At 36.4% G+C, this 72,089-nt stretch overlaps 1 protein-coding gene across 1 annotated transcript; it reads right to left on the minus strand.

Moving 5' to 3' along the window:
* Window positions 1-28,402: 28,402 nt before the first annotated feature.
* Window positions 28,403-53,103, minus strand: LOC145278121 (uncharacterized). Its single transcript, XM_080130404.1, has 2 exons — window positions 52,891-53,103; window positions 28,403-38,096 (listed from the first exon to the last, which is right to left on the minus strand). Exon 2 carries the CDS (start codon window positions 37,527-37,529, stop codon window positions 36,279-36,281), a length of 1,251 nt encoding a protein of 416 aa, XP_079986530.1. The 5' UTR covers window positions 37,530-38,096; window positions 52,891-53,103; the 3' UTR covers window positions 28,403-36,278.
* Between the last annotated feature and the right edge of the window lie 18,986 nt (window positions 53,104-72,089).

A 72,089-nucleotide genomic window follows, 5' to 3' on the forward strand; every position in this document is an offset into this window, starting at 1 on the left:
CACAATGGATAGAGGCTCACAATTCCAATCGACCCTGTTTACAGAATTTAACCAATTATTGGGAAGAAACAACATAAAGACCATGGTCTATCACCCCTGCTCGAATGGCCTTGTCAAACACTTTCACAGACAACTAAAAACTTCTTTGGCTACAAGTCTTAACAATGCTGACTGGACAGATAATTTAACATTAATTCTTTTAATGATTCAAAACACAATGAAAGATTTGCAAAGCACGTCAGCAGAAGTAGTTTTTGGATCCGTAGTGACAATATCTGGACAATATTTTAATGAGAACACAGACATTTCACCCACAACTGCATTTGTGACAGAGTTAAAACACAAAATGTCTTTTACACCCACCATAAGGGCTGACAAACAAACTTATATTCTGAACGCTCTACACACTTGCAAATATGTATTTATCAGGAATGATGCAGTAAAAAAGCCACTTTGTCCAAATTACTCAGGGCTATACCATTTTTTGGACAGGTGTAAAATATATTTTACTGTCCTGTGAAAAGAAAGAAAAGGTAACATCGCGATAGACCGAATTAAACCAGCCTGCATTAAAGAATACCCTCAGACTGGCCGAAACATTTGAAGGAATTCATTATATCTTGAAAAATATTCATATCTTTTCCAATCTGGGGGAGTATTTGTGTGGTTAAACACACTTAAAAAATGCAATCATTTCTTGTTTTAAAATATAAATATTATTATAAATTAATAAAAATCCAATTACATGCGCAAAAAGAAATTAATAAATTTCAGAGGCGCAAAGATTTCACAAAATACACCTAAGCAAATTCTGCGGGCAAGAAAACTTAAAATATGTTTTGTTCGGCAGACATAGTTGAAGGAGTACCACGTGACAAAGACGTGCACTTTTTAACCAATCAATGCTCAAAGAAAGACTTAATTTTCAAACCTTTTTCCCTGTTTGTCTGGGAGCCTCCAAAAAGTATATAAATAACGAGCGAACTCTTCTCATCCTCTTTTTTCTTTCTCTTGTCACATTTTCATTGCTACTTCCTTTTGCCAGCATGACGAAAAACACCTATTCACACATACACATGCACGTACAGAGAGAATAATGCAGACAGTCAGCCACACACACAAACATGTACTTTCTACCTATCTTTTCTCTTACCAATGCCGATGTTGCTACTTGCTCTAGCCAGTATGACAAAACACACCTATTCACATGCATGCACGCACACACAGAGAATAATGCAGATATTCAGCTGCGCACAAAGACATTTACTTTCCTCTTTCTTTCTCATATCACACAGAAAAAGTAAGTCTGTTTTCTCATTAAGAAAACAAAGGACATTCTCTTCTTTTTTCTTTCGATCCAATGAACACTCTAAATAACTTTCCCATTTATAAGAACTGTCTACCAACACACTTTTTGGACACAGAAAAATGATTTGCTTTTACTTGTTACCTTTGCGTAAATTAGCAAAGTTTATTTCGCATATTTGATTTTATTTAGTATTTATTTGTGGTGGAAAAAGGATCTAATCAGACCTGAGTAGACTACGAACCAAATAGTAAAATAATTCAGTTTTATAGCAAACAAAGCAAAAATAAAAAGTAAAAAAAAATTATAACAAATAAATGTTACCAAAGGCATTATAAAGTCCTCTTCTACATACCTGGAAATTTTGTTTTTAATAGAATTTTAAACATAAATTCAATGTTGATGATATACACACTATTTTATTAGGTGAAAGTACAGAAATATAAGAATCATTAATTTATAAGGAAGAACCAAAAGAAAAATAAAATGATTCAAATTTTTATTAAAAAAAAACATGTTTACACAGGATATTTGTCCTGTATATGACTTAAAAATACATAACCTTATCAACACGAAACCATTTCAAAATTGTTATTAAATTATATAAAGAAAATTATATTAAAATAAAAATATATATTAAATTTATTTGTTGCAACTTTATTTACTTTTTATTTTTGTTTTGTTTGGTATAAAACTTTGAATTATTTCAGTATTTGGTTTTCTATGTTAAAAAAATACTTATCCAGGTAGGTTGAAGAGTTGTCTTTTGTAATACTTTTTTCTTTTCTTTTGTTTTTTTGTGAATTATCACCAAACCATTTTATTATACGAGAATTATCACCATTCACATGACACTTTATAGATGTCATGACACCTACTGTATCCGAAAGTGAAGTATCAGTTAAGTAGAACATTATAATTAGAAAGTGATCCTGTAGTTAAAAGTCATTAAAACTTAATTTTTTCACAATTTTAACCTGAAAGTTAAGTCCTGGAAAAAAATTAAGAAAATGTCAAAAGGAAATCATTTACAGGTAGACCGCTTCAAGACCGCTCTTTTATTTATTTATTTATTTATGTTATTTATTTATTTTTTTAGGTGAAATGATATAAAGGAACTGACTTTGTCCATTTTTGTTGCTTTTTAAAATTAATATAACGTGCGGTGTTATCTTTTGCTTCTTCATTTGTATTCAGCTTACATCATGACTGATTCTAATGGTACCTATTATATCATACATAATAATTTTTCCAATTCAAAATAACGTGGACCTCATAAAACTATGGCTTTATTTAACTTTTTATTTTCTTTTTGTGCTTAATGAAAAGCTTTTTTGTTTTTTTTACAAGAAAATCACCACTTATCAAGGCCCAGAGGCCACTCGGGGATAGGATTATTGTGTGTACAGTAATCAATGGGATAGTATCATAGTAATCGCTTGTAATGGAGATCTGATAAAGTGTTTTACTTAAGGGGGCGGTTCATCAGGAACTTGTTTATGTTGGACTTGCAGACATCCAAGTTGTAGTCAGGTGGGAAACAGGCAAACAGAAGAGAGTTCCATAGGCGTGCACTTCTAAGAAAGAAGCTTTGCTCATGGAATCTACGTTTTGATTTAGGCACAGATAAAGAGTAGGGAAAATTACTGACAGTGGCTTCAGCTAGACGGGTGTTTTTCATGAAAGATTTGCGAGGGGGGACCAGAGATTGGCGCTCAGATGAGCACTTTCCATGGAAATAATGATAAAACAAAGACAGGCTCGCAACGTCCCTTCTGTGGGAGAGAGGTTGCAGGGAAGAGAAAAGGACATCCCTCACTAGGCTACGCAGTCTATTTTGTACTCTGTCAAGGCAGGATAGGCTATTTTTAGCAGCTCCTGCCCAGATATGGCAGCAGTACTCCATCCTTGGACGTACTTGGATTTTATATAGATAGAGAATTGCATCAGTAGTGAGATATCTACTGGAGCGGTAGAAGGATCCCACCATTTTTCCAGTGACCTTGGAAACAGATTTGATGTACATGTTCCATTTCAGATCAGGAGTAAAAGTCAATCCCAGGAGCTTGTCAAAACATGGAGCCTCCCTAAGACAAGAGCCATTCATTTCAATTGATGCCAGATGGGGATCAGAGCGTTAATGATGTAAAAATAGAAGCTTGATTTTAGATGCATTAAAAGTAACCAGCCACCTCTTCCCCATTGTACCATGTGGTCAAATCAGAGGAGAGAGAATCAGAGAGAACTTTGTCATTTACGGCCTTTGATGTGTTGCCATAGATAGTCGTGTCGTCAACATAGATGTCAATGAATGATTTAAGTATGTGTTTTGGGAGATCATTGATGTAGATCAGGAAGAGAGCTGGGCGCAGGATGAATCCTTGAGGGACACCAGCATTCTGTGGGCTTCTGATTTCTGCCCATCAACCACTACTCTTATGAGCCTATCAGAGAGAAATGATTTAATAATTGAGAAAACATTTCCAGTTATACTGTAGCTGGAAATCTTGTGAAGTAGGCGTTTATGCCATAGCTTATCGAAGGCCTTTGATATGTCAAGAGCAATTGCCCTAGAAAGGAAACCTTTGTTGAGAGATTCACTAATCTTATGAGATATAACTTAGAACATCTGCTGTAGATCTAGCAGAACAAAAACCATATTGCATGTCACTAAGAAGGTTATTTCTGGTGAGGTGGTTGACTATTTCTTTATTTAATATGAATTCCAGCAACTTACTCATGACACACAGGAGACTTATTGGTCTGTACTGAGAGGGGGATGACCTGTCACCTGAATTCTTAAATACAGGGCATACTGATGATGTTTTCCAGGGTGTTGGGAAGCAATTCTCCTTAAGACAACGCTTATGTTTTTGTCATTAAGTAACTTTTAAAATGTTTTCAGAAATTTTTCTATTATTCAGTTATCTTTTGTTTACTTTTATTTTCTTTTGCAAAAAATATATTTTATTGAAACTAAGTCATTTTTTATTTTAAATATATTATTTCATTTTTTCTCTTTGGTGGATTTTTGGTCATTAGGATATAAAAAAGAATGGCGTTTGTTAATTTTAGTTGCTTTTTTAAGATAAAATTTAATGCAAATTTTTCTTGTCTCTCCTCTGAAATTCTCTGTTCATATTCGGTACCAAAATTATATCATAAAAATAAGGCGGATCTCATAGAACTACTGTCTAATTAAACGTTTTGATTAGTTTGTTCTTTGTGAAACAATATCTCATAATAAAATTATATGGTTTTTATCAACAGCAATTTTTATGCTGTTAAACATTAATCAATTCTCAAAATAGAAGATGCCATCTTAAGATTTTGACAAATAATTCTATTATTATTTTTAACGAATTCGAAATAGGTATGTGATTCTACTTTTCTTTTTATTGATAATAATAACATAAGTATTTTCCACAGAAAACCTAACCTTAAATAAAAGATTTAACCATTTTAAAAACGATTTTGTGATATAAAGAGTTCTATTTTCGTTTATATAGCTGTGTATATAAGAAAGTGATAAATACTATTTTTAAAAGCTATTTTTATTTTATATACTATATATAAAGCTCATTGCCTTGAAGAGATAAGCAGTTACTGTTATTAGAAGTCAGATCTATAAAGCATTAAAAGTTTGGAGTTCTGCAAAATGTGGTTTGTTTACATCACATCTCAATTTTGAATATGTTCCTTCACATGGGGAAACAGCAGGAAAAGAATTCCAATAATAAGAAGTCTGAGGAGAGAAGTTATTTGAGTACAAGAATTTCCGGCATCTGGAATGCTCTATAAATATGACTTCTAATAACAGTATCTGCTTATCACTTCGAGGCAATGAGCTTTATATGGAGTTTATAAAATAAGAATGTTTTGAAGAATCATCCTCATCACTTTCTTATATATGCAGCTATATAGACAAAAATAGAACTCTTTATCCAGCAAAATCTTTTTAAAAATAGTTAAATCTGTTATTCAGGGTAAAGTTGTCTGTGGAAAATACTAATTTAATTATTATCAGTAAAAAGAAAAATAGCATCACAAAACTATTTTTAATTCGTTAAAAAATCCTTTAAAGAAATAGAATTAGATAATTTATTTTAAAAATTAAATTTATATAATACTGAAGAGGTTGGAATTTGTGCTTGTAAGCTTTGTCACGAGTATTTACGTTGGGGTAGATACCATTGCAAAGAGTTTGTTGGGGCATATCCCATGGAAGCACTTGCAAAGCAACACAGGATGCAGCAGTGGTGTGTTCTTGGCTGGGAATTAAAAAAAAAATTTTTTATTACATTTTCACCCAAAACAAGCCACATTGCGACTTTGTTGGAGGAGGCTACTATCAGGGGCAACAACTACTGGGGTACTATGTTGGGATTTGGGCAGCAAGATGTCGGTTCACGTTACACTTGAACTTCTGCATGTCAGTACAGTTGGGGAAGCAGGAACCTGGAATAGAAATTCCAGAGTCTAGCAGTTCTGGGAAAGAAACTACTGGAGTAGAAAGATCTTTTACATCTTGGGATCTCTACATTGTGGGGGTGGGATTTAGCTGCCTGTCGGGTTTGTTGAGGGTGTCTACGTTGTGGAGGCACAAATGTCTGCAGTCCGTCAGAGCATTCACCATTAAAATACTTGTAGAACAGGCAGAGGGATGCAACGTTTCGTCAATGGGACAGAGGCTGAAGCTTAGATGCCAGTTCAGGGCCTATCAAATTGGTGACTCTCTTTTGAACCTTGTCCAGAAGCGAGAGACTAGTAGCAGATGCACCAGCCCAAATTGTCTGAATCCATATTGTTTGTCAGTCAGAAGTTTAGCATCTGTAAAGTGATGGACTAAAGCATGGTTAATTATGGTCTCAAATATTTTGGCGAAAAGTGGGAGGAGGCTAATGGGGCAATAATTTGATGGGTCAATTCTTTCGCCAGAATTCTTGAATACTGGTACCACAGAAGCAGTTTTCCAACAACCCAGAAAGCAAGATTCATTAAGGCATTTGTTGTAGAGTTTGGAGAGAACTGGAGCTACTTTGGCTGGGCACTTTTTTAATAGCGCAGATGGGATGAGATCAGGTCCACATGCTTTTGAATTATCAAGGTTTTTTATGATAGCATGCACCTGAGCAGGGGTGATTTTTAGATCATCTAGCATGGCGTCTGTCCGCAAAGGAAAGTCAGGCAAGGGGTGGTTGGTAGGATCCATTGTGGAGTTTGAGGCAAAACGACTGGCAAGCATATTAGCCTTGTTGGTTGCTGAGCAAACAACGTCGTGATTGTTGGTTAGTGGGGGAATTGTTGATTGCCCATTATTTACTACACTGTTGTAGATTTTCCAGAAGTCACAGGTTCCTAATTTTTGTGCTTCGATGTGTTTTTTAGTGGTTTCAGTAAATTCTCTATTAGCTGTCGCTATTTTTTTCTTAACGTTACTTCTAGCTTCTATATACTTCTGTCTGTTTGAACTGGACTTATGTCGGTTAAATCTGCGGTATGCATGCTGCCTTTGAGCAATGGCAGTTGCGCAAGTAAAAGTAAACCATTGGGGAGAGTGGGGCTTGCTATAAAATTTCCGCATGGGAACATGTGCTTCAATTGCCGTTTTGAACCATTCAGTCCTTGGGAACTGTGGTCAGAAACAGATCTAGAAGTGATGCGTGTTGTTCTTGCTGGTCAGGGAAATGGGTTGGAAACGTAACCATTTGTGATAGGGAGTGAGATATAGCGATGTGTTGTGCTGCCCGCTGCATCTGTGTAAGTAGAGAATCCAAGCCAGTTTTTGTGATGGACATTAAAGTCATTAAATACATGTACTTGTGCGCTAGTGTCGAAGGAGAGTGCTGTGTCTATGCTGTCAGAGACTTTGTTTATTATGGTGCAGTCCTGGGTCGAGGGAGAGTGGTAGAGAAAATAAAAGTAGCGAATGTGTTTCATCTTAGGTTGAATACTTTTTTTGTACATTGTCCAAAAGGAAAGAACTGCTAATTGGTTCACTAACCCAGATGTAGTAACATTCTTCCATTCAATTCGAATGGTGGCTTTATAGATATATATGAGACTGACAAGTTTTCTAATCCTGTAGAAAGAGCTCATTTTATTTGCAGCAGACCTGTCCTGTAATTTGTATGTATTTGTTTTAGTCGATTGTTGGAAAGTTTTCTTAAATGGGAAAAGAGCTTTGTCTTGATAGCATAAAGTAAAACCATCCGTTTATTAAGTGCTACTGTTCTTGCTTCCACTGTGTTATATATTATTGTATATGCGTTCAGAGATGACTCTTGCAGTTGAATGTGATTACCTAAATCTACACTATATGTCAGAAAGAAGTTTATCATTTTCTAGGTAAAGGACTATCGCTAAGTTGAGTAATAATTGAAATATTTAAGCAAAGAGTAGATGAAGACTAGAAAACTGCAATTACAGAGGAAATCATTCCAGTTATCAGTAAATCAAGATTCGGCATTTTGTATTTTAGAGAATACAAGCATTAGTTGAGCATATCATTTTGTTATTATTATAGCAAGATCAGGTTCATATGGTTTAGAGATTACAAGATTTATTATGATATCCCGGGCATGTAAAGAGGTATCATATCAGACCATATAGTGTGGTTTTCATCCGTATTTGGAAACTAAAGTAGTGTTTTGACGAATTCAAGATGGAGTTTATGACAACCGTGCAAGAAATCAAGCCTTATTGGTGGCAGAGCAATATCATTGTGATTGGATAATGGAAGGATTTTTGATGGCTTATTTCGGGGAAAGATAAATAAAATGCAAACAGAGTTAGGTTAGTTTAAAAGTCAACTGTTTAAAGCTGTCCCATAGATGCTAGTAGAACTCAGACATTAAACAAAATTTGGTTACTCTACTTGTTTTTAACTTTTAATAAGATTTAAACATTCTGTAGGAAAAGTAAGCTGGTCTATAACTGTATTTACAAAACGAAAAAGTATCTTTAAAATTCTTGTATCATTGATTCATCCCTCTTTACTTTTTATATGTCCAAGTTGAACTTTGTATTTTGTCAGTTTACTAACTCGTCATCATCAGTTTAACAACCAGTTTCTATTCTTGCATGTGTTACAGTTTTTAATAATTGACTTTTAAATCACTCCATTTCTAGTCAGTTCATTATTCCACTTCTTCCTTTCAGATCTGAATCAGTATGTTCTATTTGCAGTTCTTGCTGTCCCTTTCTTCCTGTCCTCGATTCGCATAACTGAGACAAGCAGCACAAAATCTCTTTACCAAGCAAATGAAAGAATGCCGCACACACACAAAAGTCCAATGTCTTTTATCACCGTGGGGGCGCCAACTCATGCAAATCAGTACCAACCGGATTTCCCGTCCCATCACACAGGAGCAGTGTCATTTGTGCATTAGACACGGCAGTGACCGGCTCGTCATACATTGTCTACACTCATCCCTGATCACAGCATGTGCAAGATCACGCTGGTAATCTTTGGCGTGTACTTCGCCGCAAGGGTGGTTCTGGGGTCTCTCCATTCTGTGTTGTCTGTGGGCCAAGCAGTGTCATACCCTCAATATCATCCAAAGTCTCATCTACTCTGCCAGGTGGAATGGCATCCGGTTGGTTTTCAGAGGGTTCTCCATTTTTGGATGGTTGTTGACTGGGCAGTGTAATACATGCAGTGTCATCTGAAATCTCATCATCTGCATTACCAGAGGGGAAGGTATATGCCCAGGGGTCGTATATCCTTCACATGGCACGGGACACCATCAACACCCATGGCTTGCGGGCTGATCACTTCCATTACTGTTCCTTCTTCGAACTTGGATGTGCATCGATACCCTGGCGGTTTTAACCATACAGGGTAATCCACACAGTATTGGGTTTGTGCAGAGGCTGGTAATGTGGACACTGGGTCGATGTTCTTCACCCTAACTTCATATCTATAGATCCTGTTGGCAGGTGCAGTACATGATGATGTATTGTCCTTGGGCGTGACATTGTACCAATACACTGCTTTCTGAACAGTGCATCTCGTTCTGGCTGCAATCCGCTTAATACTTAATACTGCGGTGACATCGTTCTGCAATGCCATTGCCTGCTGGCACATATGCACACCGAAACCACAGGCGTACTCCCCAACCAGCGGAAAACTCCTTAAATTCCTTACTGATAAATGCAGTGTCGTTGTCAGTAAGCAGTTCTTGCAGTGGGCCACGCTCCAAAAATATTGACTCAAGATGCTGAATGATGTGTCTGGAGTCCTGCTCTGACAACGTCAACCAAATGGTAAAATGCGCTGGACCGCAATCGGTGAGTGTCAGGAAATGCTTGTCATTAAAGTGTATTATATCCATCCCCAGCCTTTGCCAATTAGCTTGTACCACCAATTTTCCTGGCATCCAATTAACTGGGGACGGATCAATCATCCGACATTCCTCACATTCTCCGATAGCTGACCTCACGTCAGCTTTGGTAATTGTTGGGCAAACCTGCCGAACGAAATATGCTGTACATCGGATGCCTGGATGCCCACTGCTTTTATGCAATTCCATGATCTGACTACTAGTCATTGCATTACTCTTTGCAGCACAGGTCACAGGTACAGGCTCCGTCATGGATTTCATTCTATCAAGCCACCTTTGTGGAACACGTGTCATGGGGTCTGCCAAGTTTTGACTCAACGGGATCAGAGAAACGTCTATTGAAAGTCTGTATTCTTCTACCAGTGATTTTATTGTCCAATCGTCGTCGGAGTAACATTTTGCTGGTAGCCTTTGTGCATACTCTAGTTTTTCCAGTGAGTGTGTCCACTAACCAGTGATACACACTTGCTGAGTCCGTTTTTAAGTGTATAAATTTGCACTTCCAGTGTAACACAAGGTTGATGCCCTTCAACACCGCATCCAGTTCAGCCAAGTTAATATGCTGCACATCGCTTGTGGATTGCAGCCAACATGCATCTTCAAAGATAATAGTGTCATGTTCCAGGAGCACGCCAGTCGCCAGGGAACTTGCGTCCACCTATACATTGACGTCTTGTCCGTTTACACACCACAGACCCTGTGAGGGATCGCTTTGCTTCACCCTGGCTATTGTTTCCTGGGGCATTTGTTGAAGTGGAACATCTTCTGTGGTGTTGTCCCATCCTTGGGTTATAGTGTTGGCCCATCGCTTTATGATTCCTGTTGCTGCTCGTAGCCACTCACACACTGGCAGATGCCTGTCAGTTTCCCGCACAGGAAAAAAATGGCTCAAGGTGTCACAATCTCTGGAAGCATACTACTACGCTTCCATTGCAATGTGCCATGCTCCCCCAGACCTCTAATCCAAGCAATTGTACGCCATCCTCAAGCCATGTTTTTAAATATATTTCTCATTCCACTATTACACCACTTGTATCTTGAAGGGTATGTTACCTCCAAAAGTGCATGTTGAAATTTCTTTCAGTGTTAGTCCACAATTCATGGAGTAATTGTGATTACTGAATATGCAATAACTTCACTTCTAAACACATGATTTACATATTCTTCATTAAAAATATTTTACCATTTCGGATATGATTTAAGATTTTAGAATATTTTGTAACACATCATTCTTTAAAGTAGCCCTTCAGATAGTTTTACCCATAAGTTAAATAGTAAAAGAATCGACAAGATTTAGACGTTTATTACACACATTAGGAAACTTTAGTCAAACTATGTTTTAAAGATAAGCAGTAAAGTATTTGTGTTTTCCAATATTATCCCAACGAATTCTATCTTAAAAACACTTTGGCATTTCAGATCTTATTTAAAATTCTAGAATATTGTATTAACTAAAAGACTAGATAAAAATAACAAATAATATTGCAACAAAAATAATCATTATGTTAAATTTATTAATAGTGAATTTCTGACAATGTGATGAATTCGATTTTGCCTTTTGGACCATAAATCCATGCATATCTATCTTGTTTTTTTTTTAATAATTGTGTCTACATTTGCTCAAGGTTTTCAAATTAATTTTTTTTTTTTTAAATGAACATGCATAAGCATAGTAAAAAAATTTTAAATGTTGTTTTCAAAATTTATTTTATATTTGCAGAATTTCCAGCAATCAAAAGCAATAAAGAACAAATAAATGATTGGATTCAAATGAGTCAACACTTACTTGATTACATGAAAACTCTTGAAAAAGAATATTTCGAAATAACTTGTAAATAAACTGATGTTAAAAAAACAACAAAGTAAAGAAATTATATTATTGTGAACTGTGCGAATCTACACTTAGATTTGGTGAAAACATATTGAAAAAAATGTGTGTCAAGTGTATATATTTTTCTTTCTTTTCGATATTTAGTAAAACACAAACTAGAATATATGTCTTAGGTTGCAAAATAATAAGGCACTCCTGTACCCTGTTGTAAACAGAACATTTCAGATGCTCAAAATAGATGGAAATAATAAAATAAACATTGCATTTATTAATAAAACTGAAATTAGTACTTGATTACAGAGTCAGAATAGTTTTGTAGAATCCTCAATTGTTAATAATTAATCTACATTGAATTAACTTCCAAGGGTCTATATTTTGTCATTTATGTATAGTTTTATTATGAAAACATAAAAATGTATTAGTTATTATCCAATTTTGATAATATGCGTTGGTATAAAATCATTCCTGTCTAATTTTACATTCAGAATCTAAAAGCCTAATTATTAAGCTGACAAACAAATAGTAAAATACTTTTTATATATAATCAACTCCAATTCGTGTTCCAACGTTCTAATGTTGCATCTCTCTGCTTGTTTTACAAATATTTTAATGGAATGTGCTCTGATGAACTCATTGCACTTGTGCCCCCTTAGCAACAAAATCTTACCTCTTCACTGTTGAGGTCCCTAACTTTCAGAAAGCTTTCTACTCCAATAGTTTTTCCCTCAATCAGCTAGATTTTAGAATTCCCTTCCTGCTACCTACTTCCCTGACTGTACTGCATGACCCAAAATAGTAACCCCTTATGCCCAAGTGGCGATATGCTTTGTTTGGAGTGAATGTGAGTAAGTGAAACCAATACTTTTTGAAAAAATAAATTACAGTATATTTAAGTTAAATTTTTAAAACATTAACAGGGATATTTCGTAATTATCGGTTATTACAGAAGTAGTACAATATGGAAACATCCACAGTAAGAAATTTAACTAAAAACTTATCAAGTATTTGTACTGTGGACATAAACATAAATTTTGATGTTCAAGATAAACCACAAAAAGAAGATAAACCATATTCCTGTAAAGTATGTGGCTCTTCTTTTACACAGAAACAAAATTTATTGGATCATATGAGAACACATACTGGTGAGAAACCATATTCTTGCGAAGTGTGTGGTTCTTCTTTTTCACAAAAACAAAATATGTTGATGCATATGCGAACACATACAGAGGAGAAAACGTTTTCTTGTGAAATATGCGGCTCATCTTTCAGACAGAAACAACATCTGATGAATCATTTGCCAACACATACTGGAGAGAAACCATATTCATGTGAAGTATGTGGCTCTTCTTTTACAGTGAAACAAAATATTTATCGACACATGCGAACACATACAGAAGAAAAGCCTTATTATTGTGAAGTATGTGGGTGTTCCTTTACATGGAAAGCAAATATGTTACAACACATGCGAACACATACAGGTGAGAAACCATATTCTTGTGAAATATGTGGCTCTTCGTTTGCTCTTAAACAAAATATGTATCGACATATGAGAACACATACTGGAGAAAAACCATATTCTTGTGAAGTATGTGCTTGTTCTTTTACATGGAAAACAAATCTGTTAAACCATATGCGAACACATACTGGAGAAAAACCTTATTCTTGTGAAGTCTGTACCTCTTCTTTTACGCAGAAACAGCACTTGTTAAATCATATGCGAAGACATACTGGAGTGAAACCATATTCTTGTGAAATATGCAACTCTTCTTTTACTGTGAAAACAAATATGTTTCAACATATGAGAATACATACTGGAGAAAAACCATATTGTTGTAACGTGTGTGGCTCTTCTTTTACACAAAAACAAAATATGTTGGTGCATAAGCGAACTCATACAAGAGAGAAAACTTATTCTTGTGAAGTATGTGGCTCTTCTTTCACACAGAAACAACATCTGTTAAATCACCTGAGGACACATAAGCGAAACAATCCTCACACTCAAAACGAGTGAAACACTACTCTAGTAAGCAGAGACCCTATTGCTGTCACACTGCTAACGACAAGCTCTTTATTGATCTGGTTGTAGATAACATCTATGAACAATTTTTCTTCAAAGCATACCTGAAAAAGTAACAAGCAGTGTGTAGCAGGAATCGTTTGGTTAGCGACGACCAGTTGTTAATATATTAGATCATCATTGAGGACTATAGGAAGAAACATAAAAATCTAAGCATAATTTGGATTGATTACTAAAAGCATATGACGGGGTGACCTGTACATGGCTTTTGCGGTGCTTTGATTTATATAACATCCATCCACTAATCAAGGAGACCATAGCTGTAGGTACAAGACTAGTAAACCGAGTATGAAGCCACACTAATGGAACAATAACAATCAAGGGGATAGCCTTTCTACCTTACTCCTGCTTTGCGATGGATTCGCTAAGCAAACTATTCAATAAAAACTAGCACAAAAGAGTCAACCACCTGACATTTATCGATGGCCTCAAGCAATATGCCAGCTCAAATGCGGACTCAAGTTGAATCTTGCGATCGTGCATACTCTCTAGAAAGATATTGAAATGAAGTTTATTCTGGAAAAATATGCCAAGTGACCCATCAGAGCCGGGGGAAAATTTCAAATGGAAATATACAGCTTGAAGATACTGACATCAAGAATCTAGACGAGCAAGAAAAATGCAAAAACTTTGACACAAAAGAGAACGATTCAATTCAGTATGCCAAGATGAGAGAAAAAAATTGATAGTGAATCTATACACCATGTAAGAAAAATCATTATAACAGCGCTTACGAATAAAAAGCGAGGTAACTGACATTAACCAACTACCTATGCTTACGATAACATACAGCTCTGACTGGTCACAAAGGGGCGTAACATATTAGACACTAAAATGAGGAAAGTGTTTACATTGTATAGAAAAACATAAACACTAGGAATGAAATCAAATATTATCTCCAGGATAGAGTTCCTTGGTATCTTAAAACTAACTTAAATAAAATTTTGTAAAAAATGATACGTTCAACAAAATAGCAAAGTATTATGTATGGCATGAAAAAAATGAAAGATCTCCATCATTCCAATAATTATGAGCAAGCGAACTTATAAATATAACTTTAAAAACTACTTTACAAATATATATGGTGAACTAAGTGCAAGAAAGATTCAAACAATTTCACTTAAAGAGACGATTAGAATCTTCTAAAGATCTCTCGGTTAGGATGTATGAGATAACGAGTGAATATCTCGGTCTGGTTTGATAGAAAACTAAAATGATTACAGAAGTACAGAAAATTGGAATCGGCAACATATTCTATTTCTGACTAAAACAACTTCATAGCTACTATGAAGCAGGAGTTGCGTTAATAGACAGTTGAGAACTGAGAAGGATACACCAGTATGTCTAGTAAAAGGAGGTACAATTGCTAATGCCCGAAATAAATGAAACATAGTTCCCTCATGAATACAAACCAATCTGTTGTCTCACTATTAATAGTGTAATGCCCTTCACTAACCTAGTTGCAGACAACATCTTTTGTTTGGAGTGCATTTCAAAAAAGAACAAACCAGGTGAAGAAAGTGGTTTGTTGCACCAAAAACCGGTTTATTAGTTCTCTATTATGAAATACACGCACACACACAAACACACACACACACACACACACATATATATATATATATATATATATATATATATATATATATTAGTCGCCTGGCAAGGCCACAGGATAGGCAACTGGAGCAGCAAAACTGAAGTTGACCTGCCAGGACACTATATATATATACAAATGTAGGCAACTTTGGGCATGTTTTATTGGTTTGAAAATATAGGTTCTTAGTATTATAATCTACAAAAAGCTTGCAAATTTTCATGTAAGTTCGTCCCATAGAACCTAAGATATAAGCATTCCAATATAACATTTGGATACCAGTATATATATATATATATATATATATGTGTGTGAGAGATACTACCTTTTTGGCAATTTTATAAGTTCCAAATCTCAGAGACTTTTGATCAGGCTCGTTGGAAAGCTAATGACCTAAATTATATAATGACATTTGCTCTTAAGGTCGTATATAAAGGGGATTAGATATCATCCAGAGCCTATTTTTGGCACTTTTTACAGCCATAAAATGTTTCAATCATAATCATTGTTTTCCTACTTTTGCATATGAATTACAAAATATTTGATATTTCCCAATGACCTCTGCACTTTATGGCAGGGAGATTAAAACTTGCTGCTATGGTTCCAAATGATCTGAATAACAGCAAAGGGAAACTTGATTCCATCTGAAGAAGTTGGTGGGGACAGGATATTTTTACGGAAACATAAATCGTAAAATTGCCACTCATTAATGAAACAGCTGTAATGGAAAAATCCAGGAAATAAACGAAGGTTATAAAAAAGACAACGTGAGTCTTTGAATTTTCAACAAAACCTTGCACTATATATATATATATATATATATATATATATATATATATATATATATGAAGGTGCTTTAGTAAAATGTTTTTCAACTATATTTCATTCTTTGAGCACACCAAAATTTTTTGTTTAAAAGCTCAATGTATGTTGAATATAACAACAGAGCATATATAAAAAAAAAACTAGCCTGGTTGTTTGGAAGTGTGTGTTGAGCAAAAAAAAAAGTGATATTAGTCAGGCAGGCTCGAATCTGTGATGCAAAGGCAGAAAAGAAAGTGAAAGAAAATTTGACGTCTTACCTCTACTCTATGACGCGACCGGAACTTCGAAACGTTAAAATTAGGCAAAGTCAATCCAACTGATATGATGACTTGCAAAAAATCGACTCCTTCTTGTAGAAAACTGCTCAGTTGAGGGTGAAGGAATTATTATTTTTGGCCAATATTTTTATACTTGTCGTCTGAGACGTCGAGCTTCAAAATAATACTGATCTTGTGACAATCTGTTGCCTCTGTCGAAAGTTTTTAGCATACATACATACATAGGGGAAAGCGAGGTAAGTTGAGCCAATTTTCCATTTTGGCTGTTCAGAACCCAAACGACTAAGTATTTTGCAAAGATGAGTGTCTTATTTTCAATTCTTTTATTTGGGAACATTGTGAAACAAGTTGCAGTCTTCTGCTAGTACACCTAAACCGACCATGAGCTTTACAAAAATGCATATCAAATGGCTCAAGTTGACCCAACCATAGGGCAAGTTGATCCAACCTCTGGGGTAAGTTGTGCCACACAGGGGTAAGTTGTGCCATGCAAAAATATGTTGCAAATGAAGAAAGAACAAGCCCAAAATTGTTGCTGTGGTTATAAAACAAATTATAATCATGAAGTAGAAATGTTAATTACAGCGAATGAACCGGCAAAAAATTTGAAACATGTATCTTTTTTTTTTTTTTTTTTTTTATTACATTTTCACCCCAAACAAGGCAAATTGCCACTTTAGTGTAGGGGGCTACTATCAGGCGCAACAACTACTGGGGTACTATGTAGGGATTTGGGCAGCAAGGTGTCGGTTCACGTTACACTTGAACTTCTGCACGTCAGTACTGTTGGGGAAGCAGGGACCTGGAATGGAATTCCAGAGTCTAGCGGTTCTGGGGAAGAAACTATTGGAGTAAAAAGATCTTTTACATCTAGGGATCTCTACAGTGTGGGGGTGGGATTTAGCAGCCTGTCGGGTTTGTCGAGGGTGCTCACGTCGTGGGGGCACAAGTGATTGCAGTTCATCAGAGCATTCACCACTAAAATACTTGTAGAAAAGGCAGAGGGATGCAACATTTCGTCAATGGGACAGAGGCTGAGCTTAGATGCCAGTTTAGGGCCTATCAGGTTTGCGACTCTCTTTTGAACCTTGTCAAGGAGCGAGAGACTAGCAGCAGATGCACCAGCCCAGATGTGGCAGCAATACTCCATACATGGGCGAATGGTGGCATTATAGAGGTACAGGATACTTTTGGGTGTTAGTAGTTTTCTAGCACGGTAGAGAGAGCCCACCTTTCTTGCAGCGGCCCTGGCAATGCCTTCAATGTAATTGTTCCAACTCATGTTTCCTGTGAACGTTAGGCCAAGGAGTTTAAAAGATGGACTCTCAGATAAAGAGTCGTTGGCCATTGCTATGGGTGGTAGAGAGGGTTTCTTGTAATTATTGAATGAAACTAGTTTAGTCTTGGCAGCATTGAACGCGACCAACCACTTTTGTCCCCATTCCACTACAGATTGGAGGTCTTCCTCTAGTGTTTCTGCCATTTCTTTAGAAATGTGTTCATTCGTCTTCCTGTCGTGTCTGCCATAGAGTGTAGTGTCATCAGCATATATACCCATCTCAGAGGCAATCTTGTCGGGGAGGTCATTTATGAATATCAGGAACAATAGAGGTCGAAGGATAGAACCCTGGGGCACCCCCGCATTTATATCATATTGTTTAGATGTACGACCGTTGAGGACAACCTGGATTTTTCTCTTATCTAAGAAGGATTTAATTATGTTAAGTATTCTACCAGTGATACCGTATGATCTAATTTTACTGAGGAGACCCTCATGCCATACCCTGTCAAAAGCCTTAGATATGTCTAGAGCTACCGCTCTGCCCTCCCCCGCTTTGTCCAGTGAATGGTATATACGTTCAGAGATCACAGTTAGGATGTCTGCTGTGGAACGGGCTTATCTGAAAGTAAGTTAATGAAGTTGCCACTGTGACAAGTCACAGCTGAACATGAGCTGGCCAGAACAAAGGACAGAACTGCCAACACTATTTGGCTGTGGTAGCTTGTAAACAACATCTGCATTGAAACCCGCTTTGGGTTTGGAACTGTTATGGCGAGATGAGCAATTCACTGCCGGAACTTTTTATCGAAAGAACGTTATCACCGGTCACCAGTTGAGAGAGCCTTCCCTGGGCGGGAACACTTAAAAACGTAACATGCTGTCTCTGTAAATATTCTCAATAAACTTCTCTATTTCTTTATTACTTCAGAACCTCTTTATCCATTTATTTCCCTGGTGGAATACCTTTCTTGAATATCCTTTTATTACGGCCACCCACCGCAGGATATATCAACTGGCAACAAAGATGAGATACGAACTGTAAATTCATCTAAAAAAACAAAAAAAAACATGTGGTAACCGAGAACATTCTGAAAATTGTTGTTCACAAAGTTCACTTTTAATTGAAGAAAAAGCTTCTTAGAAAGCAAAAGACTGGTGTCTGCCACAAATTTACGCAAGTAAAAAATAATTTTTATATTATTGACGAGTTAAACTCCGTTTTTCTCTTTTTTTTAACTCCCAAAGAGTTGACGTTATATAACATGTGTGTGTGTGTGTGTGTGTGTGTGTGTGTGTGTGTGTGTGTGTGTGTGTGTGTGTAAATTGTGACTTTCTTCATGAGAGATATTTTTACGTGTTTTTGTGTTTGAGTAATACGATAAAAAACCAACAAATGAACAATACTGAGTGGAGGAGATAACCATGTGACAGTAGGTACTGGAACAAAACTGCTGGATGTCAGTAGGCACTGGTGAACGTAACCAGACAGCAATGGGTACGGAAAAAAGGCTGCTGAGCTTCAGTAGGCACTGGTATGGGTAGCCGGACATTGACAGTATCTGGAATGAGTAACCTGATGTTGACTGGCAGTAGAGCGGGTAGCCTGATGGGTACAGGCATTGAAACCCTGCTGAGGGCTGCAGGAAGCGCTGGAAGACTGCATGAGGTCTTGAGGGTTGCAGGAGGCGCTGAAGGCTACAGGAGGTGCGTGAAGCCACAGGAATGAGCCCGAGTTTGCTAGTTATAGAAGGGTAGTCTCAGAAGGCAGGCAGCCATTAGTCTGAGTAGTTTGTTGATCGCATAAAAGTAGTGTGGAAGAGTTAGCTCTGAAAAGGGCGGTTTGAACTACTGCTGCTGCTGAGACCCTTCGGCTGCTGGGCTCGTCGACTTAAGTGGGAGCATTTAGGAGGCTTTTTGCATCCTAACCGAGTTAAGAATATATTTAGTTCTCTCCCACTACAAGAACTTTGACACTAGGATTGGAAAGTGTAATTGAAAAGACTGCGCCCCAGAGGAGGACACTTTGACCTGCAAAAAGTGTTTAGGCAGCCCAGTCGGTATTTTCCGGTGAGGAAGCCTCAGGCGATTAGCAATAAACTCAAAGAGAAAAGGAAAAATTAGGGAGGGTGGACCTCCTAGAACTGCACAGAACTAAACTCCCACCGCAAAATCAACAAGGGCCAGATAATTACAGAAATGGTCTAATCTCTATTGATTTAGGGGGCCCAGGATAAAAATCCCTAGTCGAGTTAAGAACTTTTTGGCGGCAGAAGCACTGGCTTTGTGAAAGAGTGTTGTTGTTGCAGGACTACGGGTGTCGGTGTTAGTCCTGCAAACTCTAAATACTAAAAATAAAGTGTAAAATTGTGTTGAACTATCAAACAAGGATGACTGAGATGGATGAATAAATTTAATACAAACTTTATTTTTTAAAAAATCGTAATTCAGTAAACGGAGAAGACAAGAAAGTTTCTTCTTAATTGAAAGTCTCTTCCTGCGACTGAGGTAATAAAATGAAATGAAATGAAGTAGAAAAATGAAAGTTCTTGGTTAGAAATATCCAATTCTTTTTAGGAAGAAATCGGGTGTGCGCATTTAACGTTCACGTGGACGGAAATCGACATTGATGTTTGCAGTATGCTAGTTAAGGTCAATGATTGATTTGGGCGCAAAATGCCATTTTTATAGATCTAACCAGCTCCACGAATGCTGTCAGCCAAAAAACCATATCTGAAATTTGTTTTCTTTGTAATCCAATTGGATGGAAAGAACAACATCTTTGTGCGTCCGCGTGAACAGGCAGAGTTTAGTTTATATGCCCACCAAATCTGCGTGGGCGTAGAAAGACAACTGGGTTTTACAGTGGGGGCTGCGCACCATTAATCTGTTTGAGTAGACTCGACGTGACCGCGGCAACAGTACGATATGGCCCCTTCTTAGAAAATTGATTGAAAAAATTAATTCTGTAATAAATGCACGTTTTTATAGTGTCCGGAAAATGAATCAAATATGGATTTTCGTCACACGCACAAAATCCAGCAATAAATCAAAAAGAAAAACAAAATCGACAAAAATATTGTTTTCAAAACGGATTAGAGAAATACATTGGTTTTTCAGTTTTAAAATTTTTTTAAAAAGGAATGGAAAATTATGACAATGTAGAAGAGAACAACGGAGAAATTATGATAGGACATTTATTTCTAGTTCGAGTCTCAGTGGTTTCTTATTAACTCGTTCCAATGTTATAATTTAAGGAGAGTAGAAAGTGGATCTTATGTTTACTTTTGGCAGTTTCATAACTTTTACTTATTTTGTCTTTTAGTCGTCATATTTCATATCTCATGTTTATGACAAATATGAAAGAATTTGACTAAAGCTGCTTTCAGGACTGCCAGCAACCACTGTAAAAGAGTAATAAAAAAAATGCAAGAGAGCTATATGCCCAGTCTGTTAAATCCAAGGTAGCTGATCAGCGGCTTGGTTCCCACCAGTTTTGGCAAATAACAAATAGGATCCTGAATAGACATGTGCGTTCTATCCCAACCATTATCAATGGACCAGAGGTCATCTCGTCAGCGTCAAACAAGGCCAAACTATTTGCAAAGAACTTTGCAGCTAATTCTACCCTATGCGACGAAGGCCATCAACTCCCCATATTTCCTCCTATAACACAGAACAAGCTAGGTAACATACAAATATTCGTGCATGAGGTCGCCAAGCTAATCAAGAACCTTGATTCCAGTAAAGCAACTGGCCCTGATGGCATCCCAATTATAGTGTTAAAAAAGCTTCAACCAGAACTTGCTCCCATACTTACTATTTAAGCGCTGCCTTAAGGAGAAGTGCTTTCCGACTCCCTGGAAGACCTCATCAGTTTGCCCTGTATTTAAGAATTCAGATGATAAGTCATCTTCCTCTCAGTACAGATCAATAAGTCTCCTGTGTGTTATGAGTAAGTTGCTGGAATCCATATTAAATAAAGGAGTAGTCAACCACCTTAACAGAAACAACCTTCTTAGTGACATGCAATATGGGTTCCGCTCTGCAAGATCTACCGCAGATGTGCTGACAGTTATATCACATAGAATTAGTGAATCTCTTGACAAAGGTTTCCTTTCTAGGGCAATTGCTCTTGACATATCGACGGCCTTCGATAAGGTATGGCATAAGGGCCTACTTCACAAGATTTCCAGCTACGGTATTACTGGAAATGTTTTCTCAATCATTAAATCATTTCTCTCTGATAGGTTCATAAGAGTAGTGGTTGATGGGCAGAAATCAGAGGCCTACAGTATTAATGCTGGAGTCCCTCAAGGATTCATCCTGGGCCCAACTCTCTTCCTGATATACATCAATGATCTCCCAAAACACATACTTAAATCATACGTTGACATCTATGGTGATGACACGACCATCTATGGCAACACACCAAAGACCGTAAATGACAAAGTTCTCTCTAATTCTCTCTCCTCTGATCTTGAGCACGTGGTAAAATGGGGGAAGAGGTGGCTGGTCACTTTTAATTCATCCAAAACCAAGCTTCTATCTTTACATCATCAACGCTCTGATCCCCATCTGACATCAATTGAAATCGATGGCTCTCGTCTTGGGGAGGCTCCATGTTTTGACAAGCTTCTGGGTTTGACCTTTACTCCTGATCTGAAATGGAACACATATATCAAATCTGTTGCCAAGGACGCTGGGAAAATCGTGGGATCCTTCTATTACTACAGAAGATATATCACTACTGATGCAATTCTCTATCTGTATAAAAGTCAAGTACGTCCAAGGATGGAGTACTGCTGCCACATGTGGGCAGGAGCTGCTAAAAACAGCCTATCCTGCCTTGACAGAGTACAAAATAGATTTCGTGGTTTAATGGGGAATGCCTTTTTCTCTTCCCTGCAACCTCTCTCCCACAGAAGAGACGTTGCGAGCCTGTCTTTGTTCTATCGTCTGAGCTCCAATCCCTCGTACCCCCTTGCAAATCTTTCATGAGAAACACCCGTCTAGCTGAAACTACTTTCAATAATTTTCCCCACTCGCTATCTGTGCCTAAATCCAAACGCAGATTCCATTAACAAAGCTTCTTTCTTAGAATTGCACGCCAGTGGAACTCTTTGCCACTTGCCTGTTTCCCACCTGACTACAACTTGGTCGTCTTCAAGTCCAACATAAACAAACTCCTGACAAACCGCCCCCTTAAGTAAGACACTCTATCAAAACCCCCAATACTAATGATTACTACAATTCTACCTCATTGATTACTGTACACGCAATAACCCTTATCCCTGAGTGGCCTTCGGGCCTTGATATGTAGTGACCCCTATGTAAAAAAAAAAAACTGACTTCGACCACAGTGTCACCAAATTTGACAATATTCTCCATGGCACGGACGACACAATCAATAAGTGCAGACTCACTTGCACTCATTTCTTGGACTCTGCAGACGCACTTGCTGATTAAGAACACAAACAATCGTGCAGACGCACTTGCACTCACCGATCACTTTCAACCAACCCTGCTGAGGCACGTACATCACCTAACTTTCTCATCAATCTTGCAGACCCACTTGCATCCATCATTTCGACGATCCTTGCAGATACATTCAGAGACATTTGCAGTACTTTTGAGCTTGTTCTTTGGTAATTAATAATAATCAATTATCCAGGGATAGGGCCTTGCCTTGCCGTTATATGTATGCAGAACACCGCTTTACACTAAAATAAAAAGCTCATTGTGATTCACATGCATTATTGCACATAGGCTCTTTGCGTGGGTTATGTTCACGTTATTGCACGTAGGCTCTTTGTGTGAGTTATGTTCATTTCTTTTATCAACCCCTCCCCCCCACCCTAAAATTTGATTTTTTCAAATAATTAATTACAGTAAACTTTTGATTCTAAACCGAATTAAACATAACCAGAATCAATGTACAATTGAAACCAGTGGCGGCTCGTGCATGGAGCTGTGGGACTGCAGCACCCCCAAGTTATTTCTACACAATATTAATGATAAAATTAAAAATAATACGTTTGTTTATTATTATTATTATTATTATTATTATTTTATTTTTTCTATGTGTACATTATAAAATCATTAACTTTAATGTCGGTATCTCCAAATTCATATAATAACAAAAATAAAACTTGCTTGGAGCTGTGAAATTCACAGTTACACTTTCTTAATGAAATTCTCTTGTACGCATGCGCGGATTAGACGCTTTAGGCAGCCGATGAAAGCTGCTTGAAGAACTGTCGCTTGGCGCAGTTCCGTGTCGTGAAATTCGTTGTTTGCTTAGAGTGTGCGCCTGTATAGATATGATAACATTGTTATTGAAAAAAAAGGAGGTTTATTTATATTTTTTAAAATTATTATTAAAATCTGCACATAACGTGTTCTTGTACATAAAATATTGTGCTATTTTTTTTTTTAAATACGCACACTTTTAGCGTTGGGATTTAAGTCGGTAGCAGACGGAAATATATAATATGCAGAAACTGTTTATTTTTATTTATTAAAAGTATTCGGGAATTTAGCAGTGAAGCTAACACGCGACCAAGGGTAAAAACCAAATATACAATAAATAAATCTTACCATAAAAATAAAGTTACTTTTCCATCTACCTGCCTTTTTGTTTGTTTGTTTAAAGTAGTTTTAAATGCTATTTATTTTGCAACAACTAAACTTTACAAAAACAACTGTTTACATTTTTTCCTAGAAGCAAAAAAGCGAAGAAACAGTTTATGATGAAAATATATTTTAGTTAGAAATCTGTTTAGCGTGTATGTTTTAGATATAAAAAAATTAGCATTTATTTGCCTCCGACAAGGACAATGTTAGAAGTTTTACACTTTGAAAAATGGATTTTTTACACAAGATTTTTTAATTAAAATGTGTTTGTAAGTAAAAAAAAAAACACAGTTTTTTTTTTAATAATTATGCATTTTTAAACTTTACATTGAATTTGTTAGTAGATGGGTCAAATAATACGCATTAAAAAAAAGTAATTAGAAATCCTTCTGGACTGAGACAATTTTAATTTTTTGTTTTTTGGGGAAGAAAGCTACATTAAAATTCGATGTTTTATAATGCTTATATATGACATCCTATTTTCTTATAATAACTCTCCACTTTATGTCGATCTTTACCGGCATGGGAAGGTCAGTAAATAGCCAAATTTGTTCTTTTTATATAAAAAGCAAGTTGTTAAAAGATTTGTAAATAAAATTTTGTATCTTTAAATATTTTTGTTTGTTTGCTCACTATATAAAAATGTAAACTTTTTTATTTTGCATTTTATTTACAAATACGTTTTGTTATAAATACATCTTTAAAAATAAATTTTGTAAATAAAACTGTTATTAAATAAAACGCTATTTTCAAATAGTAAACTCCTAAATTAACACTCGTAGGGAGGCAGATAAATCTCAAAGTTTTTCTTTTTTGTTTTTATAAAAAATAAGTTATTTTTAAAAATGTTTTTCGTTTGTTTGCAAAAAAAAAAAAAAAAAAACCGCAAACTTTTATTTAATCTGAAAAGGAATAAATATATATATTATTTTTATGCTGTAAAGTGTACATAATTTAAAAAATCTTTTTAATAAAAAAAGTTTTGTGTATTATCCATTTCTGATTGATTATTTGTCTTTGTTATATATTTGTTTATATATTTGAATATTTATTTGAATGTTTGTTTATTATTTGATTAAATATTTATTTATATATTCGAATTCCTTTACACGATATTAAAAAAATACGTAAAAATTTTTAAGCAGCACCCCCACTAATCTCAGGCACGAGCCGCTACTGATTGAAACTCTTTTGATTGTGACAATTTCGGTAAGGAATTAATTCTATTCATTTGATTTTTACTAAGAGCGACATCTGCTGAAATAACACTCTTTCATGAAGACAGTGCTTCACTGGCCCCGTCAAACTACCCCCTCCAGTTCCTGTACCCGTCAGGCAATCCACTCCACTACCGATCGACGTCAGTTTATCCATTCCAGATTCTGTCAATGTCCGGCTACCTGTTTCAGTTCCCACTATCATCTGGTTAACTCCTCCAGTGCCTATTGACGCCTAGCAGCCCTATTCCAGTATCCACTGTCGTCTGGCTATCTCCTCTAGTACCTATTGACAATCAGCACCACGGTTTCAGTACCCACTGTCATCTGGTTACCTACTCCAGTGCCTACTGACGTCAAGCTGCCCCGTTCTTGAGGTTAATCCTGTTTTACTTGGACTGACCATGGTCTTCAGGACTTCGAATTTGCCACTTGCACTTATTTCTTTTAGTAAATAAAAGATCCGTCGTTTTTAAATGAATTTCAGTGTTTGTTATTCTTCTTTTGCTATTGCCGTTATCTGTTTGCCTCCATCTCTATCTTATAATTGTACGGTCGGTTCATGCACCTCTGTACTACCTCCCAACCCACTGCAATACCATAAGCATTGAATATGAAATAAGCCGGGAAATTGACGCAGAGAATTTAGTACAACAGTTTGCCACAGAGAAAGAAATGCTAATTATAAAGTTGAGAGAGACACATAAATCTTAATCAATTCTATTTTCATTTTTAGACAATCTGGGTTCTTTTTTCAACTCTGATTAAATCTTTCTTCCGGTTGTATTTGTTGCTTCATGATAAACTAACTTTTTGTGTGACTGAAAATCTATTTTAATGTATTTTAATCGAAAGGATATTTTACATATGCACATTTTTGTAAATATTTTCGGGGGCTTTTTAAATATTTCATGAATTGTTGATTTAAGTACTCACGTGCATATCAATACACAGGACACATACAAATTAACATGTAGTATACATGAAATACTTTTATCTGCTTATTATTTACCTTCCAGGAGAATGCAAATCAACACGCACCTAAAAACATCTTTTGCTTTTTTTCAAAAATTTTATTTCTTAAAAATCAAGGTTTCTTTCTTATAAGACTTTTTAACTTACAGAAATGAAGAACGAGGAATATTTTAATAGGATAAAGCTTTTATCCAATATTAAAGTTTGTTTGGTGAATTACAAAATTATAGAAATTTCATAATTTAATAGGGCGATTTAACAAGTATTTGTTCACATTGGACTTAAAAAACAATCATGGTGTAGTCAGCTAGGAACAGTCACGCAACATCATGTTCCACAGATTGACAGTTGTAGGGAAACAAAACTTTGCTCATAGATTTCATTTAGTTTTAAGCAGAGAGAGAAAGAAAACCCATTGACAGTGATTGTCGCTAGACGAGTTTTTGTTGTAAATGTTTTAAATGGAGATACCATAGATTGAAATTCAATCGGGCACCTACCATAAAAAATAACAATAGAGTAGAGAAAGACTTTCTATATATATGTTAACCCTCTAGTATGGAATTATATATTATAGACATACTATACACACATATATATAAGCGAGATAAGACACTGATAGAATTCAGATGAAAAATTCTGATAGATATTACTTGAAGTAATACTTTCAAGGCGAACGTAGCCAAAAAGGAAAAGCTCAATATATTTGTCAAATAATAAATTCTTAAATCGAATATATGTCTCTACATTGTTTTTTCAGAATTTAAAATTTAACCACGAATATATATATATATATATATATATATATATATATATATATATATATATATATATATATATATATATATATATGGTTTTAATTGTCAGACTGAGTCAGGAAGCAAGACAGGCGAGATGTGACTGACAATGAAGAAATAATCTAAGCGAATGTTGCCTCTGGATTTTGACCGTTTGTGTCTGTCAATTTTTATCCTTAATACTAATAAAATTAAATAAATAATTTACGTGATCAGTAAGTGAACTCTCTTTCTCTAAATAAAATCTTACAAACCTCAGTAAGTCTCTATTCTGTTTCGCTGAATGAGTAAATCGATCTGAAGTTAGACATAGCAATACATATAGGTATCTCTGCCGATGCAATACTCTATCTGTATAAAAGCCATGTATGCCATAAAAATGGGTAATGTTGCCACATCTGTGCAGAAACTACTCGGCGCTCCCTATCCAGCCTTAATAGAGTTCAAAACCGGCTTTGAAACCTTGTTGGTGATGCCCTTTTCTCTTTCCTGCAACCTCTTTCGCACAAAATAAACGTTGCGAAGCTTTCTTTGCTCTATCGTTATTTTCATAGCAGGTGCTTGACTGAACTCCAATCTATGGTTCCCCCTTGCCAAACTTTCACAAAAAACTCGACTAGCTACAAACACTATAACCGGTTTCCTCCACTGTGCCTAAATCTAAACGCAGATTCCATAAACAAAGCTTCTTTCCAAGAACTTCCACCTGTGGAACATGGTTCCGTTGCCTTGCTTCCCAGTTGAATACAACATGGTAGCCGTCAGATACAATATAAACAAGTCCTTGTTGAGCCGTCCCCATAAATAATCAAATTCTACCTAACTTACATCATTAACGATTACTACACTATCACCTTACATTCACTAACCCTTGTCCTCAAGTGGCCTTTGGGCCTTGATAAGTGGTGACTCCCTTGTAAAAAAAAGGAAAAAATAAGGAAGTTAAAACACAAACCAGACAGAGGAAGCCCATTACCCTTGTATGGCACTCTTCTGGTGATCGTATAACAAACAAAACACTTGCTCCCAATTTGTCATGACCCAGCATTAGAAGTAGTACAACTCCGAGAATGTTCATGTCAATGCAGAATTTAGTCAACCTGGACATAAGGAAACATAACCAGCAGTCTTTTTTATTCTATTATTATATTCGATTGTTAATAAACACATTAATTACTTGAGGATGGAAAAAAAGGAAAAGATAAAATCATTTAAAAGTTAAAATCGAACACACAAACAAAAGAACTGAATAATATATTTTATTTGACTTTTTTCATTCTGATATACAAACGAATCAGACATTCTTTACTATAGACAACAAAACAAAAAAGTGGTGAAAAAATACCAATACATGACAAATAAAGGTTACCAAAGGTAAGATAAGTTACTTTTTTTATCTAACTGGATGAATTCTTAGTGTTTTTACTTATTTTAAAGCGTTTATTTAGTTTGAAAAAAGTAGTGTTGAGTGTTATGTTAAGACAAGAAAGAAATGGCAGACATGAGACGATCATCTCTGGTAGAAACCTACCTAATAAATGTCATGATAAAATTTATTGGGTAGGTTTCTGTATTTTGTTTAATTTTCGATTTTTGAAAGATTACCGAGACTCCAAAGATGTTACCTATCATTTTCTTGTTCTAAAATAACACTCAACAGTACTTATATTTCGAGATAAATAAGCCCTTTAAAATAAGTTAAAACACTAAAAACTTATCCATCTAGGTAGAAGATTAAGTTTTCTTGACTTTGATAACGTTTATTTGCTATATATTTGTTGGTTTTTTTACCACTTTTTGGTTTAATTGTCTATATTAAAAAATGTTTAAGATATTTTTATATCCAGTGATATTAACCCTTCATGGACTGGTCAGGTTCATAGAGACCACAGTAAGTCTTGCGGTATGAAAGATCTTGTTCTATTTTATTTACTCATATCTTGTGAATTTAATCATCAGGGGTATATGTATATTCACAAGTATTAGTGGCTTGGGATAATTAATCACAATAAAATTACTGCTCCAAAATATACCTCTGGGGTCATTAGAAACTCCACCAGGTTTCTGTGTCTCTACTTCAATTCTATTTTGTTGGAGTTCAATTCTAAAATCTTTGTGTTTTTCAATGACTGCCCATCAAATTTGATTTACATGTAAGTCGGTTTGTGTCCATAAAAAACAAAATCAATAACATTTATCTCTTTTTTAACTTTTAGTTGCTTATATAGTAGCGTTCAAAACTAAGGGATAAAATTCTAAAACCTAATATTTATTAGAAATAACAACTGTGAAAAGCTGAAATTTTGACAACTGGTAGTCGTTATCATCCATAATAACATACTAAAATATGAATCATTTGCAAAGGATAGAAAAAGAATTATAACAATTATTTATTTTCAAAATAGGAACGTCCAAAAGTAAGGGACAAAATAGAGAAAAACAATGTAAACAGTATGCTATATTAAAATTTTTTGATTTCTTCTAAAGAATAAGTCTTACTTAGTCATTTGTAAACGTTGCATCAGCCGGCACCATGGCGAAACGCCAAAAACTTGATTACTCTGTGAGACAAGCTATTATGAAGCTACACAAGGAAAAGCACACCATTAGAGAGATTTCAGAGAAAGTAAAACGTTCCAAGAGTGTTGTAGGCAGGGTTGTTAAATCCCACAATGATACTAGTAAAATAGTGCTTTTAAAACCGGCAGACCCCACAAAACTTCGGCAAGAGAAGATCAAATAATGCAGCATATGTCATTAAAGGACCGTTTTAAGTCTTGTACAGAAATTAAAAGGGTTATGAATAGTACCTTATGTGTTAATGTATCAAGACAGACTGTTTCTAGACGACTGCAAGAAATAGGGCTGTTGAATCGAATCCCAGTGAAGAAACCACTTGTTAATTCGAAGAATTAGAAGAGATTAGAGTTTGCAAACAAGTAGGTAATTTAGACATATGAAAATTGGGCAAAAGTATTTTCCAGTGATGAAAGCAAGTATAATTTATTTAGAAATGATGGAAAAAACAATGTAATGAGACGTATTGGTGAAAGATTAAGTGCAAAGTGTACTAAGAAAACTGTCAAGTTTGGGGGCGGAAGCTTCATGGTATTTGGAATGTTTTCTAGCCAAGGTACAACGCCTCTTGTCCGGTTACACACCCGTGTAAACGCGCAAATCTATAAAAACATTGTTCAAGATTATGTTGTGCCAATCATACAGAATTCAGGTTTCAATAGGGCTACTTTTATGCAAGATAATGGCCCATGCCACAAGGCAAAAGTGGTAATGAGTTACCTTAGCGAGCAAGATTTCGAAATTATGGATTGGCTGCCACAAATTCCTGACTAAAATCTAATAGAAAATCTTTGGAAGACCTTAGGAGTGAAAGTTATGGAAAGAAAGCACAGTAACACGGAGGATTTGTGGGTGAAGCTTCAAGAAGAATGGTCTAAAATTTGTATCAAGGATTGTCAAGAACTGATTCATTCTTGTAGTCAAAGATGTGTAACTGTCATTGAGAGTGTAATGAAAGAGTGACCAACGAGAACAGAATAAGGCAAAGAGAGGAGTAACTGCTCAAGTGGGCTTTATTGAACTAAATCATCACATGAGGAGTCCATGAGAGAAGCGTGCGTACCACGAGGAGACTCTCGAAAAAGGAGGAATCAGGGTAAAGGGAGGGGGGCTGTACAGGAAGTAGGAAAGGGAGATAATCAACGGATGCTGATGGGAGAGTTCATCTGATTTCACCACAGAGAGCAAGGGCTCATTTACTAAATATTAATTGTACATGTATTTTTATTGTTTTTTGGCTGTTTACATCGTTTTTCTCAATTTTGTTCCTTACTTTTGGACGTTCCTATTTTGAAAATGAATAAATAAATGTTATAATTCTTTTTCTACCCTTTGCAAATGATTCAAATTTTAGTATGTTATTATAGATGATAACGACTACCAGTTGTTAACATTTCAGCTTTTCACAGTTGTTATTTCTAATAAATATTAGGTTTTAGATTTTTGTCCCTTAGTTTTGGACGCTACTGCATTTACTTGTTTAATTAAGAAGAAATGTATTTTTTTTTTAAATAAAAGCGTTTTTCAATATTTTTCATTTCTTATACACATATAAGAAAAACATTACAATATATACAAAAACAGTATAGGGTTTCATCAAAAAAAAACCCGAAGAAAAAAACATAAACAGTTTTGCAATTTTGCGATAGTACATTATGCATTCTTCTGACTCAAAAGAATAAGGTCCGTATGAACCTTATTGATCTTCTAGGTAATGTTCACCACCAGTTCATGAAGGATTTAAAAATATTATTACATCTATAAAGCTATAAGGCATGATATGGTTACTGTTAAAATTGACATTTGTTCACAAAGGTCAAAAGATCATTGCATTAAGGTAAAAAAAGTTTTGTAATGCCCATCACTCTGTGTTGAATATAATAATTTGTGATCGTAATCAAAAGTGTGGTCGAGATTATCAACAATGAAGAACACGGCAAACGTTAAATATTACAATCAGGGAAGAATGTAAGAAAACTTCTGTATAGGCATTAAAATTTTGTTGTCTTGCTTTTATACCGTTAAATTAAAAATCATTTCAAGTTAAAATCCAGTTAGTATCACCCACTTCAACTTGAGAAAAGCACACTTGAAATGTGTCAACATTATCTGAATAAACAAGATAAAAACAAGATGGCGACCAAATTTAACCTGATGTCGTGTGATTTTGCTGATTCACATTTCAAGCATGCTTTTCTCAAGCTTACATGCTTAAGATTAAATAGATTTTAACGTGAAATGATACCTCATTTAATTATAAGAAATTATCTGGCATAATAATGTTGACACACTGATTCTTATTATGTCATCGAAGTTAAGCAACATTGAGCTTGGTTAGAACCAGATGGGTCACCATTTGGGAATATATTTCGCGGTATGCTTAAGAACATCGACACCTCCTTGCAAGAACTGTAAAAAACAAAGTTGTCATTTCCCTTAACCAGGATATACATACAACTGAGAACTGCTTTTGAATTTTATATTCCCTAGACACTTGCACCTTCACGGGAAGCCAGTTCATCTCGCCTAGGGTGAATGCCATTAGATAATGAGAAAAATCAATATGAAACCATATTTAATGCCTATATAAAATTTGTCTTGCATTCTGCTTTGACTGCAGCATTTAATGTTTCCTAACACACATTATTGTATCCAGAAAAAAGTGTGTGTGTGTGTGTGTGTGTGTGTGTGTGTGTGTGTGTGTGTGTGTACTCTAGCCACACAACTCCACAGACATTACTTTGGTTTTCAAGTTTTTCAACAACCATCGTTAGTTATTGAAATCCTTGGAAAATAAATTGATCATAAAACAACAAATGATTTTAAAAGAAAAATATGAAACTTTAAAATTTGAAAATAAATGACTAAATTTTCAGAATGTACATTTTTATAATAAACCAACGATAGTAAATGGTGTTGACTAGTGGGATTTCATTGGCTCAGTGTTTTGGCACTTTTCTACATTTTACATAAATAGTCCAGAAAATTCCAATAATAACAGAGTCGTTATTCTACATCAGTCCTGCTCTTTCTTTTAATCAAGCCAACTTTGGATCAGTAAATAAGCTTACTTAAAAATAAAATGTGTCAGTTTTTAGTTTTCTTTTTTCTTTATGAAACTCATTGGAGGTCGGCAAGAAATGGCTTCAGATCTGTAGTACAGATATTACAACACAGAAAACCAGAAAAAAAATATGCCATAAAATAGCACAAGCTTTGCAATCTTCTCAGTCAACTCAACACAGTAAATCCCAATTCTACCATATCTTACTCTTTTTCAAAACAAAAATTGGTGAAATGTGAAATGTAGTTTCTTTGAGGAGCAAGAGGTATGGATGTCTCAGAAAGTGACCATCAGCATTGTAATACTTTTATGAACTCTGATCAATATCTGATGAGCGCTCTCATGATGGTACATCAACATCACGAAATAAGAACCAATAGAACAACCTTCGTCATGAAACTGATCAAACACTTTAGACAAATTACTTACTTGTCTTACAAATGAAACAGAATTAAAAAAACAAGTCTACTACAGAAATAACCAAAACTGCAAAATATTTAGAAATACATATCATGTTTCCTAAAATTACACATTTTCTTTTTTTTTTCAATTTTCTTATTTTTCGTTGGAGATAGGGCATCGTAGCAGATACCAGACATTCACTCACTATCTCATACATTCCATCCTAAAGATCTTTTTAAGAGTTTTAACTGTTCATTGAAGTACAATTGTTTGAACCTCTCTTGTACTTGGTTCACCGGGTTTATTCGCCAGGTAGTTTTTAAAATTCTTTTTCATGAGTATAGTTGCCCCTATAATTACTGGGATGATTTTCCCTCATGTGCCTGCATGTTTTACCAAATATGACTTTTCATGAAAAGTTAGAGCTATGTTTTATCGCATGTCAACCCCTTTTCTGATTTTCTGCCTTATGTCCGTACATGTCTAATCTACACCAAATCTAAATCTATTTCTCATAGACTTCCAACAAGCATGAGACAAAAAATATAAAAATAACAATGGTAAATCTAACTTTTATGAAAAGAATGCAACATAAATTTCACACATTGTTTATTTTTCATATGCATCAATGTCCAACTAAAAACATTTTGTAATCACAGAATGTGCAAGTAAGCATTGTTGATATCAGAGTTCAAACCTGCAAATCCCATTCACTGCCACATAAGATTGAGGTCCACGCAACAAGAAAAATGTAAATTTTGCATATCCAAGTTAGAAAAAAAATTTGTAATATATATATATATATATATATATATATATATGCTAACAAATGTAGCCGGCTTTGCTCGGTATTAAATGTAACATTAAATTCCTTTTAAAAATTGAAGTAAAAAAGCGGAAAGAAACTGAGACATGTGCATGCAAGTATTGTTTTTTTTAAACAATTCAATTCTTATAAGTAAAAAATACTCCTTGATAGAGTTCAAAATAGACTTCATAGCCTCGTAGGAGATGTCCTTTTCTCTTCCTTGCAACCTCTATCTCACAGAAGAGATGTTGCGAGTTTGTCTCTGATGTATCGTTATTTTCATGGAAAGTGTTCGACTGAGCTTCAATCTATGGTCCCCCCCTCGCCAAACTTTCATAAGAAACACTCGTCTAGCTGTAAACACTATCAATAATTCCCCCCACTCTTTATCTGTGCCTAAACCTAAACGTAGATTCCATGAACAAAGCTTCTTTCTTAGAACTGCACGCCTGTGGAATTGTCTTCCGTTTTCCTGCTTTCCGGCTGACTACAATATGGTTGTCTTCAAGTCTAACGTAAATAAGTTCTTGATGAACCGTTCCATATAAGTTATCAAATTTACCAAATTTTCATTACTAATGATTACTATATTGTCCAATTTCTAATGTACACTCTTTAACCCTTATCCTTGAGTGGCCTCTTGGCCTTGATAATGTGGTGATGCCTATGTAAAAAAAAAAAAATACTCGAGCTGAGATCGAAACCAAAACGTAAACAGTGAGTCAAGTATGATAGCCATTTGACCAGCTTGCCATGCGTTTTCAAATCTTAACATAATGAATCTGTCATGTGAACTATTCACACATGCGCAATCATGAAACAGTTGACAAACAGACAAAATTTCGATGACCCCCAATTTTTCAATTTTAACCCCTTAACAGCCCATTTTTCTGGATGAAAACCGATTAAAACTTTTCCACATGCCTGAATACCCTATATACCAAATTCCAAATGTGCAGATTAAAAATTCTTTGAGCATACAGGTTGAGAAGTATCCTCACACACACAATTTTCACTATTATAGATATATATTGATTTATTTATATATGTATAGTAAATATAAATGGGTTTGTTTTTTACTTGAATCATTTTATTCTATTGAGAATTTTTAATTTTAAAAATTTACAAAGCAACAATTGTCATATAATTTGTTCTGCATGTCTATGTTTTGCCAAATACGACTTCATTAAAAGCCGTCCTCAAGCAAAACCTTAGTTGGATATCAAGTGACTCATACTCTCTACTTCTGTGTGGCATAATCTGCATTTGTTGTCATTACTGAGATCACACATCTTTTCTCTCAGTGAGTTTCATTACTTTGTCTAATGTTGGCTTAATTAAAAGAAAGAGCAAAATGCTTCCTAAAATTACACATTTTCTTGCCGGTATATGTTTGATCGAATTGGTTTCCATTATGTTATAGCACAAAAAAAAAACAACAAAAAAAAAACAGAAAAGGGTTGATATGCCGTAAAGCCACACAATTTTTAGTATTTAGTGTGTTGAGTTCGCTGAAAAGCTTGCAGTTCTTTCAAAAGGTATGGGTCTCTCAGACATTGACCATCAGCTCTAATGTGAGCACCAGGAAATATCTGATAAGCTCCTACAAACTAAACCTCAAGATGGTACATCATCATTACGAAAAAAAGAGGCACTTGAACAGCTTCTATCATGAAACTGGCCAAACGTTTTGGACTACAGTCTTACAAATGAGACAGAAATAGAAAATAAGTCGGCTACAGAAATAGCCCCTAAAAAAATCACCAAAATCTTCCATTGCAAAAAACTTACAAATAATGATTACAGGAGAGTGATCCTTTTTGTAGCCAGTTTATAGAGCCTTCCGTATCTATATATTCCTAGGTTAATTCATCTAGAATATACTTGGCATGCTGTCGGTTTGCCGATTCTTCCATTTTTTTTTTTTTGCAATGAAAGTTCTTGGTGTAATTTTGGCAACTCTTTTAGGCTATTAGATGTTTTCTGATTCTGTCTCATTTCTAATACAGTCTTGTACCATCTTGAGGTTTGGATTTAGGGAGCTCATCAAATATTGTCTGGTGCTCATAAAAGTGGCATGATATTGATGATCAATTTCTGAGAGACCCATATCGCCTGCTCCTCTCGGCAAATACTACCTAACAAAACACTGGTTTCTGTATGTCATTCTGTACTGTGTCAATATGTTTCACGTTTTAGTGTCCAGTCTGTTTATGTCCCTTTGTGGCCAGTCAAATAGATTGACTAAAAAAAAGAGCAAAAATTGCTTCCTAAAATTCTGACTCATTTTCTTCCGCATGTACTGTCTGCATATGTTTTACCAAATATGACTTGCGTGAAAATTCTGATCGACAAACTTTGCATGAATGCAACTTTTCCCCGGTGTGTGTTCGAATATGTCGCAACAAATTTGATTTTTTTGAAAAGTGTGTTGAACAAACTTCACAAAAAAATGGTTTTTCACCCGTGTGCGTTCGAACATGTTCATTGAGATCAGATTTTCGTAAACATGAGAATCCACAAATTTCACACACAAACGGTTTTACACCTGTGTGCGTTCGAACATGACTCAGCAAATTTGATTTTGATGAAAAATTTTTTGAGCAAATGTCACACGAATATGGCTTTTCACCACTGTGTTTGCGGACATGTTGCTTTAAATCAGATTTTCGTAGTGAAGAAAACCCGCAAATCTCGCAAGAAAATTGCTTATCACCAATGTGAGTTCTGATATGTCGTGATAGACTTGACTTGCTTGAAAAATACGAACCACACATTTCACAAAAATATGGCTTCTTGCCAACATGAATTTGTGTGTGGCATTTAAAGTCAGATTTGTTCGAACACGAAAAAGGACATATGTCACAGGAAAATGTCTTCCTCTCCTCTTTCATGAGATGTGCTTTCTTATGTTCATTGTCAAGACTTATTTTCAATGGGAATGATTTTGTTTCAATGTGATACGTTTCGAGGTGTTTGTTCAGACAGATTTCATCGGCAAAGCAAACACAACATTCATCGCAGAAAAATGGGTTTTCTCTCTTATGTGTTCGTAAATGTCGTTTTAGTGTGTGGTTTAATGCGAATGAAGCATCACATATTTTGCATGAATACGGCTTTTCCCCAGTATGGGTTCTCAGGTGACCAACCAGACCAGATTTGCGTGAAAATGTCGAATGACACAGATCACATGAGTAAGGACGATCACCGGAATGTGTTCGGATATGTCGCAAGAGATTTGAATTTTTCGAGAAATATGATCCACACAATTCACAAAAATAAGGTTTCTCACCAGAATGTGTTCGCTGATGTGAATACAAATCAGATTTCCGTAAACACGAAAAGTTACACACGTCACATCTGAATGGTTTTTCACCACTGTGGATTTTGATATGACGCAACAAATTTGGCTTTTTTGAAAATAAAGAACCACACACTTCGCAAGAATATGGCTTCACTACATCATTATCTTTAGATTTTGAGCCGTTTTGGTCGCACATTGTTTCTGTATCAGTTTCCATATTTGATTTTGTCTAACCACTTGCAGTTATAGAATCTGTGAATAAAAAATAAAGTTGAATTAGATTCATATTTGTTTATTTATTTATTTGTGGACTATTATCCGCATCTTTATAGTTGCTGTTTCATGATGTTTTCGCAAGTTATTTCTCTGGCCTTCTTCAGGTAGTTAACCACAACGGGATAGGAATGCTGAGTCTCTTAACTGTAACCTCAGTGATTACTGCCTTCCATAGTTGTCGTAATCACATTTTGGCCAACGAATCCTCTTGCCGGCTGTTTTTTTTTTTTTTACTTGGGGGGTGGGGGTGGAGTGGGGGTCACCACTTATCAAGGCGCAAAGGCCATTCGAGGATAAGTGTTGGGTAGAATTGAAACCACTATCCTCAGACAATGCTCACCTGGAACTGTAGAGATTCAACACCTGTCTCCACTGCACCACAGGCCCAAAATACAAGAAAACAACTACACTCCATCATTATTTTTAGATTTCGAGCCGTTTTGGTCACACATTATTTCTGTATCGGGTTACATATTTGGTTTTGTCTAACCACTTGCATTTATATAATCTGTGAATAAAACAATAAAATTTAAATTAGATTCTCTTTGGTCACACATTGTTTCTGTATTGGTTTACATATTTGGTTTTGTCTAACCACTTGCATTTATAGAATCTGTGAATAAAACAATAAAATTTAAATTAGATTTCTTCTACAGCAGAACCAAATAGGCAAACTGATACAGAAATACTGTATCAGTTTGCATATTTGGTTCTGCTGTAATAAAAACTGAAATTTACTAACTTCAATTTATAGAACTATAACATCAATTTCAAATGATATATTTAAAAGTACTAAAGTTCCTTATTGTACCATTATGAGGAAAATATTTGAGAACTATGGGAATATATTTCCCTTCTTTATCCCTCCCCCAGAAGATAATCACTGATAGAGAAGTGAAAATCTCTAATTTAAATGCATAGAAAATAGAGCCTACTCAAACTTATATAATCATAATTAAATGTATCGCTTAGTGGATATTTGACAAAGTTTAAAACATTATATTTCCAATATTAATGAAATTTAAATAATCACAAAACTCTAAGTAGGAAAACAATTAAATCGAACATGAGCATATTTACAGTAAAACTGTGAAAACCTAATCATTTTAAAGTTACGGCCTTCAAACTTCTAGTTATCATATTAAACTTATCGAGTTTTAGCTAAAATAATGAAAACATAACTGTTGCAAAATTACTGGGAATATATAAAGAAATAAATGATATTCTTTGGGTCACATATTGTTTCTGTATCATTTTCTATATTTTATTTTGCTGTAAGAAATGTTACAAAAGTTTTATTAATTTATTAATTTCAATTCAAAGAACTGTAGGTGACAGATTAATAAAATCAAGAACGACCCCACTTATGTTAAAATTGTGAAAATTAATGGTTTTATAATTACAGAAAAAATAAAAACCACTCAAACATCTATTCATATTATATTTATATCAAACTTATCGAGTTAACCGTATCTCATGATTGATATCTGACAATGATTTTAAGTTTAAATTAAACAATGAAATCGAAAATGAGGATATTTAAGCTAAAATTATGAAAACATTATGGTTGTAAAATTAGAGAAAAAAGCGTGTTTACATTTCTATTAACATTACGCTTATTGCACTAACCGTGTTGCTGAGTGGATATTTGACAATGGTTTAGGTTAGAGTTAGTTTAAAACATTTCATCTCCAATATTAATGAGATTTAAATGACAACATCACAGACAGGAAGAAACAAACAATGGTATAAACCTTTCCACCTCTGAAAGAGCATTTCAGCCATCATAGAGGTGAACCAGGCTTTGGTAAACAAAGATCCTATCCCTCTCTCTCCATCATTTGTAGCAACAAAAATAAAAGTAAAAGCTTAAAAAACCGGTCACGGTTTGTTACTGTTCCTATTTATTTACTTCTCCACGAGGGCAGAGTCAGACACAAGGTCAGTTTTAATGTGGGGAAAATCCAACTTCCTTAAAAAGAGGCACTCTGGATAGGAACAAAAATAAAAATTACCTCAGTCTCGTAAGATTTCTCCTTCATTGATCAAGATAAAAAATGGTGAAGTGTAGTATCAGAACAGATACTACACTTTGTTCCTAGCCAAAGGGCCTAAGAGTTTGAAAAGTGGAGCAAACAATAAATCAAATCCTGGCTGAGAACATAAAGAAACTGGCCTCAGTAAATAGAAGAAAATACATCGGCTGCCCATCTACAATCACTTGTTTCCCATAGGATACATTCTCATACAAAATGCAGCACTAAGAACAAAGTAAAAATATGTGTAAGTCTTATAAACATAGTTTTCAAAATAATAGCATTTAAAAAAAATTGGGGAGTATTTTGTGACTTCAACTAATTGGATATATGTATATATAATAGTCAGAGTGTAGCTTAGATGAATATTCTAGTTATAGAATGTGTGAATGTAAAAATAAAATTAAATTAAAATGATATATTTAGAAGAATTAAAACTCAGTATTGTACCACATCGAGGAAAATATTTGAAAACTATGGGAATATATTCCCCTTATTTATCACAAATAGTGGATAACTACTTACTTTGTTAGAAAATTATTCACACCAGAGCATATATATCTATACAAAAACAATTCGTCCATGCATGGAGTATTGTTGCCACATCTGGGTTGGTGCATTTACGACTAGCTTCTCTTTTAGACAAAGTCCAAAAAAAGTTTCAAATCAAATTTCAATAGGTGTTATATTCTCAGTTTTTATTAACATTTGCATTTATTCTGTCCTCGTAGAGTGGCACATAAATAAGACTTGTGTCAGCAATGAGTGCAAGAGAGATAAATATTCCTTGTGCAACATAAAGCATTCAAACATACTGAAAATGTTCAAAAACAAATAAAATGTTAGGCAGACTTAATGGATAGTGATATATATTTATTTATGCAAAAACAAAACAAACAATTATTTGGCTTTTTAGTAGATTTTTTACTGTTATTCACCCAAAAACAATGCACAGTGACACTTGAACGTAAGGAGCTACTATTTGGGACAATATCTACAAGGGCACTATGTAGGGAGTTGAGCAGCTAGATGTGTGTTCACATTACATTTGACCTTCTGCATGTCAGTACAATGTGGGAAGCAGTAGACTAGGAGAGAATTCCAATGTCTAGAAGTTTGAAGAAGAAACTATTAGAGTAGAAGGCTTTCCGGCATTTAAGGAGCTCTATAGTGAAGGGGTGGGATTTTGCTGCCTATTGGGTTAGTACATCTGTGATACTATCGACGTCCCTCCACCAAACGTTAGGAAGTACGAGAGAAAGGGAAAAAGAAATATGATACAAAAAAGAGGAAATAAGTTTATCAGCAGAACTATGGATAAAAAGTTGTTTGCAAAGAAACACAAAAGAAAGCAAAAATGGGATTGTTAATCAAGGTTTAATGGTGATTTGAGACAAAAGGACTGAACAAAGGATCAGTTAATATATTTTAGAGTTAGCTTTAGGTGTTATAGACGGGGGCGATTTGGGGATGGTCTTGGGTTTATGGAGGCTGAAGACAGAGTTGATGACAGTTGCAAGTTAAACACAGTGGAAGTTAGATCGTGGTTTTGGCCAAGTTCATAGAGTTTTGGGGAAAATTAAGACGAACTGACATCAACTGATGACCTTGGCTTTGACAGAAAAACTAAAATATTAAGGTTAGTGTTTAAAAGGTAGTTTCCCAATAACAGTTTCATTCACGCACCTAGAGCCTAAATGACATCCACAGAATGTGTTTTCTATATTTTCTTTTGACTCGCTTTATTTTTTTATATACTTGTGCTGTGAACCAGTGAATTTCCTTGACAGCTAGTAATGCCAGAGATGATGACATGGCAAGGAAAGAATACGAAGGAAAAGACCACAGAAAAAGCATGGTGTTTGCAATTATCGAGCTAGCAACATTTAGTTTTTCAAATTGGTATCTGCAACTATCTAGAAGATGCAGGCTGTTTGATCAAAATCGACTCTAACAAGGAAAAACTCTGGATGAAGTAAAAGGACACGGAAGCGAAAAAAAATAAATGAAGAACAGGAAGAAAAGTGCATAAACTTGCATAGAAAAAAAAGAAGTGAAAAAAAAACTTGATTAACAAAGAATAAAAAATAAAAAAGAGATAAACATAAAACGGAAAGAAGAAAAAACTATGGTCTCACAACTGGTAGACTGTAATCGACCCTTGAAAACAAAGACATAAAAAAAATGTTTAACAAATAATGTCAAGGACCAGTTCTGACCCTTAAAACCAGAGAGAACAATACAGAAAGAAAAATAAGGCAGAAAGAATGAGTGCACAAACTTGTATAGGAAAAAGTGAAAATAAAAAACGTGATTGAGAAAGAATGAAGAGAAAAAAATGGAAACAGAAAAACGATAAGAAAGAAAAAAAACAGGAAAAAACATGGAAACCAAAAATAGTAAAAACAAAGGTACATGAAGTCGATTTTCACTTCTTTTTAACTTCAAAAAATTGACTTGTTGCAAATATTTTTTATCGTTTTGCTGGCATATTTTTGTTCTTTTTTGTTTTTGCTTCATAAGAAATATTTATATGTGCAATTCACTGAAAGAGAGAGGCAGGGAAGATGTCTGGTCGTAGTAGCTGACAATGAAAAGAGAAGCGAGAGAAAAAAAGAGATGGAAGCGCCTTGTCCAAGAAAAGAAAGAGAGATGACCTAAAACAGCGTCAGTAAAAGCTAAGGGGGATTGCAGAGGGGTTTGGTCGAAAAAAGCTTTAATGGTTATGCTTATGTGGTTAGAAGCAAGAAAGGCAAGTCTTACTGGGGGTGCTCAGCGAGTGAGTTCAGGCGAAGAAAAGGAAGAACAAACATGGCGGCCAGCATTATATTTCGTCCGTTCTCGTGTAATCTCGCGTGTGTGTGAAGATGGAAACTATAAAACAATGTTCATTTCTCGGTGCTGGGAGATTATTCCCGATCGGGCAGGAGAGAAGGCAATGAGAGTGGAGACAGAGGACTGTAGCGATAATCTTTCTTGAACATTCCGTTTGTGTATTTGAGGTGAACCCCCCCCCCATTATACTTCAAGCTATTTCGGCGATGGCCAACGTAGGCTTAAGCAACATGATTAAGCCTTTTAATGGCGACGGTGATGTGGTGGCGTGGCTTAAAAAAGTGGACCTTGTAGCAAGGATTCAGAGGCTGGATGATGTGGCCGCAGTAATACCACTGTTTCTAGAAGGGGACACACTGGCCCTCTATTTAGAGCTCAGCGAGCATGAACAGGGTGACGCGGCCGCCATCAAGGGTCGACTGATCGAAGCTTTTGCAGAGGGGCCTTTCGAGGCCTTTAATAAGTTGAAAGAGAAGAGGTGAACTGGTGAATCTGTTGATGTCTACGCGAATGAGATAAGGAGATTAGTTAAGTTGTCGGGCATCAGGGGACACGTCACGAGTCATGTAGTCAAAATGACTTTCGTTACCGGGTTCCCGGAAGAGATACTGAAAAGGTTGCAGCAGGTCCCGCGAGTGGAGACGCTGGATGTGAGTGAGCTGCTTAAAACTGCAAAAATCTTGGTGAGCACCCAGCCCACAGAGCCTGGAGGAACGACAGCAACGGTACAGCAAGATGTGGGCAGGAATCTGCCGAACCCGGGGATGGCTTGCTTTGAATGCGGGGGACAACACATGAGAAGAGACTGCAGGAAGTTCTTGCAATGGACAGTGTGTTACAAATGCAATCGGAGAGGCCATTTAGCGGTAAAATACACAAGTTTGGGAAACTGGCGAGGGGAGGCCGATGCGCCAGCGACCACCCCGATTCGAGAATAGTGGTGCACCCGCAGCAGATGCCCAAACAGAAGATTGCGGTGGAAGGACGGGAAGTTATGGCCCTGATTGACACTGGCTGCACCACTACCATGGTGCACACAATCCCTGGTCGGAAGATGGAAAGGGAAGGGTGAAGTAGTGCATTCGATGGGTCACAAGTGAAGTGTCGAGGGAGGAAGACCATCACTATTGATATTGCTGAACGTCGGATGAGGGTCCATGCAATTGTCACTGATCGCCTGGTGCCTGGCATCCAAGCCATCATTGGAATGGATGTTATATGCCGCCTTGGAGGTGTTACCATCACATGTAACAATGTGAGGTTCGGACTAGCTGAGTGCGCGGTAATGGAGCAAGCCCCCAGAGGGATCAACAAGACCGGGGAGGAAAGAAAATTGTCGATCAAAGATCAGGACTTCCAAGCCGAATTCGACGGAGAGCGGTGGACGGTGGAGTGGGCATGGAAACATCAAGCGCCATCGCTGGCAAACAAGGTGGCGTGCTACACAAATTTGCTTAGAGGAGGGGCAAGAAAGGAGTTTGAGCAAGAAGTCGACCGATGGATTGAGGAGGGGATACTGATACCTTGGACGGATGACGTGGAGTCGGGCATTTTGCCATTGATGGCCATTCTGCAAACAACTAAAGGGAAAGTAAGACCGGTCCTGGATTTCCAAGAGCTGAACGGCCATGTTAAGTGCCATACGGGAGGCAACACCGTAGATGTGTGCAGTGAGACCATTAGGGAATGGAGGCAGATGAATGGCGCATCTACGTTGGTAGATCTAAAATCTGCCTATTTGCAACTCCATGTTGCCAAGAAGCTCTGGAAATATCAGTTAGTCAAGTACAAAGGCAAAACCTACTGCCTTACGCAAGTGGGGTTCGGGTTAAATTCGGCACCCAAGATTATGTCAACTATCCTCAGGAAGATTCTAGACACAATGGGAAAGGGAGATGGGGTAGTGAGCTCATACATAGACGACATTCTGGTGAATGAGACTGTGGTAACTGCCAAGGAGGTGGTGGTTCATTTGAAGAGGTTTGGGTTGGTCGCCAAAGACCGGGAAAAATTAGACGGAGGGGCTGCTTTGGGCCTAAAACTTAAACGAGGTGTGTCAGGCGGCCTAGAGTTTCGCAGGGGAAACGAGATCCCACAACTGAAGCAGGAGCTCAACAGACGTGAACTTTTTTCCATATGCGGAAAGTTGATCGGACATTACCCCATTGCTAGCTGGCTTAGACCAGCATGCAGCTACATAAAGAGACACGCTGAAGGACGAGGATGGAATGATAAGGTGGGAGACAGAACGGTCGCCATGATGGAAGAGCTCCTGAAAGAAGCAGAATAGCAAGACCCAGTCCGGGGAACCTGGAACATACCGCGAACATTGGATGGAGTCATGTGGTACGATGCGAGCAGCATTGCAACAGGGGTCGTTTTGGAAATTGGAGGAGTAGTTGCAGAAGATGTAGCCTGGTTGAGGAAAAAGAATGACGTCAGCCACATCAATGTGGCAGAATTAGACGCGACAATAAAAGGAGTCAATCTGGCCTTGAAATGGGGACTACGTGATATCTGCATCAAAACAGACTCTGCCACGGTGTTTGCTTGGCTAAAGTCTCTCATTTCAAGCAAAAAAAAGAATAAAAACGAAAGGGGCTGCGGAGATGTTTGTGAAGCGCAGGCTTGGGGTGCTGGCTGAGCTAATGCAAGAGTTTTGTTTGAAGCTTCGCGTAGACATGGTGGCTTCTGAAAAGAACCGAGCAGATGCTCTCATGAGAGTGAAGAAGAGTTGGCTGTTGCCAAAGAAAGATGTTGTTGCTGCATCGGATCTAGATGATGTTGACATGCGAGAATTGCACAATTTGCACCATATGGGGGTAGAGAGGACTTGGTACTTAATGAAAAGTCGACCCGAGGATCACCAAGGAGCAAGTGAGGCAAGTGGTCAGGACATGCGACATATGTCAGTCGATTGATCCTGCTCCAAGCACGCATGAAGCTGGCCAATTGGAGGTGAATGGGACTTGGGAGAGACTGGCATGCGATGTCACCCATTACAGGGGTGGACTTTACCTGACCATGATTGACTGTGGGCCCGGGCGATTTGCCCTATGGAAGAAGCTACGTGAAGGAACAGGCAATGAAATAGCTGCAATCCTAGATGAGGTGTTTTTGGAGCGAGGCCACATGGAAGAGTTGTTAACCAACAATGGGACTGCATTCAAGTCAGTAGCAGTGACAGAAGTACTGAAGAAATGGAAGATCCAACAATTTTTCAGAGCTGCCTACAGACCCAGTGGCAACGGGATCGTGGAGAGAAACCAGCGCACCATAAAGGCAGTTGCGGAAAGAGGAGGCACCTCACCTGAGCAAGCCGTCTTCTGGTATAACATGTTGCCTAAACTGGGACAAGTACCAGAGACGGTCCCGCAACTGTCAACGTTTGCATATTCCTGGAGACATCCCAGGGTGGAGCCGGCAAGCCGAGAAGTAGAGGCCACAGGGACAATTAAACTCGGGGACGAGGTATAGGTGAAGCCACCGGGGGCGCGCTGCACCACACAATGGAGTAGAGGTCGTGTAACTGGGAGGAACACTAGTAACAACATTGTGGTGGAAGGAGTCCCGAGGCACATTCTCGATGTCAGACCAGTGGAGGGCGAAGCAGTGGAGGGGAGTGTGCAGCCATAGAAGGAGGACGAGACACCTCAGAGGCCAAGTAGAAAGAGGCAACCGCCACAGTGGATGAGAGACTACGAAATGTGATCTTGAGATCAGGGAGGCATGTGGTTAGAAGCAAGAAAGGCAAGTCTTACTGGGGGTGCTCAGCGAGTGAGTTCAGGCGAAGAAAAGGAAGAACAAACATGGCGGCCAGCATTTTTATTTCGTCCGTTCTTGCGTAATCTCGTGTGTGTGTGTGAAGATGGAAACTATAAAACGATGTTCATTTCTCGGTGCTGGGAGATTATTCCCGATCGGGCAGGAGAGAAGGCAACGAGAGTGGAGACAGAGACTGTAGCGATAATCTTTCTTGAACATTCTTTGTGTATTTGAGGTGAACCCCCCACCCCATTATACTTCACTTTTTAACAGGATATTAAAGTTTATTACAATTTCGTGTGCATTTTCATACTAGGTTTAAAAAAGAAAAAATACAGGAAATGAAAACAAGTTATTTTGTTTGGATTTTAACTGAATTTTTATAAGAAAATGCATTTAAAGAAAAATGGCAGAAGCAATACCATTTTATATACAAATTGTTTTGTTTTATTTTGTCTGTATTTCGTTATGGGAATAGATTTTTTCCTAGTTGCTCTGTGTATAATATATCTTTGTGGAGTGACTCCCTCGAGGGTGGAGAGGAGGGACAGGATGGGGCACAACAGGCCAGTGTGAAGTCCTTCACTAGGGGTTCAGGCTTTGGAGGGGCCCTAGAAGCATAGTGCACCATTTTGTTACTTGTTACAAACTTGTTTATCCCCCCTCACCCCAATTAACTAGCAGAAGAGGACACAGTAGGTTTGCTGCGTACATAGTAAGTTTTATGAGAGAGGTATTGTGTGAAATGTGATTTGTTAAGAAACCATCATGAGGACTCCAATTGTTGAGTGGGAGCAAGGATTAGTCGTGCATCATGTATTGATGGATAGTGATTGGTAGTTAAAGAATATTGAATAGACAAGTGTTTAAGTCAGGGAATTTGGTTAGATGTTGGAAAAGAGGCATCCAGGCATTGAGATTAGACAGGAATATGACACAGTGAAACTCTGTGTCCCCACCTGGCATGGGTGTGCGATCAGTTTTAAGATCTGTAGGGGACTAGGATATATAAATCCCAATCCCATTACAAAAGAATAATGAAACGAAGGGAATTGAAGGAAACAAAGACTCAATTGATGGATAAGATAAACGTGTCGTTTATTTACTGTTGAAAGAATGAATGTTTTAGATATAACATGTGTTCATGTCCGCGCTGGTGTAACCATCGTTTGTAGAGGACTGGTATTGAAGAAGGAAAAAGGAAATGTGCTTTCATCTCACACTCGGGTCACTATCATTTGTTCGCGCGTGGGAAGAGAAGTGAGTAATGTAATGGAACGAGAAATGGCTGTCCATCGTGTAGACAAAGAAGAGGATAGAGGGTTGACGTCAGTTAGCAGTCAGCTATGCGAAGGTGTTCTCAGGGACCAGTAGTAGATAGAGAGAGAAAGAGTGAGAATGTGTACGTACGGTCTGTTAGCTTTTAGTCCCACATAGTAGTAAGTGGTGTGAGGCCGCGGTCGGTCCGTAGACCAACCAGCTCGAAAGCTGAGCTTAAAAGAAAGAAGCCGCTTATTGCTCTCTCTCTTTTATACTCGTTTCCGGTGGTCTTTTGCGCATGTGTGTATTTCCTTAGAAAGGAAGTGATGTCATCCATCTGTGTGCATACATGTGCGCATGTGTGAGTACATGTGTGTACGTTAGCGTGTGTGTATATACAAATGAATGTGAGTGTATGTACGCGAACGTGAATATATGTATGTGTGGATGTGGGCGCGTATGTTTGTGTGCATGTATGTATGCGACAAGTAATACAGCTTGAAATATGAACGTGTTTTTGTGTGAGACTAGAAAAGGCTCGCGCAGATCTCATATCAGATGGAAAATGATTCAGAACAATGTACAATAAAACCCTAGGATACGGCATTAAAAATTAGTAACAAAATACAGTACAGTATATAATACACATGTATATAATCAAATAATATTATAAATAGCACTGTAAAGCAGGGCAAATACCAGAACCAGGGGCAGGAAAAACATTGTATTCCACATCATAACCTGAAAAAAACGTATCCTAGGGCCACCGTATACCGGGGTTCCACTGTACTTAGAAATAGAGTGAATATGTGCAAGGTGCATCTAGAATGTGGATAAATGCATAGCAGACAGGGGAAAAGTTAAATATTTGAAGACTGATTGGTTAGGTATAAAGTTGACTCAATCAAGGATTGTGGTAGCCCATGTCTGAGATATGTCGGGCATCTTAGGGTTATAATGCGATTGTCTGATTAAAAATGGTCCACAATACACTTGGTGGGAAACGTAAAAATAAGAGAGGCAAGCCAATGATTTGTGCAGAGGGAGAGAGCAAAAGCCCTTTTGCAGTTAAATGGGCTGGTAAACAGCAAAGAAATATAAATAAATAAAATAAACAAAAAGTTCAGCAAGAAGTCGTCACTATCAACTGTATCGCTCACAACTTTCTCTCTGAACTTCTAGTACATATTCTCCTTCTCACCTTTGCCAACAGGCATTTTATTAAAAAACTGACTCTATTCCATTTGCATATGTGTGCAGTGGGCGGTGTGATCTCCACGAGACTACACCTTATAAAGCCACAGCCGCCATCTTTAATCTCTCTCTCAGATCCCACCTAAAGGTAAGTTTTATAGCCACATAATGCACACACACGTGGACGCTTTCTTCATTGCTTATTACATTCAACTCTACACTCCCCCCTGGTCTCCAAATTACCCATGTGGCATTGTGGATGTGGTCGTTTGTTGCGGGCACTCCTATGAAGTGGGGTTGGCTGGACTACTTCATCTTCATTTGAGCTCTCAGAACAGGCGTTGGAACTATTGGCATCAGTGTTAGGGTTTGCAGTCATACAATCAGGCTGGACTTCTTCATCCTCATCGGCGCTCTCAGAAGGTGTGCTGGAACTATCGGCATCAGTGTTGGGGTTCGCAGTCAGGGAATAGGTCGGATCCACAAGTCATCATTGGATGATTCACTATTACTGCTACTCACCAACTGGTTCGTATTTAGGGCAGGCCAGATATCCTTCACATGGCATGGGGTACCGTCGACTAGCACAGCCTGCTCACTGATGATGCCAGTGATTCGTCCTCTTTGAAAACTGGTGGTGCATCGGTTATTGGGAGGCTTCACCCAGACAATGTCCCCTAACTCATATGCCCCTCAGGTTCCCTGTGAATCAGAAAGACAGGTGTCAATGCCCTTGATACGCACTCGATAGCAATGGATTGCATTGGCAGGTGCACTTGCAGTAGTCATGGCAGCCTATTATATTCAAGTGGCAATACGACTTGTTTATCACTTCCTTTTCTCTTAATAAAATTCCTACCTCAACTGTTCTACATTTACTAACGCTAAAACTCAATATATATACTACTGACAAGCAGCAAAATCTCACCCCTTCACTGTTGAGGTCCCTAGATTCTGAAAAATGTTCTACTCTAGTAGTTTCTTCCATCAGACTGCTCAAGGTTTCGAGCTTTTAAAATTCTTCTTCAATAATAAGATAATTTTCTATTTTTATAAAAAAATGTGTTGTCTGTTTATTTCATATAGCGTTAAATTCCAACAACAAAGATCCCAGCCCAGATAATTAATCCTTAAGAGAGAATTGATGATGATGAAAACCCTGTAATAGTAATGATACTGGGAACTTAAAGAAAAGATCTGTTAAGCAAACATAACAGACATCATATCAACCACTTGATCTAAAGATGTAAATATTTCATCTATCGTTTTATAGTGTTTAACACTTGGTTAGAATGAGGGGGAGGGTCTGAGGCAAGTTCAGTTGTGGAGTTTGCCTCAACTGTTCGTTGAAAGAAAAATTTAACATTTTATGCATTCATGGTGGATCAAAACAGCAATTATTAAAAATTCAGAGAAATGAATCTAATTGGCTTCAGAAATTTTTATATTTGTTTTTTATCAATTGAAGCAAGTATGCACAGACATATATGGACAGAAACTATTTTATGTATTTTCATTTTGGATGCCACAGAGAAAACTTCACTAGCTACACAAGCAAGAAAGCAAGGAACATAATTCATCAGGATCTCCAAATTTACTAACACCATTTACTTCTGATGACTTTCAAAACCGGAACTGGTTCGGATCAGTATATACACTTCATCAACACACATGCCTGCATGTACAAAGGGGAACAATAAAAGACATAATTCCATTTTCATTTGATGAAAACTGGGGTTCTGTTTTTGTTGTAGACCATTCTACTAGTTAACCAGTTGTGTACAAATCCCAAGAGCGATAAGAGTATTCTATCATGTCTGAAACTGACATAGAGATGTGCTGCTGTACAACTCATGCTCTCTACCAATCTAAGTATGACTTTGTACCCTTCTGCAATCAGGTTGGCTTTGGTGTTGTGGGAGGTTGTATTAGTGATATTCCCAATGTATGACCAAGCAAAGTAGTCCAGCGGGTTCAGGTTGACAGAGAAGGGTACAAAGTCATAGCACTCCTGAAGCCAAGCCGTGGTCTTTTTGGACTTGTGGGTCAGCACCGAGTCCTACTGCAACACCCAGTGTTTGCCAGCGGCCACCTGATTGCACCAGAGGATCACCACATTCTTCAGCACATCCAGGTACACTTTGGTGTCGACTTTCAAGCTGACTTGGAAGATGTGAAGTGACATAATATAGCCCTCACTTGAAACCACACCAAAGACCATAACCGTGGCTGGAAACTTTGATTATATCACACTGAGTACGTCTCTGTTATTTGTGGCAATCCAACCATGCATTTTGCAAGTGCTGGCATCAGTCCTGTTGTCATAACTTGGATCGATAGAGAGCATCAGTTGTACAGCGGTGCATCTCTGATCTCACTTGTTGAATATTGTGTCACTTTCAGACACGATAGACGACTCCTATCGTTCTTGGGATATATCATTTATGAAATAAATGATTTATTGTGAATAATTTTTCTTATTTATGAACACTGAGCTAACACGTTCCGCCAGAGTCTCATGAATGGGACGGTGATTTTAGCTATTATAAATTTTTCGTAGAACTCTAAAATTTTCAAAATAATCTCTTGAAAAAATTTACTTCTAAAGGTTGTCCTTAATTCGGCCGCTAATGGGTTAATATAATGATGAGCTCATAACACTTGTACATCCTTGACATATATACTCCCAACAAAACCGACAAACAACAAATTCACACCCCTTCACTGTTGAGGTCCCTAGATGCTGGAAAGTCTACTGTAATAGTTTCATCCCTCAGACTGCTAAACTTTGGAATTCCTTCTCTGTTTCCTGTATCACTGACCGCACTAACCTGCTGAAGTTTAAATGTAACATGAGCAAACATCTAGCTGCTCAACTCCCCACAGACCCCTGCTAGAGACGATCCCAAATATTAGCCCATTACACATTGTAAGTGGTGATATGTTTTGTTTGGAATGAAAAAGAGTACTTATGCACTATTCGAGCTACGTGCTGAAAAAATAATCTTCTTATTTAGAAAGCCATTCTTAACATGGGGAAAGTGTTTTGTAACTATTCTGTATTGTACAAACAATTTAATAATAAAAAAAAGATATCAGAAAACTTGAATTCAACTTGAAAAGAACGATTTAAAAAAATAGTTCGAGTCAAATAGTGCACAAGCGCCTAGAAAAGAATTAAAAAAATCACATGAACACATGATATACGACTTATTTTTTAGTTTTCTATATGAGGGGACAAAATGGGAAATTTGACCTTTAATCCTTCATTTAAAGATAAGGATTCAGTTCACAATTTAAATGCATTGTAAATGGATCCTCTTTTATAAGCCAAAGCATAACGATACCACTCGGTAGACATTTACTACCCGTATCTATCAGATAATTAAACACACACACACACACACACACACACACAGTTACAAAATGCGTAATATTTACTAAATACCCAGCTTTTGACGACATAGGAAATGACCATTTTGCTTTGTATTTCCAAAATAGCTGCCATTTTTTAAAATATCAAAAAATGGTTACCTGTTCTGTCATACGCTATGTAGTAAAAATAGATTTAAAGATTTTTTCGTTCTAATTCAACAAACATGCCACTACTTTTGTTTAAAAATAAATAAACGCTTTAAAATAAGTTAAAACACAAAAATCTTATCCAGGTAGGGAGAAGAGTAACTTATTCTTCGTTGCCTTTGGTAACATTTATTGTTTATCTTTACGATAACTATTTCCACTTTACTTCCGGTTGCTACTCCGCATGTGAAAAATGGTTTGTTATTATTTAGAAAAACTCTTCTTAGCATGGGGAGGGGGTGAACGTCCTTTATCTATTTTGTATTTTCACCTAACAATTTCATAAACAAAAAATAACTAAAATAATGAAAACACACACACAATAAATTTTCTTCTGATGAATAAAAAATTAAAACGTTATTTTTTTGTTCTCATGTGTAAATTTTGTAAATTAAAGCAAAAAATGATACTTTGCAAAGGTACCGTGCTATTTTAAAAAAAGTATTTTCAAGTTAAATTCAAGTTTTACGGTATCTTTTGTTTATTAAAAGTATTAGATGAAAGTACAGAATATTCGCAAAACAGTTTTCTTTCCTCATGTTAAGAATGGATTTCTAAATAATAACGTTATTATTTCAGCACAGTAGTTTATCTGCATAAGTACCAAAAAAAAATTGTTTTTCAACTTACCTTTTAAAATGAAGAAAAATTAAAATAAATAAAAGTACAAAAACAAAAACGGGTTGATTTCTTTCGAAAATAAAAATTGTGTTTTCCTGAAAATTTTCGCGATTTCTCAGCTATTTCTGTAATATTTCAGTCTATTTTTGTAATTTTTTTTTTAAATGTCAACATTTGACGGAAAAAATATCGAAAACAGAAAACGTAAATATTTTTACCATGTTTTGCTTAAAAATAAATAAATAAATAAATAAAACGGTGTTAGATGCGATTTTGTCTCTTGTAAATAAGAGGCTGGATCCTGGAAGCTTAGAAAACCAATAAATATATTTTTATCCACTAAAAATAAAAATAAATAAAATAATTGGAAAACGTTTTGCGTTTGTGCGGGATAGTGAGATTTGGAAACAAACGCATTTCAGATGAAAGTATAATTTGGCGCTTTTTCAGTGCTAATTCAAATTGGCACCTATGGCAGCAGCATAAGAAAATACAGAAAAGTTTGTTTGTTATGTAGCTTACTCGTTACAGAACGAAGATGTTATATTCCAAAAATTTTGTAAATCGGTCGAGCATATTTTTTTTCTTTTAATTAAGAAAATCACTATTTACGATTTTTAGCGATTTTACTACTAAACTGTATTGAACATAAGGTTGATTTTTTAGCTCAACATTTTTATTTGAGTTGTCCCCCACTCCCCCACTTATTTATTTCATCAGATTTCATCATACCTGACAAAAACACTATGACTCGCTTCGTCGTAAAATTCGATATTCTAAAAAATAAACTATTAATCAAATCATGTGATTTTTGGACGATGACATCTTCTGCAACGAGTACGTACAATATGCAGACCTTTCTGTATATATATATATATATATATATATATATATATATATATATATATATATATGTTTACTTTTGGGGGGGGGAGAATTCCAATAAAGTGCTCGATTACAAAGAAAAACTTTTTCGATATAAGAGCTTAATATTTATTTATTTGTACAGAAGTTCAGAAAAACATTGGTACCGGCGGTTTCAAGCCCAACATAAAGGGAACCAGTTAATGGTAAATCGTAAATAATGTTAGGCTCTCGTCGTCAGCCATGTTGTTTTCTGTTTCAGGCAGAAACAACATGGCTGACGAGAGCATTAACTGGTCCCCTTTATGTTGGGCTTGAAACCGACAGTACCAATGTTTTTCTGAACTTCTGCAGTGCACGCACACACACATATACATATATATATATATATATATATATATATATATATATATATATATATATATATATATATAGCCAGTAGAGTTTAGTTTCCTAGAAGTACATCCAATGAAACAACATGTGTCTACCAAAGAGTGCTCAATGAGTGAACACTGAACAGAGCAGGTTTTCGACGGTAATTCTTGGCCTGAAGACGTAATCCCCCAACGCGGGTGATTACAGAAACATGTATGCACATATGTAGCCATAGCAGTGTCAGAAATTTCGTGAAAATAGTGAATAATTCCACCCCATCTTTCCAAGCTTATAACTCCTCGAAAAATGTAATTCAAGCCCTAATTTTTTTTTTCAATTAAAGGAGTAAGGACCAAGGTTTTATTTAAAAAAAAAAAAAAACAAAACAATGTGTTTTTTTTTTTTTAAAAAGGTTTTAAACTTCGGACTTTACAGGTAAATTTCTAAAAAACTGATTTTTTTTTTTTGTTTTAAATTTGAATATATTATTTATTGACCTTTTCTCTTCAATTTGTGATATATAAACCTATTAAACATAAATTAATTATTTACTTTTTAATAGACATTTCAAAATGAGAGGCGTAAATTATTCGACCCCCTATCTTTCTAAGCTTATAACTCCTCGAAAAATGTAATTCAAGCCCTAATTATTTTTCAATTAAAGGAGCAAGGACCAAGGTTTCATTAAAAAAAAAAAAAAAAAGACAAAAAGAAAAAATGTGTTCTTATAAAATAAGGTTTTAAACTTCGGACTTTACAGGTAAATTTCTAAAAAACTGATTTTTTTTTTTTTGTTTTAAATTTGAATATATTATTTATTGACCTTTTCTCTTCAATTTGTGATATATAAACCTATTAAACATAAATTAATTATTTACTTTTTAATAGACATTTCAAAATGGGGGGGCGTGAAAATGGGGGGGCGTGAAAATGGGGGGGGCGTGAATTTAAAAAAAACGTTTGTCTAAAATATTATATTCGGTTTATTGGAAAGAACATAAAATTTCACATTGACCCTGAAAATATCGTAAAAATAGAATCAATAGAAAAATTTTGATAGATTTTTAAAATTTAAAAATTTAAAAATATTGAGTTTAAAAATTGAAAAATATTGAGTTCGGAAAATTCATTACTGTTTTAAAAAAAAAATAAAAATATTTTTATTACTTTTAAAACAACTGTAATAGTTTATTTTGGAAGTATAATCCATAAAGAAAATAAATAACCCACTTTTAACAGAGAAATTACGAGATTTTTATATTGTATTCGCAGTTTCGTGTTAGGGGTGTCAAAAATTCCTACAAAAATTCTGTAGCCATTAATGTTTGTATAAATAAATTATATATATATATATATATATATATATATATATATATATATATATATATATATATATATATAATATATATATATATATATATATAAGAGCAAACAGTTAATAAAACGCTAAAAAACACTTTGAAAAAGAGTTAAAAACATATTTAATCTGAAAAGGAAACACTTAATAAGAGTTAATCCGCGGAGTTTCGAAGAGATACTTTCCTTCTCATTAGAAGCATTAGCAAAATGCGGGATCGGATTTTTCATACAAAAGTATTCCGCCGTATTTTACTTTTTAATTAGGTTGAATTCTGGACTTGCACACAAAAAATTTCATTGATTTAAAATGTAAGATTGGTCAACATCTCAGTTGTGTCGCTAAGAGGCAAAAATACTAGAACAAGGGGAATAACTCAGACAAAAACTCGTTGGCTTATTCCCCTTTCCTATAGCGGATCAATTTTTTAAATATTTGTTTTTAATTAAAATCAAATTTAAAACGTTAGATTAATTTTTACTCTTGTTCACCCCCGCTTTTTCCAGGGTATAGCACGATAGTCTTCTCAGGAAAATCAGATCATATTGTATCACTGGACGGATGCTTAACATAATTTATATCTTTCTTAAATAATGGAAGAATCCAGGTTGTCCTCGACGGTCATATATCTAAACCAGGGTTCTCAACCGGGGTCCACATGAACCCTAGGGGTCCATGGAATATTTCTGGGGGTCCAAAGGCAAAACATAACAAAATTAGGGTCTGCAACGATATTTTGGTGGCCCATGAAGAAAACCAACTCAGAATAGTTTTTATTATTAAAAATTTAATTTCTACTGTAATTTTGTATAGTTATTTTTTTTCAATCATTCAAGTTATTTTAACTATAATATTTCTATTTTCCTGGTTTACCTCATTAAATTAGTTTTCATTTAAAAATAAAGCTTAATTATATAATATTCCTTTGATTATTAAAACCTCAAAATTTATATTAGTGAAAAATAGAAGATTGTCATATGATGAATAGTTATGAAGGGGTCCACCAAGATAAAAAGAAGGGAAAAGGGACCCATGAGAAAAAAAAAGGTTGAGAACCACTGATCTAAACAATATGATATAAATGCGGATGTACTTCAGGAGTCGATCCTTGAACTTTATTATTCCAAATATTCATAAATAACCTCCCTGATAAAATTGTCTCTGAGATGGGTATATTTGCTGATGACACCACACTCTATTAGAAGCACGAGGGGAAAACAAATGAACATATATCTAAGGCAGAAACACTAGAGGAAGACCTCCAATTTGTAGTGGAATGAGGACAAAAATGGATGGTCACATTTAATACTGCCAAGACTAAGCTTGTTTCCTTCAATGATTACAAGAAACTTTCTCAACCACTAATAACTATTGCTTAAGATACATTACCTGAAACTCCTCGGCTTAACGTTCACAGGGAACATGAGTTGGAACCGATACATCGAGAGCATTACCAAGGCTACTGCAAAGAAGGTGGACTCTCTTTTATGCTAGTTAGACGCACCATTTCTGCAATGGTTAGCGCTGTTCACACGAATGCTGCTGGTAGACTGGTCCTGGCTGATGTTGCTATTGAAAATAGAACTTTCGAATTGTTGCGATTTATGCACCAAATACCACACAAGAGCAGTTTCCTTTTTTCAGTGGTTGAAGGTGCTTTTCGGGGATTTGGAACGGTTATAAATAAGGTGGGTGGGACTAGTGGGACAAATGGGTGTGAAACCAGTCTGATGGCTGCGTGCGATTTGGTTGAGAGGTTTTAGGTCAATCACACGGGGGAGAGAGACATGACGATGGCTCTCTAACAGGCCCTCCTCTTCAAATTCTTACTTGGAACGGTTGTTAGTTAGAAGAGGCAGCTTAGAATATACAACTTGTCCCACGTTCCACTGGTTAAGTCACTCATTTGTGTCCAGGAGTACTTTAGATATTAAGTATAAGCTGGCCAGGTACTGGAAGAAAAATACCTTGTTACTAGAGGTAGCTGATTTATTATTATTATTATTATTATTATTGTTATTGAAATCATCATCATCATCATCATTAGAAAAAATTTAAAAAAAGAAATTAAAATAATTTATTCTGCATAATTTTTAATAATCTAAAGTCTTTCTTTAAACTCTTTTTCAACGCAAACAAATCATATTGCAACTTAATACATAACAGGTTACTATTTGGGATCGTATCTAACAGGAGTTTCTGGGGAGTTGATGTATGTTCACATTACATTTAAACTTCATTGAGTAAATACAGTCATGAAAGAAGAAAACTGGAAGAAGTTTCCAAAGTCTATTAGTCCGAAGGAAAAAAAAAAAAAAACAACTATTAGAGTAGAAGGCTTTCTGGCATCATGGGATCTCGACAGCAAAGTTTTAGTGGCCGATTTTACACCTCGACGTCCAAAATCCAAATGCGTAAACATGTTTGTGTACACATCATCTGTGCATATACTATTCTGAATAAAAACAAATAATTATATTTTGGACCAATCGGAAAACTTTATAAATTTATTCTATTATGGTCTTTTTGGTAGCCACTTCAATCTCTTAAAAAGTCAAATTTTTTTCTTTAGTAAACCACCTGAGCAGAAATACACAGGCTGGCACCTTAAGCACCTCCTTGTTGACCTTCGTGCCTGCTGGCATGTCAACTAATGCATACAAATTTACTAAGCATCACACACACACACACACACATACATTAAATGTTTGAATCTCTCTGTTCTCATCTGTTCAATCAAAACCAAACCTATTCAATGAAATATTTCAAACTTCTTCACTGAACTCTCTTCCTAATATGAAATCAAATAAACACTGACACTTATAAACAACTTTCAACATATAAACAAAACCTGACAACCAAATCGCACGCAGCCATCAGATCAGACAGACTGGTTTCACACCCATTCGTCCCACTAGTCCCACCCACCTTATTTAACCTGGGATCAAGGATGGCATTCCAATCACCGACTAGAATCAATTTATCTATATAAAAGACAAGTACGTCCAAGGATGGAATACTGTTGCCATATCTGGGCAGGAGCTGCTAAAAACAGCCTATCCTGCCTTGACAGAGTACAAAATAGACTTTGTGGCTTAGTGGGGGATGCCCTTTTCTCTACCCTGCAACCTCTCTCCCACAGAAGAGACGTTGCGAGCCTATCCTTGTTTTATCGTTATTTCCATGGCAGGTGCTCGTCTGAACTCCAATCTTTGGTCCCCCCTCGCCAATCTTTCACGAAAAACACCCGTCTAGCTGAATCCACTGTGAAAAATTTCCCCCACTCTATATCTGTGCCTAAATCAAAACGCGGATTCCACGAACAAAGCTTCTTTCTTAGAACTGCACGCCTGTGGAACTCTGTTCCGTCTGCCTGCTTCTCTCCGGACTACAACTTGGATGTCTTCAAGTCCAATGTTAACAAATTCCTAATGAACCGCCCCCTTAAGTAAACACTTCATCAAATCTCCACACTAACGTAATGTACTTGCAATAACCCTTATCCCTGAGTGGCTTCTGGGCCTTGATAAGTGGTGATCACTGTGTAAAAAAAAAAAAAAAAAAAAAGTGAGCAGATAAATTCTGATTACGATTTCCTGACCCCTGTAATGCACGGCTCTTAATTCATCAATCCAGACTTCTTCAATGTCTCGGCTAATGTATCCTCCTTATTTTTACAAAAATTTTAAAAAAATATTCATGAACATTCTATACTTATATGTCGGTGTCCAAAATAAAAATACATAAAATCGTTTGTATGTACAGCGTTTGCACATACACTATTCTTAAAAAAAGCAAATAATTATATTCTGGACCAATCAGAAAATTTTATGAATTTATTCAAAATGGTTTTTCTGGGAATGACTTCGATCATTTTAAAACGCCAGATTTTTCTTCAATAAACCAGGTGAGCAGAAATCTACTCTGTTGGCATTCGTCCTGTTGGCATGTCAACTAATGCATACTCACACTTACAAAGCAGAAAGTGTTCTGATTGGTTTAAAATATAACTATTTGCTTTTATTCAGGCGTTTGGGATTCTCATAAGTCCCTCGAAACAAATAAATAAAAAGAAATACACCACCAAATAATATAAAATAAACTTTTGTTTATTTTTGTTAGAAGAAAAGAAATTACTGTTTTTGTGTGCGCGCCAAGGTGGCAGTCTGTATGAAAGAATGAAGGGAGGAAAAAGGTGAAGACTTGAGAGCATAAGAGAAAAAGTACGAGTACATGCTGTGAGAGAAAGAGAGAGTCAAGCAATGTTCATTAGCGTGTGAGAAAAGCTGTTATCTTGGCTACTGAATTCACTCGATGAGCGTTTGACTTGTGACTTGTCTTTCTGCTTGTGTGTCTGTTGGTTCTCTCTGACGAGAGAAGTTCTTCTTACTTTTTTATATTTTTAGAGGTTCCCAGAGGCTTGCAAAAAATAAGTTTTTTTTAATCGAACCCTAATTGGTCAAAAATTCATATTTTTGATGAAGAAATGTGCTTTCAACTACGTCGGCCATTTCTGAAGTATCCTGCTTTTTGACCCAAGAGGTTTAGTGTGGATGAATGCTGTAATACCCACGCAAATTAATGTATAAATTTGAATGTGTGTGCGTTAGAAAAATAAAATAAGAAACAGCACAAAGGATCGTGTATGTGCAAACGATGTGCATACAAACGATTTTATGCATTTTGATTTTGGAAGTGTAAGCTGTAATAAATTCTGCAAAAATAAGCAAGCTTTTTATTGTACGGTTTCTCTGCCCACGGATTTATTTTAACCAATCAAACTGCATGTTATAACTAACTACCGAGAATGTTCTCGGTGCCAAATTCCCTTTTCAGATCAGAATCCCAAAAGACACAGCATTGGAAACATGTGGATTTCTCACTCGAATCAAGGCAGTGAAAATACTTTGCTGCTTCGAGACGTTTTAAATGCCTAAACATGGAGCAGAACATTATCATTGCAATTACCAATGCCCTTAAGTAGGGCGAATTTATATTTGCACGCTTGTGCTACAATTTAATATCTTTCAAAACGATATTAAGATTTGCGGTTTGACCTGCCTTGTCGGCCATTGGACTGATTCTCCAAGGACTCCTCATGTATGCCCAGCTAGCAGCATCCATCTTGGAAGACACCTCTACATCTCTAACCTTCGCACTACTTTTCAGTGGGAATTTTACCCAGCCTTTATCGAAGACGAAATGTTATTCCCTTTGGGGTCGTTAGCAGCCCAGAGTGACAGATAGCTGAAGATGGGGCATCTTTTGCAACATGGGCCTTTTTTTACTTTAATAAAATTTTCATTGAAATCTTAGGTGAGCTTATAATTTCTGTTTTTTGTTTTTTTTTTTTCCATTTTGCCAGGGGCAAAAACCTTGTGAGAGAAATCTCACAAAACATCAGTTACTACAAAAAGGTGGGATTTTGCTGCTTTTTGTGTTAATCGTGATCATGTATCTAGTGCTATAATTTTTAATCAATTGTGAATTTAAATTCACTTTTAAATTTTAATTTCTATCAATTTAAAAATAATCTAACAAAACGTTTCAATTTTATTGAAATAAGTGATGACTTTGCATACCTTAGCAAAATTTATATATTCAAAAACTGATTATAAAAGAAATTAAACCTTACTGTGAGAAAACTTTAAAAACTGAACTAATGATGAGAAATGTTAAATACGAATATGTGAGTAAACGATCAGGAGGACAGAATGTTTATACTTACTTCCCGATATAATCTGAGGCGGATTACCTCTTAATATAGTCAAATGGAGATTATCTCCCTTGATATAAGCTAATGCGATTAATCTAATCCTGATTACTTCCTTTGATACAACCTAATCCTAGTAATTGTCTGTATTTTTGAGATGGGGTGTTTTCATTGATTGAGATTGTCTGACTGACTTCCTCATCTTTGTTGTTATTGTCACAACGTTTCGGCCGTTTTGCCCCCCGGCCTTCGTCAGGTGTTTTGTATCGAACTGGGGAACCGTTTGTTAGGAGTCTCGAACCCAACCCTTTATTATTATTACGGGGGTACCGTGTTCGGACTCTGCCTATGTTTGGGACATAGTTGCTGATTCTCTGTTTTTAATGTTACTTTTTCACTGCCTTCGTTCAGGATTGAACTCAGCACCTTTTGGGTAACTGTAAACTTTGATACAACGTCTAGGACCACTCGGCCATATGTCACTAGGACACTCACTACACTATGTCCCAAAGCCTAGGTGGAGTCCGAACACGGTACCCCCGTAATAATAATAAAGGGTTGGGTTCGAGACTCCTAACAAACGGTTCCCCAGTTCGATACAAAACACCTGACGAAGGCCGGAGGGCAAAACGGCCGAAACGTTGTGACAATAACAACAAAGATGAGGAAGTCAGTCCGACAATCTCAATCAATGAACCTAATCCTAATTACTTCCCTTGATATAATATTTAATGATTAACTCCCTTGATATTATACGCAAACATTTTTATAAAATTTGAATTTAGATGTAATCTAATGCTAATATTAAAATTATCAACTTCCAAAATCGCTGCTGAATTTCACTGACTAGTTTTGTTTGATTTTCCGAGCAGTGACTACTGACTAGGTAAATTAATTCGCCGTTTAATTTTTCTAATTTTTGCGCATTTCTTTTTTCTGTTACAAATATTAAACCCTACCATGTATCAGAATATTGAGGGAATTTTTGACACACCTAACACAAAACTGCGAATAAAATAGAAAAAACTCATAATTTCCCTTTTTAAAGTGGGTTGTTTATTTTCTTTATGGAATATACTTCCAAAATAAACTATAAAAGTTGTTTAAAAAATAATAGAAATATTATTTTTTATTTAAAAAACAACAACAGTGTTTACAAAATGCCGGCGCGCCTTCATGAAGCCATTATTTTTACGTAATAAAATCAATTGAATTTTACGAGTTAAATATTTTTCAATTTTTAAACTTTAAAAAGCTATCAAATCTTTTCTATCAGTTCAATTTTTACGATATTTTCAGGGTCAATGTGTTGTGGACTGGTAGATATATTATACATATCCCCAAGTCGTACAAAATAGGAAAAAATGAATTGAATTGAGAAAGAAACGAACAACGCATTTATTGAACTAACGAACTAGAATTTATTGCATGAAGAAACAAATGAAAGAAAAGGGTACAGCATGTGTTTAGTTTGGCGTGCGTCTCTCGCTGTTAACTGGTGAGAAGGAAAGTCTATTGCTGCAGAGAGAGAGAGAGAGTGAGAAAATCAATCCAGTTTGGCGCGTGTCTCTCATTGTTAGCTGGTGAGAAGGAAAGTCTATTGTTGTAGAGAGAGAGAAAGAGAAAATGTCAATCCAGTTCATGGAGATAGAAAGCGTGTAAGGTGTACGTACTGTCTGTTGACTCTTGCCCCCACACATAGTAGCAGGGGATGTGACGCGCGCGGGCATGCATGCCCAGAAAGGGAGCGAATGGTCCGTCGGCCGCTCAGTTCGGAAGTTGAATCGAAAAGAGGGAAACCATGTCAGGTCTTTTGCTTTTATAGTTGTTTCCGGTGGTCTTTTGCGCATGTGTGGATTTCCTTTAAAGGGGAAGCGACGTTGCCTATGTGTGCGTATGTGTGCACATATGTGTGCGTACATGTGTATATGTTAGCATGTGTGTGTATGCACATGAATATGAGTGTATGTATGCAAACATGAATATATGTACGTGTGTGTATGTGCGCACGTATGTTTTTGTGCGCGTATGTGTATGACAAGAAAAATGGCTTGAGATGTGAATGCGTGTTTTTGTGCGAGACTAGAAAGGGCTCGCACAAATGTGAAATTTTATGCTCTTTCCAATAAACCAAATATAATATTTTGGACAAACGTTTATTTTTAAAATTCACTCCCTCCCCCATTTTGAAATGCGTATTAAAATTTTAATAATTAATTCATGTACCAAAGTTTTATATATCACAAATTGAAGATAAAAGATCAATAAATAAAATATTCTAATTTAAAACAACAAAAAAATGAATAGTTTTTTGGAAATTTACCTGTAAAGTCCAAAGTGTAAAACCTTTTTTCTTTTTAAAAACCACGTTGAATTTTTTTAAGTGGAAGATTATGTTATGCTTAGAATGTCAAGTAAATATGGGATGCTTACAACAATTTTTTCTGTTTCATTCAATGTTTTCTTTTTTTAGATATAAAAAAAACAAAAATTTAGTCGATAAAGAAGTATTAAAATATATCAATCAAAAACTCATGTATTTCATTAAGAGAATAAAAAAATTAAAAATTGGTCAACTGGTTTTTTTGTTTAACAATAAAAACTTAGAAGTAAATATGTTCGGTTTTTAAGTACAGAGGACCGAAATACTAAATTTGGTTTAGAGCATGCATTAAAAAGACATATAAAGTATGTCCCTTCAAGGCGCCGGAATATAAAGGCGAATAAAATCAGATTTGTTTCCCTTTATTTGAACAGTTAAAAAATATGTGAGTTCGTGTTTGTTTTTAATCCTTCTTTAAAAAAGTATTTTATTTAAAAAGGACATGGGATATAAGTATAAATATGGATAAATTCTTAACTTTAATTTTTTGGAATTTATATATATTTTTTATAATCGAAGGAAGTAAAATTTCGTTGTTGTTTTTTTTTTTTTAAATATTTTTAAAAGAAAACCGATTAAAAAAAAACAAATATTGCATAATTTGTTATTAAACCTGATATATTGTTTTTAAATTTTGGTCTTTGCTCCTTTAATTAAAAAAAAAATATTAGGTTTGAATGACATTTTTCAAGAAGTTATAAGCTTCGAAAGACAGTAAGTCTAAATATTCCAGTGTTTATCGCGAATTTTTACTGATGATTTCTGACATGGCTACCCTACCACTAGGCACCTCCAAAAGTCAGCACAGAATTACCCCTCCCCACTATATGCAAAACGATGTAACTTTATTATAAATTGTTGCAATATTTTTGATTCATAATGGGGTAGTTATTTAAATGCTGCCCACCTCAGCATTATTTAGCACAAGGCCTGGAAAGTGGGAACCCCGCAGGCTCCCCTAAAGGAGGGGCACTCCTGCAATTTTAAAAATTGCCTGAGTAACCCCGTCGGCATTCCCCGGTCGGGGCGCCTCAGGCAGCAAGCAATAAACTTGCCCCACCGGAAAGCCCGGTGGCAAGGCCTGGGAGGGTGGACCTCCTAGGTATTACCCAGGCGGTGTACCTCAGTCCAACAGGTGCTGGGCCGGTTCCCGGACCCTCACCTGTTGGGCTGAGTGTCAAGTGACGAATCCTTGACTGGTACTACCCTGTCTCCCTGCAGCCGAAGAAACGATGCTGCTATGAACTGACGAATCGAATTAATTCACGTTCTGCTACCAACCAATCAGAAACCAGAATTGCTCCATAAATATTAAACCTTTTCTGTAGCAATTTCGCATGTTTTTTTTCCGTTTCGACACGGTAAGAATCTTTTGCTCTGTGGAACTGTCTACTGCAAACCAGTCACCTCTCAGGACTTCTGTGGAACAACGAACCATCGGAAATTGTTCTGAAACTAAACATGGCTTACACTTCTAGAGGTTATACGCCCAGCGTGCGTCTTTATTTCCATGGATCCGAATCAAAATTCGAATTGTCGCAAGTTAAATTTCTAGGATATCTACGAATCCAAAAGCTACACAAAGTACTTCAAACACAACCTGAAAACAGAAACGACCCCAACTTCATAGAAAAGAACGCAACTGTCTTTGCAGAATTAATACAGTGTTTAGATGACTGAAGTCTATCACTGGTAATGAGAGAAACCCTGGACGATGGCTGCAAAGCATTAAACAGTAAATATCCAGATCCGCTACTACAGAACACCGACCACTCTAATTTGTATTTTTATAGGTAATTGAGGTCGCTGACAACGAATCTGATAGTCAAACTTGGGGCAAATTTACCGTTTGCATGGTATTTACCCCTGAATCCACGAACTACTTTCCACCATTTTGCAGCTTCCGTTTACGCTACGCGCATGCACGCTGTAGCATAAACGACGGCTTCACCAAGAAAACTAGGTTGGGGGAGGGGATTTTTTTTTCCAGGACATAAAATTTTCTAATTTTCAAAAATACATTATAGCACTTTTTAGGTGGAAAATTTAAAATTAGTTGAAAAAGAAATAAAACAAGAAAAGGAAAGCACTCCAAGTTGGAGTAGGGGGGGGGGGTAATTTATCTGTTTTTTTTTTTTTACCTGGAACATAGAATTTTCAAATTTTCAAAAAGTAACGCACCGACATTTACCAATTAGAACACCATTTAACATTTTCTGAAGATTTTACTGTTTACATTGGGGGCGCGAGCGGGGGGGGGGGGGGCGGATGTGATGTTGGGGCGAATAAAATAGAAATATTATGGGATGTGTATTCTCTTTTAAAACAATATCTCCTTCAAGAACGGTAATAAAATGTGTTTACAATCGATATTTATTCAATAAGGGACCAGTTTTCCTACCTAGCAAAAAGGGGGGGGGGATTTTTCCGGGTACAGGTTTTCCGGAGACGAGTTTTCCGGGCACCGAACACGCTTTACATAGCTTAATGACTTTTTCTCTCAGAAAATAACCACGTGTGTCACTCTGTTCATGAAAATCAGTAATCTTAAACTTCATGCCTTTTCAACAAGACACTTATTAGCTAAGTCTGCCTAATGAATACTTGTTGCAAAAATCTTTACATTGAAACGATTTGAATTACTTTTTCTCAAACACGTAAATAAATGGTGCTATTTTATTACAGCGATCTCGAGTTAAGGTGTTATTTTCCAGAGTTATTCACATCTTTTTATTTTATGTATGTGAGGATGTGGTTGGGGGAAGCCTTCTGTAAATCGGAGATCTCATTAAATTTACCTTTAATGGTCCCATGAATACTCAACTACTTTCGCCTTCTAGAGATTCCTGCACCTGCAACCTCGGTCTTAAAAACTGGTAGATTCCTCTTGCAAATTGGCGACCTCCCGACCTGTCCTTCCTATCGCCAAACTTAACCGATAAGAGGTAACAATGACTACAAAAAGCAACACACAGCCTCTGCACATCCAAACACCGTAAGCTATAATTGGTGATGTTGCATGAATATGGAAACCGATTACTCGGGCATGACAAGGACCGTTCATTTTGAACAAACGTTACTGAATAACTGACGATGTAATTCAGTAAACTATAACTCCTGCAGTATATGGACTATGATTGAGAAATTACTGAATGATAGCGACAGAGCAAAGTTGTGGGGATTAATAAGAATTGACTGCGGACTGGAAGATGCGGGACTTCCGGTGGAAAAAGGAAATTTGGTTTTTGGCGCATTTTTTTCTGGGGTTTTGAAGAAGAAAAGAAAGGACGGTTGATTTTCCACGCGGCCAGAGGAGCCTCAAAAAGGTTATGAAAGTCAAAAACGACGTACTGGCCCCACGTTATGGCCCGAACACCTTGAATGACTAAACACTGCTTCGTTCACGAAGACCAGAAAAGGAAGACACCGAAGTAAATTCAAACCAATTTTGTTCCCACCTAAATCGATAAGTATAACCCAATGAACATTCTTTCTGTTGATTTTCTCACACACATTTCACGAACATTCTCTTCTGCCACAAAACGAACCTTCTCTATATTCCTCCCAAATAGTAAATAAAGTTGCCTTTTTTTATTCACCCTTAAAATATGTATTTTTAATTTATTTCTATGGAGTTAGAGAGTTAGACACAAACCTGATAAACCTCTATAGCCCATAAAGTACAGCACAATCACGTTGACACACTGGTTCTCACCAGATCACCAAAGTTAAGCAACGTTGAGCCTGGCCAGTATGAAAAGGGTAACCATTTGGGAAGGGCTCGGTGCTGTATGTACCTTCTGAGAAGGTTGGGCGTGGGGCAAGCACCTTCACCCCGAAAAAAGAACTCCTTGCTACAAAAACATCTACAAAGTTGTGGATGGCATATGCCCCTCCGGGGCTCAAGGCTATGGACAGATGAGCAAATGGAGTGACGGAGCAGAACACTCGTGCACCAAAAATGGAAAACGACACAGTGTCATCAAATTTCACTTTGCTTGCATTAGCTAAAGTCCCGCCTTTTTGGATAGACAACACTATGCTTTAGTTCTTCAATTCAAGGAAGAAAAAAAAAGGCCAAAACTCCTCTTTCTTATCCAACCACCTAATACGACATCAGTGAATCAACCACTCATATTCACGGACCTCCTTGACACTAGTCCCGATAAAATAATCGATTTATGCGAATAATCGCTCAAAATTCAAAAATTAAACCAAACACGATTTTCTACAAATCTGACTGACTATACCGAATAAGCACCACATTCGCCGACTTTTGGAGATACCGCCATTTTCGCATGTGCAGTATTTAATAACGTCCCCCCACCCCCCACCCACCGGGTCAACCATGCTTGACACTTCAGAACGAGCTCATTACAAGCATCTCAGATTCTTAAACAATCCTGGCACATTTTCACACATGCATAAGAAAGTTTCTTACAAGTAAATCGCACTCTTACACAATGCTGATATACCAGTACAGATCCACTTGTACTTAGACTCTGCAGACTCACTTGCAGACTTATATGGATCTACATCAGATCGCTGCAACCAGAGAAATGATGAGGAATTATTATCTATGACATTTTGCTTTCGCTCATCTCCTCGGCATACTCCAAATGGATATGAACGTCCATAATGCATCATGCAAACACAAACAGCTCATCTCTTTCAAAATTACGCTATTGCACCCAAGCAACCGCGCAAATTAAAAATTGATGATGTAATTATTTTTTCAAAGTGCCATCAACGTGCAATATTTTATTCTTTCTTCTTAGATCAATATTTCGTCTAGGAAGTGAGTTTTGTAGCAACCTCTACATACAGCCAGAAAAAATCTTTGGTAGAGACATTTTCATAGCAATCACCATTTCAACACTGATGGATATCAGTATGCTCAGGATTACAACATCTTAATTTGCCCATCCACACACATGCAATAAAGAAACTACATTGTGCTCCATGCAGAGTGATACAACAAACAGACTAGAATGTTCTAGAACACGTATATGTAAGGTTTTCTCTGCAAAAATTAAACCCATCCAGGATGAAGTTCTATGAGCATTGTTGCGGACCAGGATATAAATACTCTAATTCGCTACAAGAAAACATAAAGAAACGAATTGAATGAAGGAAACAAGGAACTCAAATGCTGGAATAAAATAAACATGTCGTTTATTTTCTGTTGAGAAATGAAAGTCTTGGGTGTACAAATGTTCATTCGGCCATTGACAACTACGCGCGTGGAAGGAAAGGGGAATGCAATAGAGAAACGCAAAGTGGCAAGTACTGTTTGTTAGCTTTTTGTCCCACATAGTAGCAAGTGGTGTGAGGCACGCGCGTGCGCACGCCTGCCGAAAAGGCACGCTGTCGGCCCGTAGACCAACCAGCTAGGAGGCTGGTCTGAAAAAGAAGAAGCCACTTATTGCTCTTTCTTTTATACTTGTTTCTGGTGGTCTTTTGCGCATGTGTGGATTTCCTTTGAAAGGGGAAGTGATGTTGTCCTTGTGTGCATACGTGTGCGCGTGTGTGAGTACATGTGTGTACGTTAGCGTGTGTGTATATATACGTGAATGCGAGTGTATGTATGCGAACGTGAATATATGTACGTGTGTGGACTTGGGCGCGTATGTTTGTGTGCACGTATGTATATGACAAGTAATATAGCTTGAAATGTGAACGCATGTTTTTGTGTGAGACTAGAAAAAGGCTCACGCAATACTCCCCTTCCTAGGAAAAAAAAAATATATGCAATGTATGTTTTGTAAGTAATGTTTTCGGCAATTGATCCTTCGTCCTGTTTTTTTTTTTTTTTTTGCTGTTGGCGTGGTTGTTTAAAAAAAAAAACGTCAAGAACGGAATGTCAAAAACGGAGTGCGTTCGTAAAAAAATTTATTTACTTACGCGTGGAAAAGGCTTTTTTTAGGGTGATTTTTGTTTGGTTGTTTTTTTTGTGCTCTGACATGTGCAACGAGTTGCTTGGACATTGAAATGAATTGTTCGTTTGGAAGGAAAATTTTTGTTTCGTGTTGATGGTGTCTTTGCAAGTGAGTCTGCGGTAATGTGTGCATTGTTTGGACGGGCACTAGTTGCGCATTCGTTCTTGTTGAACGAGGTGTTGTTGCCAGCTGTCAATGAAACTTCCAAGTTGTGAGTTTATCAGCGTGCGTGGTGCATCTCAACTCGTATTGTTGATTCAACTTCTTCCTATGTGTTGATAGGGATGTCCTGTAATTGTTTTTTTGTTGTTGTGTCTGCTGTGCGGGAGGGAATGTGTATAGGCCTATGTGATTTTGCTCCTCGCGTTTGTTGCAGGGTAATGTCAGGAAACCGTGGAAAATGTTTGTCGAGCTCGAATTTTTTTTTTAAATTTGGTATGAAGTCGACAGTTCCGTGTTTGTTTTCTGCCGAGTCTGACGAGGGGTGTCATCATTGTTGTTTATAGTAGTTATTCCTGTCGGTAGTGGTTCACTTGTTTTTCTTTGTTGAAAAGTTTGTTTTTTTCTTTATCAAATAAAACGCGCATCTCGATGCAAACAATTAATTTCAAAAAGGTAGGGTCGCCATGCTTGTTTGTTTCATGTCAGTTGGGCGCCAGTTTGTTGTGGTGGTGAAAATTAGGACTAATGAATTGACTTGAGAAAGAGACGAAGTACGTGTTAAATTGAATTAAGCGAACTAGGATTTATTTTGTGAAGAAACAAGTGAAAGAAAAGGGTACAATACGTGTTTAGTTTGGCGTGCGTCTCTCGCTGTTAACTGGTGAGAAAGAAAGTGTATAGTTTGGTGTGTGTCTCTCGTTGTTAGCTGGTGGGAGGGAAAGTTTATTGTTGTAGAGAGAGAGAGTCTGTGTGTGTATGAGTGTTTCGTTCAAACTCATCCATTTCATTTTAAAATAACGGGGTCACCATTTCATGTTGCGCGTGGCAAGAAAAGGAAATGGAGTAGAGGAACAAAAAATGAAATGCTGGAATAAAATAAACATGTCGTTTATTTTCTGTTGAGAAATGAAAGTCTTGGGTGTACACGTGTTCATTCGGCCGTTGACGACTACGCATATGGAAAGAAAGGGGAATGCAACAGAGAAATGCAAAGTGGCAAGCCTGCATGTAGAAAGAGAGGGTTAAGCTCAGTAGAGAGTCGCGCACATGTCTGTGTTGATGGACCTAAGCTGAAGGGGAGATAGAGTGAGAATGTCAATTCAGTTCATGGAGAGAGAAAGCATATAAAGTGTACGTACTGTTTGTTAGCTTTAGCGAGTGGTGTGAGGTACGTGCGTACGCGTGCCTGCCAAAAAGGCATGCTGTCGGCCCGTAGACCAACCAGCTAGGAGGCTGGTCTGAAAAAGAAGAAGCCACTTATTGCTCTTTCTTTTATACTTGTTTCTGGTGGTCTTTTGCGCATGTGTGGATTTCCTTTGAAAGGGGAAGTGATGTTGTCCTTGTGTGCATACGTGTGCGCGTGTGTGAGTACATGTGTGTACGTTAGCGTGTGTGTATATACACGTGAATGTGAGTGTATGTATGCGGACGCGTATGTTTGTGTGTGCATATGTATATGACAAGTAATATAGCTTGAAATGTGAACGCATGTTTTTGTGTGAGACTAGAAAAGGCTGGCGCAGCATACATCACTGCTGCTTGTCCTCAGCACATACACCAGACTCCATCCTTGTGAGACGTAAAATCATCCACCATGACTTTGCGTGCATCAGGCATCTAAATGATGCATGGAAAGTTACCATATCGAATGAGAATTATTTCTTCTTTTCAACAATTTTATTTCAAACTACTGTTTTTATATGTGACAAATACACACACACGTATTATGCTTATGTAGCTTAATGACTTTTTCCCTCAGAAAATAACCATGTGTGTCACTCTGGTCATAAAAATCAGTAATCTTAAACTTCATGCCTTTTTCATGAGACATTAGCTAAGTCTGGCTAATAAACACTCATTGAAAAACCTTAATGAAGCCTTCTGTAAATCAGAAATCTCAACAGTCCCACGGATATTCTACTATTTTCGAATTCGAGAGATTTCTGCACCTGTAATCTCTGTCTTAAAAATTGACAGATCCTGATTGCGAATTGGTTGTCCTATCAAGTCACATTCTTTTCCTACAAATGGAAATCGAATCATCTTTTCTAGGGCGACAATTTTATCCTTCCACCCTGTATGAATATGGAAAGTCTCGAAAAATGTACTGTAATGACCTGTTTGGTGACATTTGCGCATCCCTTGATGCATGTTATCAGCATTGTGTTGACATCACTTTGAATATATGTGAACATGATTCTTCGATTACATTGCTCTTTTGAATTCAAAGCTTTTCATTTTTTACATTTTTACTAAAGTTTTATCGTATTAAAGTATGAGTACATTTCTGAGACACCCTGTATATTTTGTCTGGTGTTTTATTTTTAAATCTTCCTTATTTCACAAGATTACAGTATTCTCTTGTCTGTTTGTTCTTATGTGTATCAAAGGTTGACAAATATGCAAAGCAAGTCC

The sequence above is a fragment of the Euprymna scolopes genome, chromosome 6, assembly GCF_053919585.1.
Source record: "Euprymna scolopes isolate OS-2025 chromosome 6, ASM5391958v1, whole genome shotgun sequence".
NCBI lineage: Eukaryota > Metazoa > Mollusca > Cephalopoda > Sepiida > Sepiolidae > Euprymna > Euprymna scolopes.

What these genes read in the sequence shown, in the direction of transcription:
- LOC145278121 (XM_080130404.1), bottom strand. Translation starts at nt 37,529, where the DNA reads ATGGAAACTGATACAGAAACAATGTGCGACCAAAACGGCTCAAAATCT.